General features: G+C 44.8%; 4 protein-coding genes and 2 long non-coding RNA genes across 9 annotated transcripts; 2 read left to right on the top strand and 4 right to left on the bottom strand.

Annotated features, from left to right (window-relative positions):
- Positions 1 to 15645: 15645 nt before the first annotated feature.
- On the bottom strand, positions 15646 to 15951 carry LOC123101813 (pollen allergen Phl p 1-like). Its single transcript, XM_044523094.1, has one exon. It carries the CDS (start codon positions 15949 to 15951, stop codon positions 15646 to 15648), a length of 306 nt encoding a protein of 101 aa, XP_044379029.1.
- Positions 15952 to 53841: 37890 nt separating this feature from the next.
- LOC543456 (major pollen allergen Hol l 1) lies at positions 53842 to 55056 on the bottom strand. Its single transcript, XM_044528241.1, has one exon. The coding sequence runs from the start codon at positions 55042 to 55044 to the stop codon at positions 54073 to 54075; it is 972 nt and encodes a 323-aa protein (XP_044384176.1). The 5' UTR covers positions 55045 to 55056; the 3' UTR covers positions 53842 to 54072.
- Positions 55057 to 55608: 552 nt separating this feature from the next.
- On the bottom strand, positions 55609 to 60446 carry LOC123106045 (SKP1-like protein 21). 3 transcript variants are annotated; one of them, XM_044528239.1, is made up of 10 exons: positions 60308 to 60446; positions 59189 to 59335; positions 58881 to 59105; positions 58372 to 58563; positions 58175 to 58285; positions 57970 to 58045; positions 57062 to 57159; positions 56817 to 56977; positions 56265 to 56386; positions 55609 to 56039 (listed from the first exon to the last, which is right to left on the bottom strand). In XM_044528239.1, the coding sequence occupies exons 2-10, from the start codon at positions 59222 to 59224 to the stop codon at positions 56023 to 56025; spliced, it is 1038 nt and encodes a 345-aa protein (XP_044384174.1). In that variant the 5' UTR covers positions 59225 to 59335; positions 60308 to 60446; the 3' UTR covers positions 55609 to 56022. The 3 variants fall into 3 exon arrangements, with proteins under 3 accessions (XP_044384174.1, XP_044384175.1, XP_044384172.1); XM_044528240.1 differs by having other exon boundaries at positions 56292 to 56386; XM_044528237.1 differs by lacking the exon at positions 60308 to 60446 and having other exon boundaries at positions 59189 to 59400.
- Positions 60447 to 60533: 87 nt separating this feature from the next.
- Positions 60534 to 63038, top strand: LOC123106046 (uncharacterized). Its single transcript, XR_006451176.1, has 3 exons — positions 60534 to 60772; positions 61663 to 62809; positions 62895 to 63038. It is a non-coding gene; the product is annotated as an uncharacterized lncRNA (long non-coding RNA).
- A 122-nt stretch (positions 63039 to 63160) lies between these two features.
- On the top strand, positions 63161 to 66118 carry LOC123108448 (uncharacterized). 2 transcript variants are annotated; one of them, XR_006451907.1, is made up of 11 exons: positions 63161 to 63262; positions 63346 to 63463; positions 63554 to 63990; positions 64097 to 64168; positions 64273 to 64302; positions 64396 to 64477; positions 64850 to 65010; positions 65088 to 65258; positions 65348 to 65427; positions 65635 to 65758; positions 65844 to 66118. It is a non-coding gene; the product is annotated as an uncharacterized lncRNA (long non-coding RNA). The 2 variants fall into 2 exon arrangements; XR_006451908.1 differs by having other exon boundaries at positions 64273 to 64320.
- Positions 66119 to 68301: 2183 nt separating this feature from the next.
- LOC123108447 (silicon efflux transporter LSI2) lies at positions 68302 to 70906 on the bottom strand. The gene is made up of 2 exons (XM_044530232.1): positions 69641 to 70906; positions 68302 to 69018 (listed from the first exon to the last, which is right to left on the bottom strand). Exons 1-2 carry the CDS (start codon positions 70794 to 70796, stop codon positions 68750 to 68752), a joined length of 1425 nt encoding a protein of 474 aa, XP_044386167.1. The 5' UTR covers positions 70797 to 70906; the 3' UTR covers positions 68302 to 68749.
- Positions 70907 to 71410: the final 504 nt, after the last annotated feature.

The following is a 71410-nucleotide window of genomic DNA, read 5'->3' as shown; positions in this document are numbered from 1 at the left end:
AACGGAGGTGATTGGAAGAATTGTTGCTCATGAGATGTCACTTAAGGATAAAGAGGAACTTCACAACAAATCAAGTGGTGCCTATAAAGCCTCATGTGAAGCCCCTACATCATCAAGTGAGAAACAAGACTTCAATGAATAATTGAGCTTAATGGTGAAGAACTTCAACAAGTTCTACAAGAGTAGAAACAAAGATAGAAGCTTCAAGTCAAGGTCCTACAATGACAAAAGATCTTCTAGTCTAGAGCAAAACTGCTACAGTTGTGGAAGACCCGGACACTATTCCAATGAGTGTACGGCTCCCTACAAGAGAAGAGAAGATTCTCCAAAAAGAAGAAGCAAAGAATCGCCACCAAGAGAGAGGAGGAGTAGAGATGATCGTTATGAACGAAGATACTCACGGAGAAGCAAGGATTCGGAAAGGAAGGAAAAATCATCAAGGAGCTACACAAGACGAAGACATCAAGCTCATGTTGGTGAATGGGTATCCGGCTCCGACTCCGACAGCCACTCCGAGAGAAGTTATCACTCTGACTCCGAAGATACTCAAGATGAAGGTGTTGCCGGTCTAGCACTTGTGTCAACCAACTCCTACGACATATTTGACTCACCAAATGAAGGAATTGGAAGATGCTTCATGGCCAAAGGTCCTAAGGTAACACACCCCGAGTATGTTGATTTCAATAGTGATGAAGATGACTTGTTAGGTGATGATTTGCTTGTTGACAACTCTAGTGATGAATACTATGATGAAACGTCAATTAAACATGCTAATCAAGATAAAACGAATGACAATGATAAGGAGAAGATTGAGGCTCTAACTAAAGAACTAAACACTCTTAAGTTAGCTCATGAAACTATCTTTGAAGATCATCGAGAACTTCTAAGAGCTCATGAGAAATTATGCTTTGAAAATCTCAATCTTGAGCAAGAGCATGAGTTCTTAAAAGCAATCAATGATGATCTCCGCAAGAAAAGCTCTTCTTACATTGCCAAGCGTTTACTCTTATCCACTTACATGCCTCAAGTCAAGTCTAGTAACAAGAACAAGAAAGATTCTTCCTCTAGCAGTAACAATGATCATGTTAAATCCAATATTGTTGCTTCTAGTAGTTCTCTTGATTCCACTAATGATTCTCTTAGCCAAGTTACACTTGAGCAAGAAAATAGTTTATTGAAGGGAATTATAGAGAAAGGAGTGTACAAAAGCCTTGCCGGGAGTAAGCAATTCGAGGAAATTGTGCGCAAGCAAGGAATGCACCGGAAGAATCAAGGTGTTGGTTTTGAACGAAAGTTCAATGCCAATGGAGTTGAGTGGGAAGAAGATCAATACCCCAAGACAAAGTTTGTTCCTCAACAAGAGAAGTATGATACTTCTTTCAAGGGGACACAAGCTCAAGATGATCTTCCACCACAAGACTACAAGCAAAAAGGCAAGGACAAGCTTCAAGAGGAAATTAAAGAAGCTCCTAAGACCTTAGTCAAGTGGATTCCCAAGACTACTTCAAGTTCTACTTCATCAAGTACGACTACAACTCCAAGGATTCCCATCAAGATGGTGTGGATCCAAAAGAAGAAGAACTAGAGAGTTCTTGAGGGTGACTTTGCCAACATACTTCACTCTTATCATTTTGGCAAGAACAAGTGCAATCAACTTCCACATCTTGCACTAGTTCAAGGAGTCACAAACCCTCTTGTTGGTAAGACAAGGAACAAGGTAACCTAAAAGTTTTCATGGACATCATCTTGTGTGTGCATCACTCTATGTCTATGGATATCCTTGTTTGTTCCTTGTGGGACTAACCCATGTAGGTATTGAAAGTGCAATTCACTCAAATGGATAGCTCCAAGTGATCTACATCAACATTGAGCATCCACATCTTCAACATCTACATGAAGTCATCATCGACAAAACCCGAGGTTAGTTCATCCCTCTAAGGGGGGATATCACATCTAGGGGGAGCTTTACTCTAAGACTTGAGCTAAAGCAACTCTAAAGATGTGAACACAACAATGCTTTATGTAAAAGTGGTAACCCCACTTGAGCTTAAACGATGAGTATGACCTATGATCAAGTGTTCTCACTTGACTCCTAAGTCAATATACTCATATATAGATGACCTTGTCATCGCAAATTGCTTGATAGATGCTAGAATTGGTTGTGCATGCCTTGTCCCATATTTCATTTGCCATCTTATTGTGTGAGCATGCTGGTTGCATATTTTACTCATTCGAGGACATCCACTTGTTGTTTTGATTGTTTGGTTTTATTTCCTTTTGCCAAGTGGATGGACAAGAATGCCTAAGAACCTCCTCTAGCTATCTATGCTTTTCTTGTCTCAAACTCTATTCATGCTACATCACAAAATTTGATCAAGTCAGATTCGAACCACTCTGTGTGAGGAGCGCTTGGAGTCCCCGATTCGTCATAGACTTAAACTTCCAAAACCTCTTTATGATTCTCGGTCTGACCGATACCCCACTTTCGGTCCTACCGAGATCATTAAGTTGATCTAGGTTTTCGATCTCAGTGCAACCGATTTGAACATTTCGGTCACACCGAGTTTCAGTAACTGCCTGCAGTTATGAATCTCGGTGCCACCGAGTTGTTCCACTTGGTCACACCGACAGGGTCGGGCTATATATAGTCACGGGCAAAAAATTGGAAATTTCTCCGAACCCCTTCGCCCACGCGATAGCCTGCTCTGCCAACGTGGTCTCCGGATCGTCTTCTCGCCACCAGCCGCCTCCAGTCGCTGGTCTCCGTCGCCGTCAACAGGAATTCCGCCCCGCCGTTGCTGCCGTAGCGAGTCTCCGCCGAACTAGGGTATGGACTCGATCACAGTGCTATTCCCCATCCGATTCCTAGCGCATTGTGTTCTTCATGATTCTTGCCACAATTGAAACACTCCTATCCAGTCAATACGCCCATAGATTAGCTTTGATTCGAAAATTTTAGGGTTAGGTTTCCGCCGAAACCATCTCGGACCCACCGAGTTGAAAAACTCGGTCCCACCGATTTGGCTTATGCCATTGCACAATTGAGACTCGGTCTGACCGAGAATTACTTATCGGTGTGACCGATTTTGGAACTCTGTGAAACCCTAGCAGTCTCGGTGCCACCGAACTGTGACTCGGTCCTACCGAGTTCACTAGTTTAGGTTCCAAAACTGCTTCGGTATCACCAAGTTTGAAAATCGGTAGATCCGAGATGATTTCAGTGGGAAACTAAAACTAAGTTTTTGGATCATTCTTTTGCAAAAATCTCTGCATTTTGTGATGCTCATCTTTTCTACCTCATCTATAAACTGTTCACAGGGTCAACAGTCAGAGTTTGCAGCATGTCTGATCAAAGTGACAGTCAGAACATGTCAGAGCAGCAGGTGCACATGAGTGAGGGCACTAGTCCCTCCAGCTCTTCAGATGAGGGCAGCAGAAGCACCCCTAGCAACTTGCCAAAAGCTGCCACCAGACAGAGGAAGAAGAGAACTTCTGATTTCGAAGATGAAGATTATGTGGCAGAGGAAGAGGCCACATCAAAGAGAGTTGAGCCAGCTCAAGGCACAAAGCCAGGGCTGAAAATCAAAAGGCCAGCAGGCAGGCAGCCCATGTCAAAGGCAAGAGCTTCAACTGAGAAGCCTGCACCCAAAGAGCCAGTTGCTGCTGAGGGAAAGAAAAGAAAGGAAAGGGTCAAGAAGACCATAGCTAGAGTGCTAGGAAAGGCTTCCATCATGGAAGAGGAAGAGGAAGAAGAGGTAGCTGCACCAGCACCCAAGGCACCCAAGGCACCCAAGCTGATGGGTGATGCCATAAGATCAGGGGCTACTGCATCTAAGCCCAAAGCTGCCTCCAAGCCAAAACCAAAGAGGAATACAAGGAGCATTCCTGCAGCTGAGAAGAACAAGGCCCCAGTGCCTGAGACTGTTGCTGAAGAAGAGGATGAAGAGCAAGTTCTGAGAAAGCTCAAGCCCAAGATCCCAGACCACAACGATGCGCATCCTGTGGCTGAGGACATGAAGCTCAGGAGAGATTCAGGGCTGAGGAAGTGGAGAGAAGCAGACCCGTATGCTTCAAGGAGGAGGACTGTTGTTGACTACAGATTCCACACTAAGGAACAGCAGGACTTCTATGAGACAGTGTTGCTTGATAAGAAGCCAATAGTCTGTGATATGAGATGGGTTGACTGGCAGTACATCAAGGACAATGAGGAGCACTATCTTGGAGTGCAAGACAGCTTCATAGCTTGTGGAGTAGCTGACTTTGTAGGGCAGAAGCTCACAAAGTGGAATGAGGAGCTTATAATGCAGTTCTACTCCACATCACATTTTTATTCAGATGGGAGGATCACATGGATGTCTGAGGGTACAAGGTACCAATCCACAGTTGCTGAGTGGGCACGGATCATTAATGCCCCAGAGGAGCATGATGATGACTTGGACATATATGCCAAGAAGAAGATGGACCATAACTCTATGTCCAATATGTACAAGGAAATTCCCAATGAAGCTCTTGACACCTTCAAATTTGGGTCTGTGCATTACCTTCTGTCAGGGCTGCCAACTATCAATTGGATCTTGAGGCACACCTTATTGCCCAAATCTGGAGATCACAAGATGATCAGAGGCCATGCTATCAACTTGCTACATGTATTTGATGTACCTCAGAAGTTCAAGGTGATGAGCCTCATAGTGGAAACTATCAAAATGACTGCAGCAGATCAGAATAGGAGTTGCGGATATGCCCCTCAGATCCAGGAGCTCATTAACTCCAAGATGGGCACGGGCATATATTTATTGGACAAGGAACACCTACCCATCCGTCCAGATTTTGAGGACAATCAAGTTGTCATGACTGAGAACGAGCCATCATCTGCCCAAGCATACACAAAGAAGGAGAACGCAAGGAAGGAGAAAGCTGCCAAGATGCCAACTCAAGAGGAGGCATCTGAGTATTTCTTGAAGACCAAACAAGAGCAGCTTGGTTACCTGATTGCATCCACCCTGCGGATTGAGCAAGGACTAGCCACCCTAACTCAAAACCAGGCAAGCCTAGAGAGAATCATGGAACAAAAATTCTATGACTTGGATGTCAAGGTAACGGAGATTCAGACTGCAGTGGAGCAGCTCCAAGATGATATGCAGGAGAGGAGAGGCAGGACTACCACTCATGCCTTTGCCAGAGTGCCACGAGGTCCGAGGTCGCCTGCCGTGCCAGTTGCTGACACAAGAGCCACCACCTCAGCACCAGCTACAGCCTCAGTTCCACCAGCTCCAGCATCTACTTCAGCTCCAACTCCAGCGTCTACTTCAGCGTCTACAGAAGCCTTCGTCCTTGGAGTGATCCGGACTCCACCACCACTAGAAGATCAAGCCTGAGCGTCGATCTAGTACTATGCATTTTCTAGGAACTTTTTGGTAACTTGTTGCCAAAGGGGGAGAAAAATGTATAGATCATAGGCTTCGAGAGAGAGTGTGTTGCTTTTCTCTCTTGCTTTATTTGGTGGTTTTTCAAACTTGTTTGCTTTTGAGTGCTTGAGATACTACGTCATTATTTGTGAGACATTGATGATCATGTGCTTGATCATAAGCTACACTTAATGCTTGCTTAATGCTATTATCTTATCTATCTTATGTGATCTTTCACTATTCTTGGTGATGAGTGCATGTATTTCATTCTTATCATTTTAAGCGCTCCACCAAGATGTATGTGACATGGAAGAGTAACCCATGACTCTGACTCCTTGTGCATTTGCAGTCCAAAGCAAATTTTAAATATGCACAAATTTAGGGGGAGCTCTTACTTATCACATACTTCTCAAAGCGACGATATATTTCATGCTTATTATCATTTGTCGAAGCTTTGATCTATATGTTGTCATCAATTACCAAAAAGGGGGAGATTGAAAGTGCAACTATCCCTAGGTGGTTTTGGTAATTCATAACAACATATAGCTCATTGAGCTAATGCTATTCCAAGATGATTATTTCAGGAAAGCTCAATGATTGGCATGGCATGGATGTGAAAGTGGAACCCTCAAAATGCTAAGGAAAAAGGATTGGCTCAAGCTCAAAAGCTCAAGACTCTTCATTTTATATTTTAGTGATCCAAGATCACACTGAGTCTTTAGGAAAAGCCAATACTATCAAGGAGGGATGAGGTGTTGCTTAATGAGCCTCTTGCTTCATGTGCTTAGTGATATGCTCCAAAAACCCTCAACTACTTTCCCATATCCACATTTGACCTAAACCCTAAGCCAAACTCGGTCCTACCGATTCCTCCTATCCGGCGCCACCGAGTTTCACTTGTCATTAGCCACTGCCAAACCCTAGCAATTCGGTTCTACCGATAGGGATCTCGGTCTCACCGAGATGGGATTGCAAACTCTCTGTTTCCCTTTCGTAACTTTTCGGTCTCACCAAAAGAGCGAATCAGTCCCACCGAGATTGCAATGTAAATTTAGTGTTTCCCTTTGTAACTTTTCGGTCTCACCGAAAGAGCAAATCGGTCCCACCGAGTTTGCCTGACCAACTCTCTGGTTAGCTAATTACCAAATTCGGTCTCACCGAGTTTGTGTAATCGGTCTCACCGAGATTACGTTATGCCCAAACCCTAACCATATCGGTCCTACCGAGTTGCATGACAGTCCCACCGAAAATCTCTAACGGTCACTAGGTTTACATTTTCAGTCCGACCGAGTTTGTTGATTCGGTCCCACCGAGATTGGAAAACTGTGTGTAATGGTTGGATTTTGTGTGGAGGCTATATATATCCCTGCACCTCCTCTTCATTCGAAGAGAGAGCCATCAGAACACATACACCATTCCAACTCGTATGTTCTGAGAGAGAACCACCTACTCATGTGTTGAGACCAAGATATTCCATTCCTACCATATGAATCTTGATCTCTAGCCTTCTCAAGTTGCTTTCCACTCAAATCTTCTTTCCACCAAATCCATCCTATGAGAGAGAGTTGAGTGTTGGGGAGACTATCATTTGAAGCACAAGAGCAAGGAGTTCATTACCTACACACCATTTGTTACTTCTTGGAGAGTGGTGTCTCCTAGATTGGCTAGGTGTCACTTGGGAGCCTCCGACAAGATTGTGGAGTTGAACCAAGGAGTTTGTAAGGGCAAGGAGATCGCCTACTTCGTGAAGATCTACCGCTAGTGAGGCAAGTCCTGTGTGGGCGATGGCCATGGTGGGATAGACAAGGTTGCTTCTTCGTGGACCCTTTGTGCGTGGTTGCTTCTTCGTGGACCCTTCGTGGGTGGAGCCCTGTGTGGACTCGCGCAACCATTACCCTTTGTGGGTGGAGCCCTGTGTGGACTCTCGCAACCATTACCATTTGTGGGTTGAAGTCTCCATCAACGTGGATGTAGGATAGCACCACCTATCCGAACCACGGGAAAAACATCCGTGTCTCATATTGCGTTTGAATTCTCAAAACCCTTCCCTTTACATTCTTGCAAGTTGCATGCTTTACTTTCCGCTGCCAATATACTCTTTGCATGCTTGCTTGAATTATGTGATGATTGCTTGACTTGTCCTAAAATAGCTAAAATCTGCCAAGAACTAAAATTGGGAAAAGGTTAAGCTTTTATTTGGTCAAGTAGTCTAATCACCCCCCTCTAGACATACTTTCGATCCTACAATACCTTTATAGTCACCCAGTTACGTTGTGACATTTGGTACACCCAAAGCACTCCTACGGTATCCGGGAGTTACACGATCTCATGGTCTAAGGAAAAGATACTTGACATTGGAAAACTCTAGCAAACGAACTATACGATCTTGTGCTATGTTTAGGATTGGGTCTTGTCCATCACATCATTCTCCTAATGATGTGATCTCGTTATCAATGACATCCAATGTCCATAGTCAGGAAACCATGACTATCTGTTGATCAACGAGCTAGTCAACTAGAGGCTTACTAGGGACATGTTGGTGTCTAAGTATTCACACATGTATTACGATTTCCGGATAACACAATTATAGCATGAATAAAAGACAATTATCATGAACAAGGAAATATAATAATAATCCTTTTATTATTGCCTCTAGGGCATATTTCCAACACATCCGTCATGGCGGATTCGCCGCATTGGTTCTAGACCCAATTATTGATGGATTTCACCTCACTAGAGTCCTTATGGACGGCGACAGCAGCCTGAACCTGCTTTATCAGGATACAGTGCGGAAAATGGGCATCGATCCCTCGAGGATTAAACCCACCAGAACGACCTTTAAAGGCGTCATACCAGGTGTAGAAGCCAACTGTACAGGCTCAGTTACACTTGAAGTGGTCTTCGGATCTCCGGATAATTTCCGAAGCGAGGAGTTAATCTTCGACATAGTCCCATTCCGCAGTGGCTATCACGCATTGCTCGGGCGAACCGCATTTGCCAATTTCAATGCGGTGCCGCACTAACGCATACCTCAAGCTCAAGATGCCAGGCCCTCGAGGCGTCATCGCGGTCAATGGAAACACCGAACGCTCTCTCCGAACGGAGGAGCATACGGCGGCTATCGCAGTGGAAGTACAAAGCAGCCTCTCAAGGCAATTCTCCAGTCCGTCCATTAAACATCCGGACACCGTCAAGCGCGCCCGGAGTAACCTACAACAAGACCGCCTGGCACATTCCGAGCAAGCGTAGCAATGCGGCCCCAACCCCAGCCCTCGCGAACTTGCGAAACCAGTGTTGCGCATACATAACTATGCTCTAGAAATACCATGGGCACAGGGGGAGGGGAACCATCACGGCACGCCCGAAACGCGGCTTAAACCGCACTAGGGGCTGCCGATTTCTTAATTTTCTCTTATTTCCAGGACTCCATTCTTCGAAAGGCTTGTCCGGCAGTACAATTGCCGCAGAAACGATACAACCAGGGAAGCAGAAAGCTACACCGCACTACAGAACTCTAAGGTGGTCTCTATAACGAGCAGATACCTATTTCTCATAACATTCCGCAGCTCGCCCCTGGAAAGGACATATTTGATAGTCCCATCTTTTGCTTATCGCACTATTTGTATCATTCTGCTTTGATCGCAGTTTTTTTTAATAAACAATGCATAGCTTCCGTCTATTATTGCATTACCTCTTTTTTATGAATATATGTTCATTAATGACATGTTGCACCCGTACACTTTGGTACGGCCAATACGCCAGGGGCTTAAGTACCCCACAACATGGTGTGAGAAGTCCGAACACTTTCACAAGTGCGGCACCCCGAACTTATAGCATTATATGCATCGGCTCCGAATCATGTCTTGGGTCAATAGTTGGGTTTTCCTGGCTCCTATGTTTTGGTACCTTATGTTCCGTCATATCGGCTAAGGTAGCACTAGGAGAACTACTGCGATTGTGCCCCAGTTGAGCTAGGCTAAGCACCTCAGTAAAGAAAGCTAAAACTGACCGTCATGATGAGGCGAGAGCTGGTCGCTGTTCGAGAGGTTTTCAAGTCCCTAAAGACTTATGCCGCTTAGAGCGAGGAGTCGGCTTTGTCCGGCCTAGGCGTGGATAGCGCCCCAAACTTGGTCTTCCGAACACTAGGGGCTTCGCCGAAATTTAAAATTATAGAATTCTATGGCTAAGTGAGAGTGTTCAAGCATTATATTCTGATTGCCTTGTTCGTTGTGTTGAGCACCTCCCTCGAAGGACCCAAGAATGGGAAAAAGAGCGCTCATGTTTATCCCGAACACCCCAGCACTTGTGCCATGGGGGCAGAAGCCGACGACTCGGCATCTCTCAACTTTGATAAACGGCCGCACAGAAGGTAATATTTTAAATTCAAAAAGCATTGCTTAGCGCACATGAATAAGTTTTCAGCGCACAGGACAAAACAAGCGAGTTCACTGAAAAATTACATGCATGGAACATTCATCCGCCACAAGGTGGGCACCCTTCAGAACGCCCTCATAATACATCTCGGGCTTGCGATGCTCCTTGCCCGGCGGTGGCCCGTCCTTCACAAGCTTCTCAGCATCCAGCTTGCCCAAGTGCACCTTCGCACGGGCAAGCGCCCTACGGGCAAGTGCCCTACGGGCACCCTCGATGCATACGGAGCGCTTGATGACTTCGAGCCTTGGACAGGCCTCCACCAGCCGCCTCACCAGCCCGAAGTAGCTCCCAGGCATGGCCTCTCCAGGCCACAGCCGGACTATGAGGTGGCATGGGGGACTGTTGATTTTCCTAATAAAGGTGGTTGTTCTAGGGCTCTCCTCGCATCAAGATGGTGTTCTTCTTGTTGCTCGCCCTCATTGATTTGGCTGCAGACGAGTTCCCGATGGCTCCACCGGTGATCTCTATTGGGCGCCTGATACCTGTAGATTGCTAGATCGGGCAGGATACGGTTGTGCGAACCCATATTTCTGGCTATGCGGCTTTAGGAGGGAGTGACGCGAAGCTTCGCTGTCTGTTGCCATCATGGGACATGTCGGTGTTTCGATTTCCATGATGAAGATAGTGGCCGAGAATGTCATGGCAACTGAGTTGTGAGGTCTCATAATGACAGACTGTGTCTTCGAGGGGTGAGGACTTTTCTTGGTGTTTCTTGACTTGTAGCAGCGGCATCGGTAAGCGGAGGCGGCAACACAGGAGGAGTACATAGTCTAATCTTTCAGGGTGAAAATCCAAGGTATGACCTTAAGTGGTTGTGCCTGGCAACGGCCTTGTTGAAAGCATTGTTTTAAGAGCGCGGACTTTTGCTCAGGGTGTGTGACGCCCTTGATTCAATCATACACAAATCATACACGCAAATGTGTACGATCAAGATCAAGGACTCACGGGGAGATATCACAACACAACTCTAGACACAAATCAAAATAATACAAGCTTTATATTACAAGCCAGGGGCCTCGAGGGCTCGAATACATAAGCTCGAATACACAAGAGTCAGCGGAAGCAACAATATCTGAGTACAGACATAAGTTAGACAAGATTGCCTTAAGAAGGCTAGCACAAAAGCAACAACGATCGAAAAGGCAAGGCCTCCTGCCTGGGAGCCTCCTAACTACTCCTAGTCGTCTGCGGTCTTCATGTAGTAGTAGGCATCCTCCGGGTAGTAGTAGTCATCAGTGGTGTTGTCTGGCTCCTGGGATCTGTCATCTGGTCGCAACAATCGGGTATGGGGGAAACAGAAGTAGCAAAGCAACCGTGAGTACTCATCCAAAGTACTCGCAAGACTTACATCAGATCTAAACTAAGTATGCATCTGTATCAAAGGAAATGGGCTGTATCTGTGGACTAAACTGCAGAATGCCAGAAGAGAAGGGGAAAGCCTAGCCTATCAAAGACTAGCATCTTTTGGAAACCACCATCTTGCAGCAACAGGAGGGAGTAGAGTAGCATAAAGTAAAGTAGTAGAAGTATTATCAACCTCGGCCAGAGATCCTTTCTTGACTCCCTGTGAGAAACAATCCCAGAGCCATACTATCCAAGTGTCATCACAATCCAAATTCTCATCACCATCCAGTTATCATCACAAGTATCAAGTTCTAGTTGTATCGATCGGGATACAACTCCAAGTGTCCGTTATCGTAGGACAGGCTATCGATAGATGTTTTCTTCCCTGCAGGGGTGCACCAACTTACCCACCACGCTCGATTAACTCCGGCTGGACACACTTTCCTGGGTCATGCCCGGCCTCGGCCAAACAATATGCCGCAACCCGACCTAGGCTTAATAGAGAGGCCAGCACGCCGGACTAAACCTATGCCCCCAGGGGTCATGGGCCATCTCCCCGGGAACTCCTGCACGTTGCGTGGGCGGCCGGTGAGCAGACCTAGCTACCTCCTTCAGCAAGGCAGGTGCTTACGCAGTCCAACCCGGCGCGCGCCACTCAGTCGCTGACGTCTATTAAGCTTCGGCTGATGCATACGACGCAGAACGCCCATACTATGCCCACGTGATGGTTAGTGCTATCAGGCCAGAGGCCCCTCGGATCAAATATCCAAATCGTAGTGGATTAGGAACGCGCGGTAATAAGCAGAGACTCACGAAAGATGTGACCCCGTTGCCCCGTCGAGTACTTGCGGCAAGGGCTAAGAATGCCCGGCCACGCCTCGTAAGTATCTCGCGGTCACCTTCCAGGTCAACCCGACTCCACATCACTCGCAATTAAGCTCGCGCGGGTACCACTCAGGGCCGACCCGTCTTTAATAACATGGCTCAGTGCAAAGTCATAGTAACCATAGTAACTGTGTGTCTAACACCAAGGGGAAAACCCGAGGAATCACCCCCGATGAATTCCACTAGATGTAATCATCAAGGTGAACATAAGAGGAATCACCCCCGAGGTTCACACTTGAGGGGTTGCACGACAGAGTCGTATTGGAAGTGGTTAAGGAGGAAATCACCCTCGATGACCACGACCGAATGACTACACTACAGGGTTAACATCAGAAGTGCTGTAGAGGTCTCGCCCTCGGTACTCGATAGTAACCCAGTAGTGTCGAGCAACTAAGGGGAAAGTGATGTGCGGTGCCAGGGCCTGGTCTTCGATCCCGTTGATCGGGTCTTCAATGATGAAGCAGGGGCAACAAGGACAAGGTGGGGGTCACTAATGGATCACTAACCAACCTATACTAAGCAGTTTAGGATAAACATGTAAGGTATAAAAGCAGGTAACAACAACAGGCTATGCATCGGAGTAGGATCATACAGAAAGCAGTAGTAGTTTTAATGCAAGCATGAGAGGGAAAGAAATAGGCAATATCGGAATGCTCAAAGGGGGATTTGCTTGCCTGGTTGCTCTGGCAAGGAGGGGTCATCGTCGACGTAGGCGATCACAGGGGCGGCATCGGTCTCGGGGTCTACCGGAGAGAAGAGGGGGAAGAAACAGTAAATACAGAGCAAACAATGCATCACAAGGCATAACATGACGATAGGCAGAGCTAGGGTTGCCCTAACGTAGTACTACACGTTGCAGACGGAGGGGATAAACATCCGAGGATGAATTCCCAATGTTAGTTGGATTCCGGACAGAGGAAAAGAGGGTGAATGTTCCATGTTTAGAATGCTAGGGGCATGTGACAGTTGAATTGACCACGTATTCGGATTCGTTGGATTTTTCTGAGCAACTTTCATGTAGAAAACATTTTCATCGGAGTTACGGATTATTTTCTATGATTTTTCAAATATTAAAGCAATATTCTGGAATTATTAAATTAATAGAAAAGAGGAAAAGATGTCATCATGACATCACTGTGACGTCAGCAGTCAACAGGACGGCTGACCAGGTCAAACTGACCAATGGGTCCCACATGTCAGCGACTGTGGCACTAGCAGTGGATTAAAATGACTAACAGTACTAGTTAGAGGTGTGGGCCCCATTAGTCAGTGACTATTTAGTTTAAGTAATTATTTTTATTTATAAAAACATTTAATTAGCCTAATTAACAGAGGGGCCAACATGTCAATGACTCTACGTACCTAGTCAGCACAGTTGACCACGGTCAACGTGGTCAACTGGGGCCAGGGGGCCCACGGGCAGTGACCCAGGGGTGGGGCCCACCTAGCCACATCGGCGGCGGGCGGCGGCTCAACGCCGGTGACCTTCAGACACGGCAGAGGCACGGGACGGCGTCGGGTTTCGTCTACAGGCGGTCATTTCACGCGCGAGAGGGCACATTCGAACGAGCGGAGCTAGCCGCGTCAAACCGTGGTGGTTATGTGGCCAGAGGTGGCCGGAAATGAGGCCGGCGATGAGCTACGGTGGCGGCGCGTATGGGACCTCGACGGAAACAGCGCTACGGAGCTCGGCGGAGCGCGTGCGCGTGTTCATTGTGCTCCTGGGGACACCAGGAGCACGGTGTTGTGCTCAGGCGAGCGTGACAGCGGCTATGGCGATGGCCACGAGCTCATCGGCGGCGAGGTGTTCGGGGGCGGAAAAAGCGGCGGCTGCGGCTATGTGGAGAAGCCGGAGAGAGGGGTAGGCGACACGGCTGCTCACCGTGAGCCTGTAGGTGTGCGTTAGCGGGCTCGGGGAGGACCAACGGCGGCGAATCGGCGCCGGAGACAAAGACAGCCGCAGGAGGAAGAAGGGGTCGTCGGGCTCGCAGTGGTGGCTCCCATCTCGCTCCGGTTGGTGCAGAGGGTGTAGCCGAGGACGGCGCGTCTCGTGGACGTGCTGGCGAGGCGCGGGGTGGCCGGTGGCCGCGGCAACGACGGAGGACGGCGGCGACCGCGTCGGTCTCCTCTCCAAAACGAAGTAGAGGGAGAGGTGGATCTAGGGGAGGAGAGGTGCAAGTGGGGGGAAGAGGGGTACGAGGCGACAGGGAGGGAGGGGATCCTTATCCCTTCTTCGGCGAGGCGCGTGGCGACGAGCGGGTTCGATGGCGACCGCTCGCGCGAGTCGGTCGAACAGGAGGAAGGGGAAGATGACAGGGGAGGGTGAGTGGGCCGGCTGGCGTGGGCCGACGGCCAGCTGGGCCGTTTGGCCCAGTGGGGCAGGGGCTTTCTCTCTCTCCCTTGCCTTTTCCCTTTTCTTTTTTTCTTTTTGTTTCTTTTATTTGCTTTGTTTTGCATTTTTCTTTCAGTACTAAATTGAGTTTTGTTTTCAACAAAACTTGGCACATAAAACTAACACAATACCTTGAGATGGAACAAAAAGTTTGGGGGCAAAATGAGTTGCCTAAAAAAATTTAGAAATTGAAAAGGCCAATTTAAATGCTGCTGGAGAACTGAATTAATTCCCATGGGCATTTTGGGAATTCAGAAGAGGTTGGTTCCAACAAGACAATTACTCAGTGATTATTTTGCCACACTTTGGACATTTTAGTTTTCATGTTTGGCAAATTTGAATTTTTTACTTTGAATTAGAGTTTGAACATGAACGGTGATTTGGATCAAGTGAGGATTAGCAACAGTAATGTGATGACATGGCACCATCAACAGGGGATTACTGTAGCATGACACTGGGGGTGTTACAGGGTGAAAACCTGAGATATATGATAGGGCAGCGACAACACTTGGGCACTGTTTCCTTCTTGGAAGCATCGCTTCTGGAGAATTTGGACTCCCGGTGCTGCCTTCCCGATGGTTTGTTTTGCAGCTACATGGTTTTGATCACCATAGCGAGATCTTTTGTTTTCTTCTTCTTCTTTGTAGGGCTTTGTGCATCCGTAATGTCTATAGAATATTTCATTATTGCAGAGTCTGGGTGTAACCGGTATCTTTGCAATATTAATATATTCCCTTTGGCGAAAATGGAGATCATCCTGCGACCTAACTAAGAGGTCTCCAAGTGAGCTATAGTGCTGAGCTATAGTGCTGCCCTATGTGTTTAGGTGGGGCAATTCAGTTTTTGAGAAGAAGAGAAGAAGAAAAATAACGGGCTAGCTCGAGCCCGTCGTGACCATCTTTCATGGGATTTTTGAAAGAAAAGAAAACAAAATTAATGTGTGCCTGCCAATTTCTATTAATAAGACATGTTTACAAACATGAGCAAGTTTAGATACATCAAAACAAGAAATTATCAGTTGTCCACGCTCTTTCCCTATAGTAAATGAACGAATAAGTATACTCATGCTCTCATCGCATCATATGTATGATATGTGCGGCTAGCTGGTTTATTCTTCTTCTTGAGCCAAAAGGAACTATTTAAGGTGGCCGGTAGAAGTTCATATCTTCATCTCCTTCATATTCTTCACTTGGTCTCATAGGAGGTGTCGAGCTTCCAGCCCTTGGGGATGACGTCCTCGGCGACGGTCTTGGTGCCGCCCTCGGTGGTGTAGCGGACGGTGAAGGGTCCGATGATCTTGTCGGGGATGTCGATCCTCCACACAGCTCCCCACGACTCCTTGAACTCGATCCACTTATCCTTGCCCTTCTGCTTGATGTCCACGGCCACCATGTCGTCGTCGCCTTGGAGGAGCTTGATCACCAACGCCAGGTAGTTAGGGTTGGAGCCCTTCTCCACGTGGAAGTTCACCTTGGTGCTCGCCGGGTACATTTATTTTCAAATAGGCGATGAACATTTTCAAAATACATTTCTCTAAAAAATTATTCAAATACAGGTTACCATTTTCTAATACAAGTTGAATATTTTTTTCAATAAACCAAAATATTTTCTAAGAACATTGTATAAACAATTTTCAATTAAATGTTTCAAACATTTTTTAATAAATATTAAAAAAATACATGTTTAACATTTTTTAATGGCACCAAACGAATAACATGATTTTGTTTACATTGCATAATTTCAAATAAATGTTTCAAACATTTTTAGTAAGTGTTATATAAACTAAAATACATGTTGAACATTTTTCCAATGGCACCAAGTACTTTTTGAAATTACATGAATACTGTTTTTACATTGTATTAACATTTTTATGAATGGCATCAAACATATATTTTCATACACCTGAACACTCTGTTTGAATTTCAGAAACACGTATTTTGAATGGCACAAATTTCTTTTAAAAATAATATGAGATCATTTTTATATTGCTTAAACATGAAAATATCACGCATATATTTTGTCAAAGGCGTGAATTGTTATTGAATCTCACGGACATTTCTTTGAAGGGTTCGAACATACTTTAAAAGTTGTTTTTATCATTTTTTTAGATTGCACGAGCATTTCTGAAATTTGGGAAGAACACTTTTCAAAAGTGAAGTAATTATTTGAATGTTTTTGCAAACTTGGGAATTTTTTTGGATTTGATTTCAAACTTGCAGGCATTTTTTGAATTGAAACACATTTTCTAGATTCTTGAAGATTTTATCAATTTCTTTTTTTAATCCTAAATTGTCTTAATTAAGAAAAAAAGAAAAGAGAAAGAAAAAGGAAAAGGAAAAGAAAAAATATGGGCGCCCGCGGGATACATGGGGGATGCACGATAGAGATCATCGAACTCCCAGGAGGGAAACCCTAGAGCCGCCGCCTCCCTCTCCTCCGCCCCTGACCCACCCCCGCTGCCGCCGAAGGATGCCGCTAGTCAAAGGCCACACGGCTGACAATGGTGGCAGGCTCTCATCCCTGAGCACGACTGGTAGCGGCGGGGGCCTCCTCCTTCTCGCGTGGCTGGATCTCCGGCTGGAGTTTCGTGGCGGCCTTGGACGGTGCAGCTCGTATGGCGAAGTTCGACACTGGGGCGGCGGCCTCGGGCTTCTTCAACGACCTGGGTGACCCTTGTGGCCTTATGTCGCTTGAAGCTATGTCGGTATTTCCCCAAAGAGGAAGGGATGATGCAACACAGCGGCGGTAGGTATTTCCCTCGAATATGAAACCAATGTTATTGAACCAGTAGGAGAACCAAGCAACACAACATAAACAGCCCCTACACACAAATAACAACCACTCGCAACACGACGTGCTAAAGGGGTTGTCAATCCCTTTCGGGTAATGGCGCCAGAAATGGCATGTGGACGGGAAAAAGTTGTAAATATTGATAGATCAAATGCCAAATAAAATAAATTGCAGCAAGATATTTTGGATTTTTGGTTTAATAGATCTGAAAATGAAAACAAATAAAAAGTAGAACGCGAAGGCAAATATATGAGAAACAAGACCCGGGGGCCGTAGGTTACACCAGTGGCTTCTCTCGAGAAAAATAGCAAACGGTGGGTAAAAAAATTACTGTTGGGCAATTGATAGAACCTCAAATAATTATGACGATATCCAGGCAATGATCATTGCATAGGCATCACGTCCAAGATTAGTAGACCAACTCCTGCCTGCATCTACTACTATTACTCCACACATTGACTGCTATCCAGCATGCATCTAGTGTATTAAGTTCATGGAAAAACAGAGTAATGTAATAAGAACGATGACATGATGTAGACGAGATACGTTTATCTATGGCGGTAGACATAGATCCCATCTTTTTATCCTTAGTAGCAATGATACATACGTGTCGGTTCCCTTTCTTTCACTGGGATCAAGCACCGTAAGATCGAACCCACTACCGGGAACCTCTTCCCGTTGTAAGATAAATAGATCAAGTTGGCCAGACAAAACCCAAATATCGGAGAAGAAATACGAGGCTATAAGAGATCATGCATAAAAGAGATCAAAGAAACTCAAATACTTTCATGGATATAGAAAGATAGATTTGATCATAAACTCAAAGTTCATCGGTCCCAACAAACACACCGCAAAAGAGTTACATCATATGGATCTCCAAGAGACCATTGTATTGAGAATCAAGAGAGAGAGAGAGAGAGAGAGAGATGAAGTCATCTACCTAGTAACTATGGACCCTAAGGTCTACAAGGAACTACTCACGCAACTCCGAGAGGCACCAATGGAAGTGGTGAACCCCCTCCGTGATGGTGTCTAGATTGGATCTGGTGGTTCTGGACTCTACGGTGGATGGATGAATATTTCGTTGACTCCCCTAGGGTTCTGGGATTTTGGGGGTATTTATAGAGCAAAGAGGCGGTCTGGGGGCACCCGAGGTGGGCACAACCCACCAGGGCGCGCCTGGGCCTCCTGGCGCGCCCTGGTGGGTTTTCCCCTCCTCAAGACTCCCCCAGGTGCAACCAGGGCCCACTATCTTCCATCTGGTCGATAAAAAATCTCTGTAAAGTTTCGTGGCATTTGGACTCCGTTTGATATTGATTTTCTGCGATGTAAAAAACATGGAAAAAACAGCAACTGGCACTTGGCACTATGTCGATAGGTGAGTACCAAAAATTGATATAAAATGATTATAAAACATCCAGGATTGATAATAAAACAGCATGGAACAATAAAAAATTATAGATACATTGGAGACGTATCAGCATCCCCAAGCTTAACTCCTACTCGTCCTCGAGTTGGTAAGTGATAAAAACAGAATTTTTGATGTGGAGTGTTGTTCATCATGTCATATCATATTGTTTTATTTATAGCATGGACAATTGGACTTTTATGTGATTCAAAGCAATAGTCTAGTTTTGACATAATAATTTAGATACTCAAGCATATCAACAAGCAACCATGTCTTTCAAGATATCAATGCTAAAATAAGTTATCCCTAGCCCATCATTCTCAAACATTGATCTATTCATGAAACACACTCGAATATTAACTACACCCAATACTTAAGCATGATCATATTGCCTCCTAGTTGGTGCTTTTATAAGAGAAGATGGAGACTCAGAATAAAAATTGCATAAAGTAAAAGAAAGGCCATTCGCAGAGGGAAGTAGGGATTTGTAGAGGTGCCAGAGCTCAAAGCGAAATTTTTTGAGATAAAAACATTCTTGGAGGTGTATCCATCCCACCAACGAAAACGACTTAGAGTTCTCAATACTTTCCATGCATAGATATATCATAGGCGGTTCCCAGACATAAAATAAAGTTTATTCCTTTTTCCACCATAACTTTCACTTTCCATGGCTAACCATATCCACGGGTGCCCTCCATACCAACACTTTCCAAGGAATTTATTATTTGACAACATAAAGTAAATTCATTTATTTTTGCGTTTTGGGACTGGGCATCCCTATTACCTTTGCCTTACTCTCGTGCAATGACAAGTGAATAAACACTCATCTTGAGAATAACACATCTAGCATGGAAAATATTAGCCACCCCTCAACGCTCCGCGAGCGAAACAAACACACAAAAGAGAAGTTTATTTTGAGAATTAGCGATGGCACATGCAAATTTGCTTAGAATGGCAAAAGAATACCGCATATAGGTAGATATAGTGGACTCATTTGGCAGAACTAGTTTAAAGGATTTTGGATGCACAAGTAAAGGTCATACTTAGTGCAAAATGAAGGCTAGCAAAAGATTGGGAAGCGACCAACCAAGAAACGAATCATCTCATAAGCAAGCATTAAGCATAATTAACACTGAATAATGCACCACAAGTAGGATATAATTTTCATTGCATGATTATTGACTTTCGTGCATGCATAGGGAATCACAAACCTTAACACCAATATTCCTACTAAAGCATAATTACTCATCAATATGACTCACATATCACATCATCATATCTCAAAACTATTACTAAGAATCAAGTTTATTTTGTCCAAAGATCTTCATGACATTTTTTTTCTTTATCCTTCTTGGATTCTATCACTTTGGGACTAATTTTCATGTGTTGCTTTTCGTAAGCTCAAACAAATATAAGTGAAGATCATGAGCATAACAAATTTTCTTTCTCTAAAAATAATTTAAGTGTAGCAAGAGAGAATTTATTCAAAATTTTACTAACTCTAAAATAAATCTAAGTGAAGCAAGAGAGCATTTATTCAAAAAATAACAAAGCACACCGTGCTCAAAAAGATATAAGTGAAGCACTAGAGCAAGTCCTAGCTCATAAAAGATTTAAGTGAAGCATAGAGAGCAATTCTAACAAGTCATGAAATAATTTTGGCTCTCTCAAATAGGTGTGTCCAAAAAGGATTGATGACTTAAAACACAAAATAAAACAAGCAAAGACACATATCATACAAGACGCTCCAAGAAAAACACATATCATGTGACAAATAAAAATATAGTCTCGAGTAAAATACCGATAGTTGTTGGAAGAAAGCGGGGATGCCACTCAGGGCCATCCCCAAGCTTAGTTGGTTGCTCATTCTTGGATAATAGCTTGGGATTCCGGGGCATCCCCAAGCTTAGACTCTTACATCCTTCCTTCATCCATCGTAAGATAACCCAAAACTTGAAAACTTCAATCACACAAAACTCAACAAAGCCTTCGTGAGATCCGTTAGTATAAGAATAATAAATCACTACTATAAGTGTTGTATCAAACCAATTCATATTTTGTTATTGTATAATATCTACTGTATTACAACTTTTATATGGCAAAAACTCATCAAATAAAACCATAGAGCCATCAAAATAAGCACACAACACAAAGAAAACAGAATCTGTCAAAACAGAACAGTCTGTAGCAATCTGACTATTTTGAATACTTTTGTAACTCAAAAAACTTTGAAAAATTAGGATGACCTGAGAAATTTGTATACTGATCTACTGCAAGTGGAATGGGTATTTTATCTCTCTCTGGTAAAAGATAAAATTAATTTAGTGAGCGCAAAAGTTTCTGGTTTTTCAGCAAGATCAAACAACTATTGCCCAAGAAGATCCTAAAGGCTTTACTTGGCACAAACACTAATTAAAACATAAAAACACAATTATAACAGTAGCATAATTGTGCTAACACTCAAAAACAGGAAGCAAAAAAGCAAAAATAAATTTTATTCATTGGGTTGCCTCCCAACAAGCGCTATAGTTTTACGCCCTTAGCTAGGCATAAAGCAAGGATCTAAGTTTTGCATCTTTGGTTCGAGATCCATAAGATGCCCTCATGATTGATTCATAAGGTGGCTTAATTCTAGTTCTAGTAAAGTGTTCCATGCCCTTCCTCAAAGGAAATTGGAACTTAATATTGCCTTCTTTCATATCAATCACGGCACCGATAGTGCGTAAAAATGGTCTACCAAGAATAATTGGACAAGACGGATTGCAATCAATATCAAGAGCAATAAAATCTATGGGCACATAATTCCTATTTGCAAGAATAAGAACGTCATTAATCCTTCCCATGGGCTTTTTAATAGTAGAATCCGCCAAGTGCAAATTCAAGGAACATTCTTCAAGATTGGTAATACCAAGCACATCACATAAAGATTTTGGAATTGTAGAAACACTAGCACCCAAGTCACACAAAGCAAAACACTCATAATTTTTAACCTTGACTTTGATAGTAGGTTCCCACTCGTCATGCGATTTTCTAGGAATTGAAACTTCTAATTGCAATTTTTCTTCAAAAGCTTTTATCATATCATCAACAATATGTTTAGTAAAAGCTTTGTGTTGTTCAGAAGCATGGGGTGAATTTATCATGGATTGCAACAAATAAATACAATCAATCAATGAGCAACTATCATAATTAAAGTCTTTGTAATCCAAAAGAGTGGGCACATCACTAGCTAAAGTTTTGACCTCTCCAAACCAACTTTCATCATTTTTCTCAACAAGATTTTCACCCTCTGAAATATTGGGACGCCTTCTACCTAAAGTTGACTCTTCTTCAGTCCCTTTTTCATCATTCTTAAATTTAATAAACAAAGAATCAATAGAAGAAACACCAAACATTTTAAGATCTTCATCATTTTTGCAAGAATAATCACTAGAAAAAGCTTTTTCTAAAAATTCTCTTCTAGCTCTAAGCATAGCGGTTCTTTTCTTACATTTATCCATATAAACATAAAGAGCTTTAATTGATTCATCTACTTTAGGCACAAAACTTTTCATCTCAAGATTTTCCACATCATGAGCAATTCTATCAACACTTCTAGACAAATCATCAATCTTATTCAGCTTTTCTTCTATGGAATTATTGAAAACTTTTTGTGTGTTGATAAATTCTTTAATATTATTCTCAAGATCAGAGGTGTTCCTATTATTATTATAAGATTGATTTCCATAGGAATTACCATAATTAATAGAGGAATTACTAGGGAAAGGCCTAGGATTAAAATTACCTCTATAAGCATTGTTGTTGAAATTATTGCGAGAAATAAAATTCACATCAATGGCATCACTATTTTTCTCAATCAAAGTAGACAAAGGCATATCATTAAGATCAATAGGAGCACTTCTACTAGCAACCAATTTCACAAGAGCATCAAATTTCTCACTCAAAGAAGAAATTTCTTCAACCGAATTAACTTTCTTACTAGTAGGAGCCCTTTCGGTGTGCTATTGCGAATAATTTGCCATGATATTGTCAAGCAATTTGGTGGCTTCACACAAAGTAATTTCCATAAAAGTACCACCCGTGACGGAATCTAAAAGATTACGAGAAACAAAATTCAACCCGCATAAAAAATTTGTATGATCATCCAAAGATTTATCCCATGAGTTGGGCAATTCCTTAGCATCATTTTCATCCTTTCACAAGATTGTGCAACATGCTCATGTTCAAGTTGCTTGAAATTCATGATCTGGGTTCTAAGGGAAATAATTTTTGCGGGAGGAAAATACTTAGTGATAAAAGCATCTTTGCACTTATTCCAAGAATCGATACTATTGCGAGGCAAAGAAGAGAACCAATTTTTTACAGAATCATGGAAAGAAAACGGAAATAATTTCATCTTGACCACATCATTGTCCACATATTTTTTATTTTACATATCGCATAATACCACGAAGGTATTAAGATGGGACGCGGCATCCTCATTAGGAGTACCGGAAAATTGGTCTTTCATAACAAGATTCAGCAAAGTAGTATTAATATCACAAGTCTCCGCACTAGCGGTGGGAGGAGCAAGTGGAGTGCCAATAAAATCATTGTTGTTGGTATTTAAGAAATCACATAACTTGGTGTTCTCTTGAGTCATGATGACCACACAACAAGATTGCACTCAAAAATAGATCCGGCAAAAAAACGACGAACGGAAAAGAGAGGCGAATAAAACAACAATTTTTTGTGAAGTGGGGGAGAGGAAAATGAGAGGCAAATGGCAAATAATGTAAATTGTGAGGAGATGATATTTGTGATTAGGAACCTGGTTAGGATGAAGATCCTCCCCGGCAACGGCGCCAGAAATTCCTTTTGGTGTCGCTTGAAGTTACGTCAGTATTTCCCCAAAGAGGAAGGGATGATGCAGCACAGCGGCGGTAGGTATTTCCCTCATATATGAAATCAAGGTTATCGAACCAGTAGGAGAACCAAGCAACACAACATAAATAGCCCCTGCAGACAAATAACAACCACTCGCAACCCGGCGTGTTAAAGGTGTTGTCAATTCCTTTCGGGTAACGGCGCCAAAAATGGCACGTGGACGGGAAGAAGTTGTAAATATTGACAGACCAAACGCCAAATAACATAAATTGCAGCAAGGTATTTTTGGGTTTTTGGTTTAATAGATCTGAAAATAAAAGCAAATAAAAAGTAGATCGCAAAGGCAAATATATGAGAAAGAAGACCCGGGGGCCGTAGGTTTCACTAGTGGCTTCTCTCAAGAAAAATAGCAAATGGTGGGTAAACATATTACTATTGGGTAATCGATAGAACCTCAAATAATTATGATGATATCCAGGCAATGATCATTACATAGGCATCACGTCCAAGATTAGTAGACCGACTCCTGCCTGCATCTACTACTATTACTCCACACATTGACCACTATCCGGCATGCATCTAGTGTATTAAGTTCATGGAAAAAACAGAGTAATGCAATAAGAACGATGACATGATGTAGACGAGATCTGTTTATCTATATGGCGGTAGATATAGATCCCATCTTTTTATCCTTAGTAGCAACGATACATACGTGCCAGTTCCCTTTCTGTCACTGGGATCAAGCACCGTAAGACCGAACCCACTACCGGTCACCTCTTCTCATTGCAAGATAAATAGATCAAGTTGGCCAGACAAAACCCAAATATCAGAGAAGAAATACGAGGCTATAAGAGATCACACATAAAAGAGATCAAAGAAACTCAAATACTTTCATGAATATAAATAGATAGATCTGATCATAAACTCAAACTTCATCAATCCCAACAAACACACCGCAAAAGAGTTACATCATATGGATCTCCAAGAGACCATTGTATTGAGAATCAAGAGAGAGAGATGAAACCATCTAGCTTCTAACTATGGACCCGAAGGTCTACAAGGAACTACTCACGCATCATCAGAGAGGCACCAATGGAAGTGGTGAACCCCTCTGTGATGGTGTCTAGATTAGATCTGGTGGGTCTGGACTCTGCGGCGGCTGGATGAATATTTCATCGACTCCCCTAGGGTTCTATGATTTTGGGGGTATTTATAGAGCAAAGAGGTGGTCCGGGGAGCATCCGAGGTGGCGCACCCTGCTGGGTTGTCCCCTCCTCGGGACTCCCACCCAGGTACAACTAGGGCCCAATATCTTCCATCTGGTCCATAAAAAATCTCCGTAAAGTTTCATGGCATTTGGACTCCGTTTGATATTGATTTTCTGCGATGTAAAAAACATGGAAAAAACAACAACTGGCACTTGGCACTATGTCAATAGGTTAGTACCAAAAAATGATATAAAATGATTATAAAACATCCAAGATTCATAATAAAACAGCATGGAACAACCAAAAATTATAGATACGTTGGAGACGTATCATGGCCGCGTGGGCGGCATGGCGCCTAAGGGATCTCGGTGCTACTCAGCACCTCATCTACGCGTGGTGCGGGTGGTGGCAACGATGCCCGTTGAGTTCTCCGGCCTGCTGATCAGGAGCCGGTGGGTGATGGCGTGGGGGGCTGTCGATTTTCCTAATAAATGTGGTGGTTCTAGGGTTCTCCTCGCGTCAAGACGGTGTTCCGCTTGTTGCCCGCCCTCATTCATCCGGCGGGTGACAGTGTGACGCCCCCGATTTGACCGTACACTAATCATACACGCAAACGTGTATGATCAAGATCAAGGACTCACGGGAAGATATCACAACACAACTCTACAAATAAAATAAGTCATACAAGCATCATATTACAAGCCAAGGGCCTCGAGGGCTCGAATACAAGAGCTCGATCATAGACGAGTCAGCGGAAGCAACAATATCTGAGTACATACATAAGTTAAACAAGTTTTCCTTAAGAAGGCTAGCATAAACTGGGATACAGATCGAAAGAGGCGCAGGTCTCCTGCCTGGGATCCTCCTAAACTACTCCTGGTCGTTGTCAGCGGGCTGCACATAGTAGTAGGCACCAACCGAGCAGTAGTAGTCGTCATCGACGGTGGCGTCTGGCTCCTGGGCTCCAAACGTCTGGTCGCAGCAATCGGGTATAGAGAGGGGGGAAAGACAGAGCAAAGCAACCGCGAGTACTCATCCAAAGTACTCGCAACTAAGGAGCTACACTACATATGTATGCATTGGTATCAAATGGAATAAGGGTATCATATGTGGACTGAACTGCAGAATGCCGGAATAAGAGGGGGATAGCTAGTCCTATCAAAGACTACGCTTCTGGTAACCTCCATCTTGCAGCAGGGGAAGAGAGTAGATGGTAAGTTCACCAAGTAGCATCGCATAGCATAATCCTAACCGATGATCCTCCCTTCATCGCCCTATGAGAGAGCGATCACCGGTTGCATCTGGCACTTGGAAGGGTGTGTTTTATTAAGTATCCAGTTCTAGATGTCATAAGGTCAAGATACAACTCCAAGTCATCATGTTACCGAAGATCACGGCTATTCGAATAGATTAACTTCCCTACAGGGGTGCACCACATAACCCAACACGCTCGATCCCATTTGGTCGGAGACACTTTCCTGGGTCATGCCCGGCCTTGGAAGATCAACACGTCGCAGCCCTACCTAGGCACCACAGAGAGGTCAGCACGCCGGTCTAAATCTATAGCGCAGGGGTCTGGGCCCATCGCCCATTGCACACCTGCATGTTGCGAGGGCGGCCGGAGAGCAGACCTAGCAACCTCCATTACAAAGGAAGTTGTGTTACGCAGTCCAACCCGGCGCGCGCCGCTCAGTCGCTGACGTCACGAAGGCTTCGGCTGATACCATGACGTCGAGTGCCCATAACTGTCCCCGCGTAGATGGTTAGTGCGTATAGTCCAGTGGCCAGACTCAGATCAAATACCAAGATCTTGTTAAACATGTTATCTTGAAATAACCACGAATGCCGACCAGGGCCAGGCCCACCTCTCTCCTAGGTGGTCTCAACCTGCCATGTTGCTTCGCCACAAAGATCCACACAGAGGGCCGTTGGGACAAAGGTCCTTTCAGCCCCCAATTCGTGAATCACTCGTGGGTGCTCCATGAGCCGACCCGACTTTAGTCACCATATGTATCATGTATAAAGTATATAGTATATACCCGTGATCACCTCCCGAGTGATCACGGCCCGATAGTATAGCATGGCAGACGGACAAGTAGGTAGGGCCACTGATGATAAACTAGCATCCTATACTAAGCATTAGGATTGTAGGTAAAGGTAACAACAGTAGTGGCAAGGACAGGCTATGCATCAGGATAGGATTAACGGAAAGCAGTAACATGCTACACTACTCTAATGCAAGCAGTATAGAGAAGAGTAGGCGATATCTGGTGATCTAGGGGGGCTTGCCTGGTTGCTCTGGCAAGAGAGAGGGGTCGTCAACACCGTAGTCGAACTGGGGGTCGCCGGCAGTCTTGGGGTCTACTGGAAAGAAGTAACGGAGGGGGAACACAATAAATAACAAAGCAATCAAAGCAACACAAGGCATAACATAGCAATACGCGGTGCGAGGTGTGCCCTAACGCAGTACTAGGTGATACCGGGAAAGGGGGAAACATCCGGGAAAGGATTCCTGGTGTTTCGTGTTTTCGGACAGATGAACCGAAGGGGGAAAGTTGCGAGTTCGATAGGTTAGGGATGTGTGGCGGACGAACGGGCTGCATATCCGGATTCGTCTCATCGTTCTGAGCAACTTTCATGTAGAAAGTATTTTCATCTGAGTTACGGTTTATTTTATATGATTTTCTAAAGTTTTAAATCATTTTTAGAATTTATTTAATTAATTTAATTCAACATTATCCAGATTAGTGCATGTTGATGTCATCATGACATCAGCATGATGTCAGCAGTCAACAGAGGTGTTGACTGGTCAAACTGACGTGTGGGTCCAGTGGGACCCACCTGTCATACATTGTTTTAGGTTAATCAGGGTTTAGGTTAATTAGTTACACTTAATTAGTTAACTAAAATGATTGGGTTAAACTAATACAGAATTAATTAATTAAGTTTTATTCATATTCTGGAATTCATTTAAATCGGAAATAAATGGTTAAATCGCTACGGGTACACAGAATTGTACCCAACTATTTCAACCAGGGGCTAACAGGTGGGGTCCGGTTGACTGCCTAGTCAGCAGTCAACTAGGACCGTTGACTAGTCAAAGGCTCAGGGGGGCCGCATGTCATTGACTAGGTTATCCCAGTCAGCAGTTTGACTGGTCAAAGGGACCAGTGGGACCCATGTGTCATAGGTACAAGTTTTGACATAAAATTTATTAGTTTAATTAACTAGATGGGGTCCACCAGTCAGTGTCTATTAGCAGTGTCATTAGTGGTAATTAGTCATTAGCATTTAACCTAATGGCCTCGGGCCCACTAGTCAGCGGCGCAAAGGCTGGTTAGGAGCACCGTGCGCGCACAGGAGAGCGCCGGCGGCAACGGTGCTCGGCCGGCGGAGCCAAGGCCGACGCGGGCGGCGTGTGGGCGGAGCAGGGGAAAGGCCGGGCACGGCCAAGGTGGGTCCAGCGCGAGTGGGGCGAACTGGGCTGCAGAGGACGATGTGGGACGATAGCGGAGTAGAAACAGCAGCAGCACGGGGCCGGCGCGGTCAGGGAGGTAGAGCAGCAGCAGGCATGCAGCAGCAGTAGTAGAGCACTGTGCCGGCGGGCACGAGTGCGGAGGGTCGAAGCGGGGCATGGGCACGGCGACTAGGGGGTGCACGCGGAGCGTGTGCAAGGGACCTGGGCGCGAAGAGGGGCGCGGTGACCGTGGTAGATGGCTGTGGGGAAGTGGCCGGGCGGGAGCCACGGCGAGGCGGGCCGTAGTGCAGTAGCAGAGGCAGCGCGCGGGAGGCACAGCTGCAGCTCGAGGAGCTAGCGGGGCGCAGGTCTCGGTGCGCTCCGACGGAGCGCGGGCGCGGACAGAGGTGAGGGGTGCGGGCGCACGCGCCGTCATGCGAGCGGTCAGGGCGCGGCCTGGAGCAAGGGAAGAGAAGGAGAGGCCGGGGCCTCACCGCGCGGAGGAGGGGTCGGGGCAACGGGGCGTGAGGAGGGCGGCGGGCACGACGACGCCGGAGGAGAAGCAGGCCGGCGATGAGGAGGAGGCAGGCCGGCGGGGAGGTTCCGGCGACAGGGTCCGGCGTGGTGACGGCGAACGGCGGCGAGCGCGGGCATCGGGGATCGGCTCAGGTGCCGATCCAGATCTAGCGGGGGGGAGCTCCGACTAGGTGGTCCTTCGGGCGGCGGCGGCGTTGATGGGTTCGGGGGCACGGTTGCTCCCGATCGCGATCCAGACGGGGTGGGGAGAGGAGGAGCGAGGCGTGGGGGGAAGTGGGTGAAGTGGGGGACCGCTCTAGGTCAAGGGGAGTGGGGGGTTAAGGGGGACCGGGGTTGTCCGGTCTGGCGGCCCATCGGCCTGCTGGGCCGAGGCCAGGATGGGGGGTTTCCTTTCCTCTCTTTTTTGTTTTGTTTTACTTTTTCTTATTTTTTTAGCTAATTGTTTGGGCAACAAATGAGTTTTGGAAAACATTATAGTTGGCCCACAAATCATGGCACAATATATCCTACCACCAAAAACTAGTTTGGGGTAATTATCATTTCATATTTATTTTGTATAAATAAAAAGTTATTAAATAATGTTTTCAGTCATCGTTTGAGGTTGTTTAAGTCACTTATTAACTTTCAATAATGTTGTTTACAATTTTATCATAGCCTCTAATTTATCTACTATTTATTGAACATTTTAGTTTTAATATTTGAAAACTTTTGTTGTTTGCTTGATTTTAAATTTCGAATTTGAAACGTTTTCGAACTAATGCGAGATTAGCAACAATAACCGAGGTGACGTGGCATCGTTAACGTGGGATTACTGTAGCTTAATTATCCGGGCGTCACAATTCTCCTCCATTACAAGAAATCTCGTCCCGAGATTTCGAAGATGGAGAAGGGGAAATGTCTGGTTACAAAATTCTAACGAATCTTCTCAGTCTTGGTTGCTCTTCTCAAAGAAGTTAATCCCTTTCGTTGATGTCTTTATTTCTCTGCTTCAGGTCATCATGATGGAGTCGGCATCCTTACTTCGGGAACTCCGTCGTACTTACGAAAGAATAAGGGGGTATACCGGAAGAATGGACCTCTGTAAGGTAGACTATCTGGTAGATATCATCAGGGAAGGTGGCAGAAAGTAACTCTCGAATTGAAACTTGAGAAATATTGAGAGCAAAGTAAGGAGGTATCATGGGAAGTTTCGAGCGGGCATGCAATCGCTCGATGCGTGACGCAAGGCAAGAAAGGGGTTCAGAGCAACGAGAATAAATATTGCGTCTAATACCAGAATATATTACTGGGAAAGTGACCCCATGAATTACATACGAAGTCAAGCGCGAGGGATAACTTCGAAGATAGAGGTGTACAGGAGAGTCAGGTTTCGACCCTGGGACATGTGGGTTATGGGCCCACCATGTGAGTTGACGGTAGGAAGGGCGGTGACGTCTTGCATGACCATGTAGGCAAGACATGTCAGCGGATAGCATGTCAGTCATGTCGGCAACAACGTCGGTACTGATACATCTCCGTCATATCTACTTTTCCAAACACTTTTGCCCTTGTTTTGGACCCTAACTTGTATGATTTGAATGGAACTAACCCGGACTGACGCTGTTTTCAGGAGAATTGCCATGATGTTGTCTTATGTGTAGAAAACAAATATTCTCGGAATGACCTGAAACTCCACGGGAGGTCTTAGAAAAAATAATAAAAAATCCTCGCCAAATATGAAGACCAGTGGGCCCACACCCTTCTCACGAGGGTGGGAGGTGCCCCCCCTAGGGCGCGCCCCCTTACCTCGTGGGCCCCCTGGAAACCCTCCGACGCCAACTCCAACTCTATATATTTGCTTTCGGAGAGAAAAAAATCAGAGAGAAAAAATCATCGCGTTTTACGATACGGAGCCGACGCCAAGCCCTAAAACCTCTAGGGAGGGCTGATCTGGAGTCCGTTCGAGGCTCCGGAGAGGGGGATTCGTCGCCGTCGTCATCATCAACCATCCTCCATCACCAATTTCATGATGCTCACCGCCGTGCGTGAGTAATTCCATCGTAGGCTTGCTCGACGGTGATGGGTTGGATGAGATTTATCATGTAATCGAGTTAGTTTTGTTAGGGTTTGATCCCTAGTATCCATTATGTTCTGAGATTGATGTTGCTATGACTTTGCTATGCTTAATGCTTGTCACTAGGGCCCGAGTACCATGATTTCAGATCTGAACCTATTATGTTTTCATGAATATATGTGAGTTCTTGATCCTATCTTGCAAGTCTATAGTCACCTACTATGTGTTATGATCCGGCAACCCCGAAGTGACAATAATCGGGACCACTCCCGGTGATGACCATAGTTTGAGGAGTTCATGTATTCACTATGTGCTAATGCTTTGTTCCGGTTCTCTATTAAAAGGAGGCCTTAATATCCCTTAGTTTCCAATAGGACCCCGCTACCACGGGAGGGTAGGACAAAAGATGTCATGCAAGTTCTTTTCCATAAGCACGTATGACTATATTCGGAATACATGCCTACATTACATTGATGAATTGGAGCTAGTTCTGTGTCACCCTATGTTATGACTGTTACATGATGAATCGCATCCGGCATAATTATCCATCACTGATCCGGTGCCTACGAGTTTTCCATATACTGGTTTATGCTTATTTACTTTCCCGCTGCTATTGTTACAATTACTACAAAATACCAGAAACATTACTTTTGCTGTCTTTACTTTTGTTGCCGCTACCACCACTATCATATTACTTTGCTACTAAACACTTTGTTGCAGATACTAAGTTTCCAGGTGTGGTTGAATTGACAACTCAGCTGCTAATACTTGAGAATATTCTTTGGCTCCCCTTGTGTCGAATCAATAAATTTGGGTTGAATACTCTACACTCGAAAGCTGTTGCGATCCCCTATACTTGTGGGTCATCAAGACTAATTTCTAGCGCCGTTGCCGGGGTGCATAGCTCTATTCTTTGAGTCACTTGGGATTTATATCTGCTTATCATTATGAAGAACTTGAGAGATCCAAAAACCAAGATCTATCCCTCAACTACGAGGGGAGGTAAGGAACTGCCATCTAGCTCTGCACTTGATTCACCTTCTGTTATGAGTAAGTTTGTGACACCTACACCTGCTTCTGCTATTCGTTCTGATATGTCACATGTTATTGATGATGCCACTTCTGCTATGCATGATACTTATGATGAAACTGCTTCCATGCTTGATACTACTGTTCCCCTTGGTAAATTTCTTGATGAACAAATTGCTAGGGCTAGAGAAAATAAATTATTGAATCTGAATACGATGATGATAGTGATGATGAAAATATGCCTGTTATTCCTGATGGCTATCTTTTCGATATGGAACCTTCTGCCGCTATTTTCGCTTGCAAGGATAGATATGAGCTTAAGAGGTTATTAATTAAATGGAACAAAGAATCACTTAGAGATAAAATGAAACCCGACCCTGCTTTTGCTACTTCACCTATATGTGTTCCTGATAAAGATTATGAATTCTCTGTTGATCCTGATATAATTACTTTGGTTGAATCTGATCCGTTTTATGGCTATGAATCTGAAACTGTTGTGGCACATCTTACTAAGTTAAATGATATAGCTGCCCTATTCACTAATAATGAGAGATCACGTTACCTCTATTTACTCAAAATATTTCCGTTCTCATTAAAGGATGATGCTAAGATATGGTTTAATTCTCTTGATCCTGGTTGTGTGCGTAGTCCCCAGGATATGATTTATTACTTCTCTGCTAAATATTTCCCTGCTCATAAGAAACAAGCTGCTTTGAGGGAAATATACAACTTTGTGCAAATTAAATAAGAGAGTCTCCCACAAGCTTGGGGGAGGCTTCTCAAGTTACTTAATGCTTTGCCTGATCATCCTCTTAAGAAACCCGAAATACTTGATATCTTTTATAATGGACTAATCGATACTTCCAGAGATTACCTAGATAGTTGTGCTGGTTCTCTTTTCAGGGAAAGAACACCGGATGAAGCTGAAATTCTATTGAATAATATGTTGACAAATGAAAATAATTGGGCACCTCCTGAGCCAGCTCCTAAGCCAGCTCCTGCTCCAATTACTGAGCCTATTCCTAAACCAACTCCGAAGAAGAGAGGTGTTCTATTTCTCAGTCCCGAAGATATGAAAGAGGCAAAGAAATCTATGAAAGAGAAAGGTATTAAAGCTGAAGACGTTAAGAATTTACCTCCTATTGAAGAAATGCATGGTCTTAATTCACAGCCTGTTGAAGAAACTTATGGTCTCAATTATTTATTTGTTGAAGAACCTCCTGATCCCGATATCCCGACACAGGTAGTAAGGTAAATTCTCTCTATAGATATGATAAAGCTGAAGTTCCTCCTACTAAAATTACTAGTCAGTGCTTGGATGAGTTTGATAACTTTAAGTTTAAGCAAGACGACTTCAATGCTTATTTTGGTAGACAATTAAAAGAAAATACTTATATGATTAGACGCTTGGGTGACTATATGGCTAATATTAGAGGTGAACTTAAACTTGTTAGCAAACATGCTTCTATGGTTACCATGCAAGTAGAACAAGTACTTAAAGCTCAAAAAGAAGTGCTTGATGAAATGAATAGTAAAAAAATGATTATGCTGTTAGAGTGGCTACTAGAACCGGTAGAATGACTCAGGAACCTTTGTATCCTGAAGGCCACCCTAAGAGAATCGAGCAAGATTCTCAGAGAAATAATATTGATGTTCCTAGTTCTTCTAAAAAGAAGAAAAAGAAAAATGATAGAACTGTGCAAACTTCTAGTGAACCTATTGCTGAACCACCTGATAATCCAAATGATATATCTATGTCTGATGCTGAAACACAATCTGGTAATGAACATGAACCTAGTGAAAATATTAATGCTGATGTTCATGATGATGCTCAACCTAGTAATGACAATGATGTAGAAGTTGAACCTGTTGTTGATCTTGATAACCCACAATCAAAGAATCAACGTTATGGTAAGAAAGACTTTGTTGCTAGGAAACATGGTAAAGAAAGGGAACCTTGGGTTGAGATACCCATGCCTTTTCCTCCAAAACCATCCAAGAAAAAGGATGATGAGGATTTTGAGCGCTTTGCTGAAATGATTAGGCCTATCTTTTTGCGTATGCGATTAACTGATGTGCTCAAAACAAATCCTTATGCTAAATATATCAAGGATATCATTACTAATAAAAGAAAGATACCGGAAGCTGAGATTTCCACCATGCTGGCTAATTATACTTTTAAGGGTGGAATACCAAAGAAACTTGGAGATCCCGGAGTACCTACTATACCTTGCTCCATTAAAAGAAATTATATTAAAACTGCTTTATGTGATCTTGGAGCCGGTGTTAGTGTTATGCCCCTCTCTTTATATCGTAGACTTGACTCGAATAAGCTGACACCTACTGAAATATCTTTGCAAATGGCTAATAAATCAACTGCTATACCTGTCGGTATTTGTGAGGATGTGCCTGTTGTGGTTGCAAACGTTACTATTTTAACGGACTTTGTTATTCTTGATATTCCCGAGGATGATAGTATGTCTATTATTCTTGGAAGACCTTTTCTTAATACTGCAAGGGCTGTTATTGATTGCAACAAAGGCAATGTCACTTTTCATGTTAATGGTAATGAGCATACGGTACACTTTCCGAGGAAACAACCTCAAGTTCATAGTATCAACTCCATTGGAAAATTCCATCGATTATATTTGGAGGTTTTGAATTTCCTCTTCCTATTGTCAAGAAGAAATATGATATACTTATTATAGGGGATGTGCATATCCCCGTTGAGGTAACTTAGTGTTATTCGAAATTTCTCCGGTTTCATGATTATCGGAATGAGTTTGTTAACAAGACTTGATCAACCTTGTTAGTGGATTCTTTTTGATGAGCATGAGATGGATGAAACTAGAAACACAAACTTCTGTACCCACTCTATATTTTCTGTTATTTATATTAAATAAAGTAAAAATAGTATTTTTCTGTCTGTTATCTGATTATCCGTGCAATATAAAAATAACCCAAAAATAAAAGTCCTCAGAATGACATGCCAATTTAATATGATTATGTCGGGAATATTTGAGGATTTACTGTGCAAAAATTACCGTGGGAGGAGCTGCCACCTGGCCACGAGGGTGGTGGGCGCCCCCCCCCCCTATAGGGCACGCCCCCCTACCTCGTGGGCCCATGGTGGCCCTCCTCCAATTATCCCAGCACCCATCTTCTTCCTCTGTCTCACACAAACCCGAAAAACCAACTCAAGCATGAGTTCCAGCCACTTTTGTTGTGATTTTCGATCTCCTTGCTCAAAGCACCTCTCGCAAAACTGCTTGAGGAGATTGTTCCTTGGTATGTGACTCCTCCATTGGTCCAATTAGTTTTTTTTCTAGTGCTTTATTCATTGCAAATTTATGCTGCATAGGTGACCATGTTCTTGAGCTTGCATGTCAAATTTATATGGTTCCAAGTAGTTTTGATGCATGATATAGGCTCTAGGCACTTGTAGGAATAGTTGCTATCAGTTTTATTGAAGTTGGTTTACTTTTGTTTGAAGTTACTAAAAATTTCAGAATTTTTCAGAGAAAAACAATATGCTTAGGAAGATGTTCCAAGGTGGTTCTTCTAAGAAGCAAGGTCCCAGGATTGCTATGTGTGATGCTGACGAGGATCCACCAAGAGACGCTCCAGTACGGCCTTGCGAATGGCCGTCGGAAAATTTTATGGACCGTGCGGGAATTAAAGAAGAATTCAAAACATATTTGTGCAATGCCGGTCTTGAGGATTTTGAGGTTAACAAATGCCCCCAGTATCATGATCTCACAAGTTCATTTGTGATGAGGTTTGAGTATTCATCTTCGCGTAATTCTCCTTCAGTCATGTTTGATCTCTATGACAAATCTTATACCATGGACTTAGAGGATTTCACTTCTGCTTGCAAACTTCCATCATGGGGTAGTGTTAGGGATCCCCCTAAATCTGAATTTAGAAACTTTCTTGCTAGTATAACTGTGGGGGAATCTAGAGATATAACGCAGGCTACCATAGGGAGCATTCACTTTCCTGCTATACATTATTTTGCTCTCTTCATCAGTAGACGCATAAATGCTAAGGATGAAGCATGTCACATGTGTGTCCATGATCTTAGCATTCTTAGGAGTGCTGTGTTAGGAGACCAATCTTATCATATGGGAGCCATTGTAGCTCGTAGGTTGCATCATAATAGACATAATGGAGATTTCTTTGGAGGAATTTTTGCAACCCACTTAGCTCATTTTCTTGAGATAGACATTCATGAGAGTGATACGGAGTTGCCTCCTGCATATTTAGATTATAACTCTATGGCTTCGCACCAGTTTGTCGAGAGGCCTGAATCCCCTCTCTTATATCATTTAATTTTTGATAAACGACGTGTTTTCCGTATTACTCTCCCTACTCCTGCCTTCTTTGATTCACAGGCAAAAGGAAGATATGTTATTGCCAGAGAGGAGGCAGAAGAGTACGAGAGGAGAGCAGAGGCAGCTCGACTCCACGCTACAGCTCAGCAGGCGATAACCGCTGCACATCAGTATGATCCCAACTATCCTTCCTCATCGCAGTACAACCCCAACAACTATTATTATGGATATCCGCCAGGCCAGCCGTGGCCATAGACCAACTTAGGCCAAAAGCCTAAGCTTGGGGGAGTACGTATTTCTCACCGACATTACATTTATGTTCACACACACTCATTGCTAGATGTCGTTGCTCATATTTTTTCATTGTAATATCCATGCTAGTTTACTTTCTTTTTCCTGCTTTCTTCTTGTGTGATTGTTAAACCTTAAGAAAAACCAAAAAAATTAGTAGTAGTTTATTTTTCTGCTGTAGTAGTAATAATTAAAAAGAAAACCCAAAAATATTTCATGTTCTTCTTTTGCTTGTTGGGAGCTTTCCTGTGTTAATAGTTTTATTCCTTTTCTTTTCTTTGGGGTCAGTAGGAGAAGACCATAATTAAATTGTTGAAGTGGCTCTTATATGCATTATTGTTGAATTAACCAAAGAGCCCGTATTGCCTTATCTTCTCCTGTTTATTGAATGCTCGCAGATTCCAGCTTAGTCCAATGCACGTGCACTCTTATTATTATTCACACCGTTCGGTCGTGCAAGTGAAAGGCAATTATGATGATATATGATGGGCTGACTGAGATGAGAAAAGCTAGTATGAAGTCGACCTCTTTTGTTTTTGTAAATATGATGAGTCCCTCGTTCTTGATTTAGCTTATTATGAATAAACATGTTTGCAATGACAATTAGAGATCGTAGTTGCTTGTGCCATGCTTGATTAGCTATGAGTTGTAATGATTTACCTTGTGTGCCAACATGTTATTGAGATGATTATGGTGTGGTATGATGGGGTGGTATCCTCCTTTGAATGATTTAAGTGACTTGACTTGCCACATGTTCACGCATGTAGTTAAAACAAATCAACATAGCCTTCACGATATTTATGTTCATGGTGGATTATATCCTACTCATGCTTGCATCCAATGTTTATTAATTTTAATGCATGTACATGGCTATTGTCGCTCTCTAGTTGGTCGCTTCCCAGTCTTTTGCTAGCCTTCACTTGTACTAAGCGGGAATACTGCTTGTGCATCCAATCCCTTAAACCCCAAAGTTATTCCAGATGAGTCCACTATACCTTCCTATATGCGGTATCTACCTGCTGTTCCAAGTAAATTTGTATGTGCCAAACTCTAAACCTTCAAATAAACATTCTGTTTTGTATGCTCGAATAGCTCATGTATCAACCAAGGTTGTCCTTATCTTCTGTGTTAGGCGGGTTATTCTCAAGAGGAGTGGACTCCGCTCCTCACTCACGAGAAAATGGCTGGTCACTGGGATGCCCAGTCCCATGCTTTATGCAAACTAAATCAAAATTAATTGCAAACAAAACTCCCCCTGGGACCTGATGCATGTTGGAGGCACTCGTTGTTTCGAGCAAGCCATGGATTAATGTTTGTTGGTGGAGGGGGAGTATAAACTTTACCATTCTGTTTGGGAACCGCCTATAATGTGTGTAGCATGGAAGATATCGCCATCTCTTAGTTGTTACGTTGACAATGAAAGTATACCGCTCAAAATACAATTTATCTCTATTGCAAAACCGAGCTCTGGGACCTCTACAAATCCCTGCTTCCCTCTGCGAAGGGCCTATCCATTTACTTTTATGTTGAGTCGTCACCCTCTTATTAAAAAGCACTAGCTGGAGAGCACAGCTGTCATTTGCATCCGTTACTATTAATCTATGTTGGGTGTGACTATGATTGGATCTCTTTTACCATGAATTACAATGTCTAGTCAGTCCTTGATCTTTAAAGGTGCTCTGCATTTATGTTTTGCGGTCTCAGAAAGGGCTAGCGAGATACCATTTTGTTATATCATATTATGATTGTTTTGAGAAAGTGTTGTCATCCGAGATTTATTATTATGACTTGCTAGTTGATTATGCTATTGATATGAGTAATTATGAGACCTGAGAATTATTGCAAATGTGGTTAGTTATGATATATGCTGAAAACTTGAATGCTGGATTGACATAGTTGCAACAACAAGAGCAAACAGAGTTTGCAAAAGTTTTTCTTTCTTTCTTTCAGTTTGTCAACTAAATTGCTTGAGGACAAGCAAGGGTTTAAGCTTGGGGGAGTTGATACGTCTCCATCGTATCTACTTTTCCAAACACTTTTGCCCTTGTTTTGGACCCTAACTTGTATGATTTGAATGGAACTAACCCGGACTGACGCTGTTTTCAGCAGAATTGCCATGATGTTGTTTTATGTGCAGAAAACAAATATTCTCGGAATGACCTGAAACTCCATGGGAGGTCTTAGAAAAAATAATAAAAAATCCTCTCCAAATATGAAGACCAGGGGGCCCACACCCTTCTCACGAGGGTGGGAGGCGCCCCCCCTAGGGCGTGCCCCCTACCTCGTGGGGCCCCTGGAAACCCTCCGACGCCAACTCCAACTTTATATATTTGCTTTCGGAGAGAAAAAAATTAGAGAGAAGAAATCATCGCGTTTTATGATATGGAGCCGCCGCCAAGCCCTAAAACCTCTAGGGAGGGCTGATCTGGAGTCCGTTCGGGGCTCCAGAGAGGGGGATTCGTCGTCGTCGTCATCATCAACCATCCTCCATCACCAATTTCATGATGCTCACCGTCATGCGTGAGTAATTCCATCGTAGGCTTGCTGGACGGTGATGGTTGGATGAGATTCGTCATGTAATCGAGTTAGTTTTGTTAGGGTTTGAACCCTAGTATCCATCATGTTCTGAGATTGATGTTGCTATGACTTTGCTATGCTTAATGCTTGTCACTAGGGCCCGAGTGCCACGATTTCAGATCTGAACCTATTATGTTTTCATGAGTATATATGAGTTATTGATCCTATCTTGCAAGTCTATAGTCACCTACTATGTGTTATGATCTGGCAACCCCGAAATGACAATAATCGGGACCACTCCCGGTGATGACCATAGTTTGAGGAGTTCATGTATTCACTATGTGCTAATGCTTTGTTCCGGTTCTCTATTAAAAGGAGGCCTTAATATCCCTTAGTTTCCAATAGGACCCCGCTGCCACGGGAGGGTAGGACAAAAGATGTCATGCAAGTTCTTTTCCATAAGCACATATGACTATATTCGGAATACATGCCTACATTACATTGATGAATTGGAGCTAGTTCTGTGTCACCCTATGTTATGACTATTACATGATGAACCGCATCCAGCATAATTATCCATCACTGATCCGGTGCCTACGAGTTTTCCATATACTGGTTTACGCTTATTTACTTTCCCGCTGCTACTGTTACAATTACTACAAAATACCAAAAACATTACTTTTGCTGTCTTTACTTTTGTTGCCGCTACCACCACTATCATATTACTTTGCTACTAAACACTTTGCTGCAGATACTAAGTTTCCAGGTGTGGTTGAATTGACAACTCAGCTGCTAATACTTGAGAATATTCTTTGGCTCCCCTTGTGTCGAATCAATAAATTTGGGTTGAATACTCTACCCTCGAAAGCTGTTACGATCCCCTATACTTGTGGGTCATCAGGTACCAAGGGCGAGGGACGAAGAGAACCATCTTCCTGCTCGTTGAATGAGGCAAACCAATAGGCAAAGTTCTTGTCCATCGGTGGTTACCGGAATGTCATCAACAATAGTAACAGGGTCTTACTGACAAAGTTGTACACCGAGGTTCTTACAAAAGCAGTGACTTATTACTGCTTAGATCATATGAACCTCAAGAAGGTTAAACAAAACAAGGGAAATAAAAATTTGATTATCAGATTAATAGAACAATGGAAAGGAAAATGTGTTTAAACACACATTTCAGGGGTATACCCTTCCAAAGACAAGCAGAGAAGAAATATCCATGACGAGATATAAAAAAGAAAACCCTTTAGGTAAGGGGAGAGAAATTTCATGAAATTATCCATACAATGGTGTTTGGATAATTGATAAGGAAAATTTAGCCTTTGTGCTTTCAATGTCTTTATTGAAAATCGGAGTACCACTGACATGCTTCGAGATAGCATTGACATGGCCACTGGGTAAAGATCAGACTTTGGATACTCTAAGGATTCATCAGGAACAACTTATAAAATAAGTCTTACAATTTCGTCGTGAAAGAATGGCTAAACTTGCTAAAAAGGATACTATAACAATAGGTCCTCCGGTCAGGTGTGCTAGGCACGACATCACATTACCGGGTCACATAAAGTCCAAGGTGATAACTCTTGGGAATATGTTCCAACCATCATATCTGACCGAGATTCAGATCTGATTGGTATCAGGATAACTCAGACTCAGGATGCCTGAGAAGAAAAGGTGCAACACAAAATGTCGAGATGACATTGTAAGACTCTCTGGAATTGAACTATGGAAGCGAGTTCCGAAACAAGAGTTCCTCATTAAATCAAGGAGAGGCAAGGAGGTGGCCGATTAACTCAGTGACAATTCATTGAGATTTTCAAAAGATGGATTTCCACACTTATGAGAACAAGGAGATAACATTTGTCATATCAAATGATATAATGATGTATGCTAGAGGAAAAACATACACAATTAAACATTGGCTGAAAGGTGCACCCGATATATGGGCTTATGTAATACGATCAATGTTAGAATGGTGTTTCGATAACCAATGGCCTAAGAATGTAATGTCGACCATTAACTTCAAAGCATAGGGTTGCTAGAACTTTTGAATTTGCACCTCATAGTTCAATTGTCGGTTTTCCGGTTAAAAATAACACGGGGACCAAGGAATGAACGAAAATGGCAAGAAGTATCACTTGTACCAAGAATTCATAAGAGGTTAGGTAGTACTTGATATTATCGAGGTACCATGGTGTAATACTCGACGGAAGATCAAAGTAAAGGTTGGACTGGTGTAATGATCCACAGAATACAAGTGCTTAAACTTGCCCATGAAATGGGGTCAAAGAAGAACATATGGTCGAAACCACGATTGCAAAAGGCCGGATCCCAGATATAAGAACTTATACCAAGGGAAAAATTTAATTTAAGAGAAGCTTTAATGATAAGATCTACATCGTGTCCATGGGCATGAACACAAAGTTCAAGGTCGACTCCCACTTCTTCAATGCATAAACTTTCATTCACTTCTCTATATAAGAATGATTTTAGTGTCAAAACCTACCTGGTGAATTACCAGAGGAGTATGACCCATGAAAACTTCCGGGTTCACATAGATTAAGAAAGGCATAGGTTCAACCCGTCAGGGTATCGTGGAAACATATACCACAAGCTTCGATCGTAAATACCACCAGCTCGAAAATAGAGCATGGTTGAGAAAACAGAGGATGCAATTTACCAAAAGCATTATGTATCCGAGGAAAGGCTCACAAGGTTATTGAATAAGGAGGACATTGTAACGCCCCGAGACCGTTGTGACACGTGTCTTCCAGTTATTCGCTGTTGTTGCCTTGTCATGTGCTTGCGTGTCATGCATCTCATATCATGTCATCATGTGCATTGCATTTGCATACGTGTTCGTCTCATGCATCCTAGCATTTTCCCCGTTGTCCGTTTTGCTATCCGGCGCTCTTATGTCCTCCGGTGTCCCTTTCTACCTCTTTTCGTGTGCGGATGTTAAACGTTTTCGGATTGGACCGAGACTTGCCATGCGGACTTGGTTTACTACTGGTAGACCGCCTGTCAAGTTTCGTGCCATTTGAACTTCGTTTGATACTCCAACGGTTAACCGAGGGACCGAAAAGGCCTCGTGTGTGTTGCAGCCCAACACCCTTCCAAACTGGCCAAAAACCCACCTAAACCCCTTCTATCATCTAGAGCGTTCGATCACGATCACGTGGCCGAAAACCGCACCTCATTTGGACTCTCCTAGCTCCCTCTACCTATAAATATGTGGCCTCCCTGAAATTTTCGCGGATGAAACCCTAACCTTCTTCTCCATCGCGCCACCGGACATGTCCGTCTCGCCGGCGGACGCGTCCACTCCATAGCCACCTCATTCCGGCCAATGGAGAGCTGCCACATCAGCCGCACCGCCGCCTCCAACCACTCAGACGCCGCCACGCATCCCCGCGCCCGCGCCCACTTCGCCGCGGCACCCGGGGCCCAGATCCGACCCGCCCCAGGCTGAACCGGGTCACGCCAGGCCCGCCTCCGCCGCCGCTCACCCACGCCGCCCGGCTCCCGTGTGCAGCGCGCCTCGCCGCTGCCGCCTTCACTGACCCCGATGCCGGTGACCCTGCTCGCCGCCATGCCGTCGCCTCCACCCCACCGCCTGTTCGCCGGCGCCGCCACCGCTGTTCTCCCGCCGTCGCGCTGCGCCGCCTCTCACGCCATGATCGCCGCCCTGCGCCACCTTCCTCCTGTGAGCGCGCCGTGCTGCCCGAGCGCCCGGCCCTGCGTCGCCCTTCGCCGGTGCCGCGCCCCGGCGTCCGTGCTCCTCCTCCTCGACCTCCTCGGCATCTGCGCCCTCGCTGGAGGAGCTCGCCGGCGGTGTTGACCTGCCCCTGGACGAGATCCACCAAGTCCTCTAGCCAAACAGCGCCCCGATCCCGGATCCCTCCGTCCCGCTCCTCTCCGTCCCGCGTTGACTTCTCTAAGTCCCCCAGATTTCAGTATTTTTTGAGCATATTCATCGCATCATAACTCTGTCATCGTAGCTCCGATTCATGTGTGTAGCATATCAAAATGTTCGCCTCGACGAGTACATCATTTCAACTCATTGCATCATTTTCATTTGAGCTCATCTTGATGCCCGAAATTCTTTTGGAAGAGGGCTATGTGAGGAAAGTTGCAGATCTGTTTCAGCAAATGGCCTTTTGTCATTTTTGCCATGTTTAATTTGTGCATGCTATGATCCTGAGCTCTACATGTGTTTTGTTATATGCCATGCCATCTTTACAGGGGTGTATGCCATGTATTTTTGTGATCTATGTGGTGACTAGCACAAGCATGCAAAGTAGCTTACTCAATGATGCTGATTTCAGGGACTTGGAATTTCTCTAAGTCCTTGTCCTGATATTGTTATTATGCCATATGTTCATGTTGTTTCCTAGTGATCCGTGCCTCTTTTGAGGATGATCACTAAGGATGTTTTGTTAATATTGTGGTGCTCTATCCATCCATATCTTTGTTTACAATTATGGAGCACCCTAGCTTGAGCCAATCGAGCTCTACTTTTACTATAAAATGTTCCTGGCAGATTGTTGACATGTTTAGCGATTTTGCCGAGGATGTTGCTATTGATCCGTGCATGATATGTTATTGTTCTTTCCATGTCTAGCTCCTATGCCATGTCTTCTTGATGGATGTATGCTTATCTTATCATGCAATGCTCTGTAGTGAGGGCATCGAGCTCGTAAACATGCCTACTTGTTAATCTGTTTTGCATGCTCCAGTTTTTCACCAAGTCTGAATTTGTTTGCGTTTTTCTTATGTTCACATGCTTGCAATTGTATTTACTGATCCCTTTTGGCTCATGGTCACTAAGGGACTTTTTTTATATGCTTTGAGTAGCTTCATTCCATGCCTTGCTTTGCCATGATATGTTCCTGTAGCATGTAGTTTTCATGCTCTAAAGTATGCTTCCTATTGATAAATTCCAGACTTGTGTTAATTTCACTAAGTCTGAAACCTGTTATCATTTGCCCTTTTGCCATGCTTGTTTGAACCTGTTAATGGATGAATTAGCCGTAGATAAGTGTTCATCTTTTGTCAAGAATCATGAGTGGATCCCTGCCATGTATTTTGTTGCTATGTTTGAGTGTTGTAGCATATTTAACTTGATGCATTTAGATGGCCACTTGCTGATTATCGCAGACCGGTGCCATATTTGTTTTGCTTGCCATTTCCAAACCATGCATCCGATTCCGGCGATCTTTTTATCGATTTCAACCGAAATCAACTCACCTTTCCAGTGGAACTCTTGGATTTCCAAGTTGAGGCCAGGTTCAATCATTCCTTTCCAAATCATGCATATACATCACATACCGCATCCCACATATCATGTCTTGTTCATGTGTTGGTTGGTTACTATGTTGTGTCCTTCTTTCCGGTGTTGCTTCTTCGGGTTGGTTCCGGTAATGTCGCGTTTGTGAGGATCCGTTCGGCTACGTCCGTTTGTCTTCTTCATGGACTCGTTCTTCTTCCTTGCGGGATTTCAGGCAAGATGGCCATACCCTCGAAATCACTTCTATCTTTGCTTGCTAGATGCTCGCTCTTTTGCTATGCCTATGCTACGATACCTACCACTTGCTCATCATGCCTCCCATATTGCCATGTTCAGCCTCTAACCCACCTTGTCCTAGCAAACCGTTGTTTGGCTATGTTACCGCTTTGCTCAGCCCCTCTTATAGCATTGTTAGTTGCAGGTGAAGAGGAAGTTTATTCCTTGTTGGAACATGGAGATGTCATTCCTTGTTGGAACATGATTTTTGTTGGGATATCACAATATCTCTTATTTAATTAATGCATCTATATACTTTGTAAAGGGTGGAAGGCTCGGCCTTATGCCTGGTGTTTTGTTCCACTCTTGCCACCCTAGTTTCCGTCATACCGGTGTTATGTTCCTTGATTTTGCGTTCCTTACGCGGTTGGGTGATAATGGGAACCCCTTGACAGTTCGTCTTGAATAAAACTCCTCCAGCAAGGCCCAACATTGGTTTTACCATTTGCCACCTAGCCTTTTTCTTTCCCTTGGGTTCTGCAGACTCAAGGGTCATCTTTATTAAACCCCGGGCCAGTGCTCCTCTGAGTGTTGGTCCAAAATAGAGCCACTTGTAGCGCCACCTCGGGGAAACTTGAGGGTTGGTTTTAGTTGTACGTAGTGTTCATCTGGTGTGCCCTGAGAACGAGATATGTGCAGCTCCTATCAGGATTTGTCGGCACATCGGGCGGCTTTGCTGGTCTTGTTTTACCTTGTTGAAATGTCTTGTAACCGGGATTCCGAGTCTGATCGGGTATTCCCGCTAGAAGGAATATCCTTCGTTGACCGTGAGAGCTTGTGATGGGCTAAGTTGGGACACCCCTGCAGGGATTTGAACTTTTGAAAGTCGTGCCCGCGGTTATGGGCAGATGAGAATTTGTTAATGTCTGGTTGTAGAAAACCTGAAGTTGATCTTAATTAAAATACATCAACCGCGTGTGTAACCGTGATGGTATCTTTTCAGCGGTGTCCGGTAAGTGAACACGGTGTTGGAGTTATGCTTGACGTAGGTAGATTTGGATCACTTCTTGATCATATTTTCTCGAACGTGCTTTGCCTTCTCTTCTCGCTCTCATTTACGAATGTTAGCCACCAATTATGCTAGTCGCTTGCTGCAGCTCCACCTCATACCTTTTCCCTACCTATAAGCTTAAATAGTCTTGATCGCGAGGGTGTGAGATTGTTGAGTTCCCTGGCTCATAGATACTTCCAAAACCAGTTTCAGGTCCCGACGATTACCGTGCAGGTGACGCAACCCAGCTCAAGGAGGAGCTCGATGAAGATCGTGTTCGTAGTCTTGTTGCGTTTCCAGTTGATCAGTAGTGGAGCCCAGTTGGGGTCGTTGTGTCCTTCTTTCCGGTGTTGCTTCTTCGGGTTGGTTCCGGTAATGTCGCGTTTGTGAGGATCCGTTCGGCTACGTCCATTTGTCTTCTTCATGGACTCGTTCTTCTTCCTTGCGGGATTTCAGGCAAGATGACCATACCCTCGAAATCACTTCTATCTTTGCTTGCTAGATGCTCGCTCTTTTGCTATGCCTATGCTACGATACCTACCACTTGCTCATCATGCCTCCCATATTGCCATGTTCAGCCTCTAACCCACCTTGTCCTAGCAAACCGTTGTTTGGCTATGTTACCGCTTTGCTCAGCCCCTCTTATAGCGTTGTCAGTTGTAGGTGAAGAGGAAGTTTGTTCCTTGTTGGAACATGGAGATGTCGTTCCTTGTTGGAACATGATTTTTGTTGGGATATCACAATATCTCTTATTTAATTAATGCATCTATATACTTTGTAAAGGGTGGAAGGCTCGGCCTTATGCCTGGTGTTTTGTTCCACTCTTGCCGCCCTAGTTTCCGTCATACCGGTGTTATGTTCCTTGATTTTGCGTTCCTTACGCGGTTGGGTGATAATGGGAACCCCTTGACAGTTCGTCTTGAATAAAACTCCTCCACTAAGGCCCAACATTGGTTTTACCATTTGCCACCTAGCCTTTTTCTTTCCCTTGGGTTCTGCAGACTCAAGGGTCATCTTTATTAAACCCCGGGCCAGTGCTCCTCTGAGTGTTGGTCCAAAATAGAGCCACTTGTAGTGCCACCTCGGGGAAACTTGAGGGTTGGTTTTAGTTGTACGTAGTGTTCATCTGGTGTGCCCTGAGAACGAGATATGTGCAGCTCCTATCAGGATTTGTCGGCACATCGGGCGGCTTTGCTGGTCTTGTTTTACCTTATCGAAATGTCTTGTAACCGGGATTCCGAGTCTGATCGGGTATTCCCGCTAGAAGGAATATCCTTCGTTGACCGTGAGAGCTTGTGATGGGCTAAGTTGGGACACCCCTGCAGGGATTTGAACTTTTGAAAGCCGTGCCCGCGGTTATGGGCATATGAGAATTTGTTAATGTCCGGTTGTAGAAAACCTGAAGTTGATCTTAATTAAAATACATCAACCGCGTGTGTAACCGTGATGGTCTCTTTTCAGCGGTGTCCGGGAAGTGAACACGGTGTTGGAGTTATGCTTGACGTAGGTAGATTTGGATCACTTTTTGATCATATTTTCTCGAACGTGCTTTGCCTTCTCTTCTCGCTCTCATTTACGAATGTTAGCCACCAATTATGCTAGTCGCTTGCTGCAGCTCCACCTCATACCTTTTCCCTACCTATAAGCTTAAATAGTCTTGATCGCGAGGGTGTGAGATTGTTGAGTTCCCTGGCTCACAGATACTTCCAAAACCAGTTTCAGGTCCCGACGATTACCGTGCAGGTGACGCAACCCAGCTCAAGGAGGAGCTCGATGAAGATCGTGTTCGTAGTCTTGTTTCGTTTCCAGTTGATCAGTAGTGGAGCCCAGTTGGGTCGATCGGGGACCTTGTCGCTTTTGGGGTAGTCTTCTTTTATTTTGGTTCCATAGTCGGGCCTTGATTGTATTTGGATGTTGTAATGCTTATTTATGTATTTGTGTGACGTGGCGAGTGTAAGCCAACTATGTACCTTTCCCCTTTATTTATTTACATGGGTTGTTGTGAAGATTACCTCACTTGCGACATTGCTTTCAATGCGGTTATGCCTCTAAGTCGTGCTTCGACACGTAGGAGATATAGCCACACCGAGGGCGTTACAGACATTGTCGAATAATAATCCAATAAAGGATCTGACGGTCCATAGCGGAGCTGATGTGAGCATCGGCACACAATCAGTTGAAGAAAGGATGCAAGGGCATCAGATTATAGAACACCTGAATGATTCGATGCTTAGATATCAAAGGAATTATGATTTCCAAATAGAAGGATCAGAAGCAGACGCTCTGATCAAGGGTGGATAAGTTCAATAGACCTAAGAGTACAATTGACGGCAAACAGATTGGTCGAGAACAAGCTCATGTTCAAAAATGACGTCTGAGCCAGAAAGATAATTTAAAAGGATCAACTGATAATTGCGTGCATTCGCACTCATGTTGAATCAATAGGATCAAAATTACGGTGTCTAAGGATACTAACGAATATTGCCAGACATATGGAAAGCATCCATAATGCAAGCAGACAAGTATTGCAGAGCAATAATCTACTAAGGATTCTTGGAGGATCGAATAGTATTTTGAAGACCATTGTGAAACACATGAACAACTGGGGGGTGAGCGGATACTCGATAAGTGCGAGAATTATCCATAGGGGTATTCAGGTGACAAAGAACAGCAAGGCAGTAAGCTCAAAGGACTATTGAAACAACGACGAGTATTTCCGGGTATCTTGTAATAGCAAGACCAACTGGGGATGAATGCAAGAATAACAACTGCAAGTAGTTATCCATAAGGATTGACGGTGGAAGGAGAATTGCAAACGCGATGAACACAAGTTCTCGGGTTAACAGCGGAGAGTATCTTTAGGGTCTTCACGTGCAGTAGATGATCATCAGTAATAAGGGGCTCTCCGAGTGAAAGTGATAATGAGATCCTAATGTTAGATTTAGCAAAATTCATTTAACCCGAATAGAAGAGAGATCAGAGTCCCAGAGTATAAACAAGGAGTAAAATATCCTAATACCACCCAATGGCGACGTGGGCCCGTAAGCCACATAGCCATGTTAGTAAAAGTTTTTCAATGACTAGACTCGACTTCGGCCAAGGAGTTGGAAAGGGGGATTCCTACAGGTAGTCGGCTCTGATACCAACTTGTGACGCCCCCGATTTGACCGTACACTAATCATACACGCAAACGTGTACGATCAAGATCAGGGACACACGAGAAGATATCACAACACAACTCTACAAATAAAATAAGTCATACAAGCATCATATTACAAGTCAGGGGCCTCGAGGGCTCGAATACAAGAGCTCGATCATAGACGAGTCAGCAGAAGCAACAATATCTGAGTACAGACATAAGTTAAACAAGTTTGCCTTAAGAAGGCTAGCATAAACTGGGATACAGATCGAAAGAGGCACAGGCCTCCTGCCTGGGATCCTCCTAAACTACTCCTGGTCGTCGTCAGCAGGCTGCACATAGTAGTAGGCACCTCCCGAGTAGTAGTAGTCGTCATCGACGGTGGCGTCTGGCTCCTGGGCTCCAAACGCCTGGTCGCAGCAATCGGGTATAGAGAGGGGGAAAAGAGGGAGCAAAGCAACCGTGAGTACTCATCCAAAGTACTCGCAAGCAAGGAGCTACACTACATATGAATGCATTGGTATCAAATAGAATAAGGGTATCATATGTGGACTGAACTGCAGAATGCCGGAATAAGAGGGGGATAGCTAGTCCTATCGAAGACTACGCTTCTGGTAACCTCCATCTTGCAGCAGGAGAACGGAGTAGATGGTAAGTTCACCAAGTAGCATCGCATAGCATAATCCTAACCGATGATCCTCCCTTCGTCGCCCTGTGAGAGAGCGATCACCGGTTGTATCTGGCACTTGGAAGGGTGTGTTTTATTAAGTATCCGGTTCTAGTTGTCATAAGGTCAAGGTACAACTCCAAGTCGTCTTGTTACCAAAGATCACGGCTATTCGAATAGATTAACTTCCCTGCAGGGGTGCACCACATAACCCAACATGCTCGATCCCATTTGGCCGGACACACTTTCCTGGGTCATGCCCGGCCTCGGAAGATCAACACGTCGCAGCCCTACCTAGGCACAACAGAGATGTCAGCACGCCGGTCTAAATCCTATGGCGCAGGGGTCTGGGCCCATCGCCCATTGCACACCTGCATGTTGCGAGGGCAGCCAGAGAGCAGACCTAGCAACCTCCATTACAATGGAAGTTGCGTTACGCGGTCCAACCCGGCACGCGCCGCTCAGTCGCTGACATCACGAAGGCTTCGGCTGATACCACGACGTCGAGTGCCCATAACTGTCCCCGCGTAGATGGTTAGTGCGTATAGGCTAGTGACTAGACTCGTATCAAATACCAAGATCTCGTTAAACATGTTATCTTGAAATAACCGTGAACGCCGACCAGGGCCAGGCCCACCTCTCTCCTAGGTGGTCTCAACCTGCCCTGTTGCTTCACCACAAAGATCCACACAGAGGGCCGTTGGGACAAAGGTCCTTTCAGCCCCTAATCCGTGAATCACTCGCGGGTGCTCCATGAGCCGACCCGACTTTAGTCACCACATGTATCATGTATAAAGTATATAGTATATACCCGTGATCACCTCCCGAGTGATCACGGCCTGATAGTATAGCATGGCAGATGGACAAGTAGGTAGGGCCACTAATGATAAACTAGCATCCTATACTAAGCATTAGGATTGCAGGTAAAGGTAACAACAGTAGTAGCAAGGACAGGTTATGCATCGGGATAGGATTAACGGAAAGCAGTAACATGCTACACTACTCTAATGCAAGCAGTATAGAGAAGAGTAGGCGATATCTGGTGAACAAGGGAGGGGGGCTTGCCTGGTTGCTCTGGCAAGAGAGAGGGGTCGTCAACACCGTAGTCGAACGGGGGGTCACCGGCAGTCTCGGGGTCTACCGGAAAGAAGTAACGGAGGGGAACACAATAAATAACAAAGCAATCAAAGCAACACAAGGCATAACATAGCAATACGCGGTGCTAGGTGTGCCCTAACGCAGTACTAGGTGATACCAGGAAAGGGGGGAAACATCTGAGAAAGGATTCCCGATGTTTCGTGTTTTCGGACAAATGAACCGGAGGGGGAAACTTGCGAGTTTGATAGGTTAGGGATGTGTGGCGGACGAACGGGTTGCGTTTCCGAATTCATCTCGTCGTTCTGAGCAACTTTCATGTAGAAAGTATTTTCATCTGAGTTACGGTTTATTTTATATGATTTTCTAAAGTTTTAAATCATTTTTAGAATTTATTTAATTAATTTAATTCAACATTATCCAGATTAGTGCATGCTGACGTCATCATGATGTCAGCAGTCAACAGAGGTGTTGACTGGTCAAACTGACGTGTGGGTCCAGTGGGTCCCACCTATCATACACTATTTTAGGTTAATCAGGGTTTAGGTTAATTAGTTACGCTTAATTAGTTAACTAAAATGATTGGGTTAAACTAATACAGAATTAATTAATTAAGTTAATTAATTTAATTATTATTTTATTTAGTATTATTATTATTTTCCCAAAGTTTTATTCATATTCTGGAATTCATTTAAATCAGAAATAAATGGTTAAATCGCTACGGGTACACAGAATTATACCCAGCTATTTCAACCAGGGGCTAACAGGTGGGGTCCAGTTGACTGCCTAGTCAGCAGTCAACTAGGACCGTTGACTAGTCAAAGGCTCAGGGGGGCCGCATGTCATTGACTGGGTTATCCCAGTCAGCAGTTTGACTGGTCAAAGGGACCAGTGGGACTCATGTGTCATAGGTACAAGTTTTGACATAAAATTTATTAGTTTAATTAACTAGATGGGGTCCACTAGTCAGTGTCTATTAGCAGTGTCATTAGTGGTAATTAGTCATTAGCATTTAACCTAATGGCCTCGGGCCCACTAGTCGGCGGCACAAAGGCTGGTTAGGAGCGTCGTGCGCGCACAGGAGAGCGCCGGCGGCAACGGCGCTCGGCCGGCGGAGCCAAGGCCGACGCGGGCGGCGTGTGGGCGGAGCAGGGGAAAGGCCGGGCGCGGCCAAGGCGGGTCCAGCGCGAGTGGGGCGAACTAGGCTGCAGAGGACGATGCGGGACGACAGCGGAGAAGAAACAGCAGCAGCACGGGGCCGGCACGGTCAGGGAGGTAGAGCAGCAGCAGCAGTAGTAGAGCACTGCACCGGTGGGCGCGAGTGCGGAGGGTCGAAGCGGGGCATGGGCACGACGACTAGGGGGTGCGGGCGGAGCGTGTGCAAGGGACCTGGGGCGCGACGAGGGGCGCGGTGACCGCGGCAGATGGCTGCGGGGAAGTGGCCGGGCGGGAGCCACGGCGAGGCGGGCCGTAGTGCAGTAGCAGAGGCAGCACGCGGGCGGCACAGCTGCAGCTCGAGGAGCTAGCGGGCGCGGGTCTCGGTGCGCTCCAACGGAGCGCGGGTGCGGACAGAGGTGAGGGGTGCGGGTGCACGCGCCGTCATGCGAGCGGCCAGGGCGCGGCCTGGAGCAGGGGAAGAGAAGGAAAGGCCGGGGCCTCACCGCGCGGAGGAGGGGTCGGGGCAGCGGGGCGCGAGGAGGGCGGCGGGGACGACGGCGCCAGAGGGGAAGCAGGTCGGCGATGAGGAGGAGACAGGCCGGCGGGGAGGTTCCGGCGACGGGGTCCGGCATGGTGACGGCGAACGGCGGCGAAAGCGGGCACCGGGGATCGGCTCGGGTGCCGATCCAGATCCAACGGGGGGAGCTCCGGCGAGGTGGTCCTCCGGGCGGCGGCGGCGTCGACGGGTTCGGGGGCACGGTTGCTCCCGATCTCGATCCAGATGGGGTGGGGAGAGGAGCGAGGCGTGGGGGGGAAGTGGGTGAAGTGGGGGACCGCTCTAGGTCAAGGGGAGTGGGGGGTTAAGGGGGACCGGGGTGGGCCGGTCTGGCGGCCCATCGGCCTGCTGGGCCGAGGCCAGGATGGGGGGTTTCCTTTCCTCTCTTTTTTTTTGTTTTGTTCTACTTTTTCTTTTTTTAGCTAATTGTTTGGGCAACAAATAAGTTTTGTAAAACATGATAGTTGGCCCACAAATAATAGCACAATATATCCTACCACCAAAAACTAGTTTGGAGTAATTATCATTTCATATTTATTTTGTATAAATAAAAAAAGTTATTAAATAATGTTTTCAGTCATCGTTTGAGGTTGTTTAAGTCACTTATTAACTTTCAATAATGTTGTTTACAATTTTATCATAGCCTCTGATTTATCTATTATTTATTGAACATTTTAGTTTTAATATTTGAAAACTTTTATTGTTTGCTTGATTTTAAATTTTGAATTTGAAACGTTTTTGAACTAATGCGAGATTAGCAACAATAACCGAGGTGACGTGGCATCTTTAACGTGGGATTACTATAGCTTAATTATCTGGGCGTCACAGACAGGTTCCTGAAGGCTCCACCGGCGATCTCTATTGGGCGCTTGATGCCTGTAGATTGCTGGATCGGGCGGGATTAGGTCATGTTAACCCAATTTTTGGCTATGCGGCTTCAGGAGGGAGTGACGCGAAGCTTCGCTGTATGTTGCCATCATGGGACATGTCGGTGTTTCGATTTCCATGATGAAGATAGTGTCCGAGAATGTCATGGCAATTGAGTTATGAGGTCTCGCAACGACAGACTCTGTCCTCGAGGGGATGAGGACTTTTCTTGGTGTTTCTTGACTTGTAGCAGCGGCATCAGCAAGTGGACGCGGCAACACAGGAGGAGTACATAGTCTTATCTTTCAAGGTGAAAATCCAAGGTATGACCTTAAGTGGTTGTGCTTGGCAACGGCCTTGTTGAAAGCATTGTTTTAAGAGCGCGGACTTTTGTTCAGAGTGAAAACCTGAGATCTATGATCGGGAGGCGACAACACTTGTGCACTGTTTCCTTCTTGGAAGCGTCGCTTTTGGAGAATTTGGACTCCGGGTGCTGCGTTCCCGGTGGTTTGCTTTGCAGCTACATGGTTTTGATCACCGTAGCGGGATCTTTTGTTTTCTTCTTCTTCTTCTTTTTTGTTGTAGGTTAGTGTGCATCCATAATGTCTGTAAAACATTTCAGTGTTGCAGAGTCTGGGTGTAATCGATATCTTTGCAATATTAATACATTCCCCTTGGCGAAAATGGAGACCATCCAGCGACCTAACTAAGTGGTCTCCAAGTGAGCTATAGTGCTGCCCTGTTGTTTAGGTGTGGCAATTCAGTTTTTGAGAAGAAGAAAAATAACGGGCTAGCTTGAGCCCGTTGTGACCATCTTTCATGGTATTTTTGAAAGAAAAGAAAACATAATTAATGCGTGTATACCAATTTCTATTAATAAAACATGTTTACAATCATGAGCAAGTTTAGATACATCAAAACAAGAAATTATTAGTTGTCCACGCTCTTTCCCTATAGTAAATGAATGAATAAGTATATATAGTCATGCTCTCATCGCATCATATGTATAATATATGTGCAGCTGGTTTATTCTTCTTTCGAGCGAAAAGAAGTTAATTAATATCATCATCATCATCATCTTCAGTACCCGCCCTTGGCCTCGTAGGAGGTGTCGGGCTTCCAGCCCTTGGGGATGACGTCGTCGACGACGGTCTTGGTGCCGCCCTCGGTGGTGTAGCGGACGGAGAAGGGGCCGATGAGCTTGTGGGGGGTGTCGATCCTCCACACGGCTCCCCACGACTCGTTGAGCTCGGTCCACTTGTCCTCGCCCTTCTGCTTGATGTCCACGCCCACCACGTCGCCGTCGCCTTGGAGGAACTTGATCACCAGTGCCAGGTAGTTTTCGTTGGAGGACTTCTCCACGTGGAAGTTCACCTTGGTGCCCGCCGGGTACTTGCACTTGACGCGCCGGAACTTGATCTCCACCTCGCCGGCGTCGCGCAGCTTCTGCTCCTCGCCCTTCTTTGCCATGGAGCCGAAGGCGTGGCCGGAGAGGTCGAAGTGGTAGGGGGCGATGGGCTCCTCGTTCTTGTCAGTGATGGTCACCATGGTGGGCTCGCCGGAGCAGGCCTCGGGCTTGGTGCACTTGAGCTCGAAGCAGGAGCCGCAGCCGCGGCCGTCCTTGAAGATGGGGATGTTGCCGCAGGAGGTCATGCCGTGGAAGGGGGCCTTGTCCACCTCCTTGTACCCGCAGGCGCCGCCGTTGTCCTTGGGCCCGGCGCCCGTCGGCTTGCCGTACCACGTGGTCTTGGCGTCCAGCCACTTGTTGCCGTAGCTCGCAGGCGATGCCGTGATGTTGGGGCCCGGGGGAACCTTGGCGATGCCGTGTGCGCCGCACACAACCGCGGCCAACACCGCCGCAACCAGCAGCACCGACGAGGAAGAAGAAGCCATCTTCTCTTGAACTGTTCCTTGTTGCCGCTGTCGCTGCTGTACCTCTTCTTGCTGCCCTGCTTTTATAGGGCACACCAGAAGAGGGGGGAGGATGCTGTGGCTGGCTGCCGTGAGCGGGAGGCGAGCTTGTCCGTGCATGCATATGCGGCTCGCCATCATCGTCGGAGGTGCATCCTCTTGCTGACCAAAGCCGCCTATGTTTAGAATGTCTGAACCATTTGTGCATGGTGAAGGTGCAAGTTGTCAGAAGGACATGAAAATGCTAGCAAAATCACAAGCGACATTTTTTTTGAACATCAGTACAGACACAAGCGCTCATGTACACGCGTATACAGTCACCCTATGAACTCACACACACACCCTGCCCCTATGAGCACCTCCGAAAAACTGAACCGGCATATTATCTTGAGATTTACTAAGTCACCGATGGGTACGTCTCCTCCCACTGAATGTGCATCGCCGGAATCATCGGGATTTGAACCCTGATGGGCTGGGGATACCATAGTTCCTTATTTATGAGAGCTTAGATATGACATCCTTAAAAACATCAGATGTGAATTAGACATATTGATAATAATAATACTATGGCGGCCGTCACGTTGCCCATTCCGTTGTTGCAACAGAAGTTAGTTGAAGTTAGACAGGTGTTGCAGCGACGCATGATTTTCCTGTATTTCAACGTCAGCAACACACACGCACACACATTTTTGGTACCATCAGGAGGAAGCAACCAAGCAGACTTTGCATAAGTACCAACCAACGGAATTTCTTTCACAGCAGTGACGACTTCATCATTTCTTACAGTTGCACACTCTGCTCTGTCCAGGAAAATTGCGACGAGGGAAAAAACAGAGTCGACCCAGAATGAACAAACGCTATCCAAGAAATAACACGACCGGACCGGAAAATTTTCCCCCTTGATCTATCTAAAACCTTGCTATGCTTCATCCCAACTTTGACGAGCCGGACCCTGCGCCAAAAATGGCAAAGGGAAACAGATGCACATTGTCTGCAAGCTCGGTTCCGAGTTTCAAGGCCTTTTCGGCAGCAGCTGCTCACTTCGGTCTCTACCTCTCTTCGAAGCTGTATGTGCACAAATTTCCTAGGCTTCAGCTTGCTCATCCTGTCGCACGGCATTCACCTGTGATTGAACCCTGCGGGCACATACAAATACAGTAGGATCAATAAAACTCAAATCACTTGACCCGGTTATGGAATGAGCTGGTGCAAGAATGAGGTAATTCCTACTTTACGTTGGACTAACCAAACACTGTCCTTTAGTATGTAAAAACCTTCTGTTCTTCCAAAACTACATTCAGTAGAGTGGGCTAAATTCTTTACTCACTACCGTTTCAACTATTCTATATGGAAAAAATTACCAGAAAATCTCTGCAGAGAACCATTACCACCAATCAGCTGTGACTCAATTCTTCTTTCTTGACCCAAATGCATTCTTTCAGGCCAAACAGAGTTCAGCCTCCTAGCGAAATCTTCAACTTCCCTGTTTGTTCAGAAATGAAGCATGTCATTAATTCGCATGAGGGCTTTGGTACAGGAATATGAGCAGTAAATTCGTTATAGCATTTTCAGTACACATAATAATAGAATAATCAAATATAAACAGCAGTGAGCCCAAGTACTAGCAAACATTTAGCTTGCTCCATATTACAGCTGAACCATTTGATATATCCTCAGTTATGAATTCCAAACACAGCAACTTCTATTGAAGAGCTAGTGGGCACAAACAGTGGTTCATATTTCAGGAAAATGGCATCTATTTGTAACTGAGCAACACAATAGTAGATGCACAAAATAAGCGCCCCATAACACTTCTCACCCATCGGGAAAAAAATGTGTCAACATAGTAAAAAAATCAGAAACTAAGCTAAGGGCCTGAATAGATGTACAAATGAGAGAGATAGTTTCCTTACCTATCAAGCTCTTCCTGCATTGCAGGATCAAGTCCATCATCAAGATCACCATCTTCAAAGGGGTACTCATTATCATCTTGCACATCTGAACTTGGGCAAGGAGCTCTAGAAATATTATTAACAGCACCCGCATTGCATGGAACCGCACAGGCGCCTTCCTCCTGAACTCAACAGATAGAAAGATGTAAGAAATAAAATATTATTCACATAGCATACACTGAAAAATTAGGGTTACAAAATATAACCTTGTTTACATGTTCAGGGTCAGCCTTTGGGAGGTTCTTAGGATCCTTCCTTCTCTTGTTCCTTTTCTTATTCTTACCAGCTTTCCCACCTCCAGAACCTGTCAGTCAAGTGGATAGCTGGTTACATGCAGTTATGAGGAACGACTGATGGAGAATGTTTCCATGCTGCATGCTTGCATTGTAGGTATTGGTTTAACTTGAAATGGTAACCAAGCTCAGCCAATAGGTCGATCTTATAACAGAAGAAAATCACAAGGGAGCAACAAAATACTCCCCTGTCCGGAAATACTTGTCGGAGAAATGGATAAAAGTTTACGTATTTTGAACTAAAATACGTCTAGATACATGCATTTCTCCGACAAGTATTTTCAGACGGAGGGAGTACTTAACATTAGTTGACAAATCAGAAGTGCCTAATAGATGTGCCATCGTAAATTAGATTGGTCCTGCAGCTGACTATTCTTAGAATCATCACAATACTCCCGCATTGTCCCATTAACAAGAATATATTCATTACTGTTCCTACTGGGCAGCTAATCACACAGATAATCTAAAGCTTTACAGTACCAAGGTATCCACACCACATTTTGGAACAATTCACTCTACACTAACCATTTTCAAAAGCCAATTCCAATCATTATTCCAGTCAGACATAAAATCCGTAAGGTGCACCCAGTGGAGAAACGAGTTACTGAAATATGGGAGCTCATGAAAAGCTGACCGATCAAATGATCAATTACTACTAACTTGCAGGGAATTATGGGCATATGCATTCACTACAGTAATAACTTGATCCTTGAAATATTGCCAAGGCATATGCATTGGTTCAGGACAACAACTTTTGTTTGCAATTTACGATTACTATATAGAACAACATATAGCCAATATAACTCGGTCCAGTTACATACCTCCATCCCCATTTATAAAACAAAGTAACTCGTCCAAAGATCGCTCATCCTTTTGCTCTTGCTGTACCTGAATATCCTGAAACAAACCCAACATAACATGTAAAATTCAAACATGAGCAAGACAACTAGATGAAAGAGATAAACATCATTGCACAGGACATAACATATCAAAGCATGCAAAACAGGTGAAATCTATCAAAATTACCTTTAGTTTCTGGCGCTCCTGTAGTTCTTTCCGTTTCTTTGCATACAATCGATTCAATAAGCGAATCCTGGGATCATCGTTTATATTTTTCAGTGGCTCCAATTTTTCTTCCTGCATGCATGTAAGCTCACAGTAAGTGCTGTCTCAAATTAATAAAGAAAACTCCTGCTGATCCTCAAAAAGAAAAGTTTACATGCCTCCGTTAAGTCATCTGGTAAATGAAAAATATCACGGATTTCCTCAGGTGTCTTCCCTTCAATGATTCGAGCAAGTGCTCGACTAGTAAGATCAACCAATGGCTTTAATTGAAGACTGTCAGCTGCAGATGTCAGCTCACAAAGTTTTTCGGTGTCTATCCTAACAAACTTCTCATCAAATGACTTCCGCTCCTGCGCAATAAACGAAAAGCCTAATAAGATAACTGGAACAGAGGTAAGCTTGTCAACTATGATAAAATGTACAAGCTTAACAGAATACAACATCCAAGTTGGTGAACCTTTTTCCCAAGAAAAATAGTTGAAACATTCAGAAAATCATCCTTATGGTCAGAGAGTAATTCCATAAGATCATATGAATAATAAGGAAACAAAAACAGTATATAGCAATCTAAACTTACACGATGTCCATGGGTCAAAGATGCAAAAAAAAAAAAGGGAAAGCGGTAAAATAAATAAAATGGAGACCAGGAAGTTGCAACATATGGTACCTTGTTGGAGCGCCCTGGGACTTGATGAAACCGACAATAGTCAAGAATCAAACTCAAACTTGATGGATTAACTCTTTCTGGGAGAGCAATAGCATGATTTTTGGATGATCCTGTGCCATTTTTGACAATTTCTCGACATATCATAGGGCAGAACATGGCAACCTCTTCCTCCACTTGCTGTATGGATCCATCAAAGCACTGAAGCCAAATATAAGTCTTCAATGACTGCAAGTTGATAATAAAATTAGTAGTGAGTATTTTTCCTGCAAGGCAAACGAATTCCAAACTTATAAATGCATGGGTCATACCTCTGGTTTTATTACTGATAACTCACTTTCTGACATTCTTGCCGATGCCAGAAAAAATATATGGGAGGAATTGGATGCAGCAGAAAATTTACAAGTAACTCCTTTTTAGGTATTCCTCCACCGAGTAGTCCAATGGCCAGCAAATAACTGTGCAAATACAAAATTCAGGTATCCCTTATTTACTCTTCTGAACAGGCAATGAAGTTAATATATTTTCTTTGGATTATGCAAAAGCAAGTGATAACCATATCTGAAGAGAGATTTCACAAGGTGGTGCATAATAAAAATTGCCACAAGGAAAGAAACAAGCTGCTGTCCCTGAAATTGTACTGCTGGGCTCACGGCATCGGTTCTGCGCAACATAACTATAGAAGCATACAATTCCAACGAAATGGATTACACACACACATTCAACAGCTGAGTGGCATGTCAAACATGACAAACTCATCTGTAGCCACAGCCTCAGTTTAACTACTGTTGTAAGAGGAGTATTACATGGACCCAAAGGGCACTGGCGGACATATTTGGGAAATCTAGTATGCGCGCCTTACTCTGATATGATGACTTCAAAGACTCAATGGCAATAAGCAACAGATATATGATTTGGTGAAGTACACAGCAGAGATAGCAATCAGTTTAATGGTTTCAGTGAAGTATTGTCTGGACTCTGTGGTGATGGACAGATTGGGAAAACCAATCTATGCACCTTATTCGATTTTACAGACGTCAATGGGAAGGAATTGACTCCAATTGAATCCGGCATCCAGCAATGGGAAACAGTCGTATGGGGAAAAAACACTCCTAATCAAACCAACAGAAATTCGTCCCTGAGGCGGCCGTTAGGCCTTGCGAGCCCAGGCGCGCGGACCCTGGAACCCTAAACGGATGGGAAACGCAACCGCGCCCGGAAATGGGGGTTAAACCCTAGCTGCAGAGAAAGCGCCGCGGAGGGCGCGGCGGGCCCTAGGGGGATTGCGAGGGCCGCCAGTCCCAGAAACCCCGCGGGGCCGCCGCCCAAAACCCTAGCCAGTAGGCCCCGGCGGCGCAGGCGCGGGGGCGGGGACGCGAACGCGGGGAGGATTAGACTGGTTGCCGGCGGCGGGCGCGGGGCGGGCGTACCTTTGGGGGGCGGAGCGAGCGGGGAGGCGGGGGGGCGGCGAGGAGGGAGGGAGCGAGGGCCGCTGCGGCGGCGGTGGCGAGTGGCGGCGGCGAGGGGGGCGGGGTGGGGTGGGAAGGAGGCGTGTGGTGTTATTTGGTTGGTGGGCGTGCGCCTGCCTGCCTGCGGTTTGGTTTGGTTTGGTTTGGTTCGGCTCGGTCCGGGGGAAGGGAATGGGACGCAAAATGGCGAGCCGAGGAAGCCGAAGCGACACGGGAGTGCTCTCACTCCCTTATCCATCTGCCACCGGGCCTCGGCCCGCCACGCTCCCTCGCTCGCCTGGGCCTGCCTCTTGCTCCGCTGACCCACTGGGCCGGCGGGGATGGCGACGGCGGAGGTGCTGCGGCGGCCGGTCACGGGGGAGAGGGCCGGCGCGCCGGCTCCGCCTCCACGGGCCCAACGTCGTCGTCTGCTCCCACCACGTCAAGGTGAGGCCCCGCGCTCTCTCCTCGCCTCTAACCAGTAACTACGTACTCTGCCTTTCTTCCTCCCTTCATCGCCAATTAACTAATAACTGATAAAGGATGATTCAGTTCAGTACGCCACCAATTCAGCAGTGATTTGCCAATCCTTTGGTCCATGGACTAGACGAACGCTTTCCCGCAAAAAAAAAAAAAAAAAAAAGGACTAGACGAACGCTAATAAGTATGTTGGCCTGACCTCTACTTTCAGTCTTCGGAGTTGCATTATCACCCTTTGTTCCTCTCAACTGTGATGATTGCTTCTAGTTGTAGCCCCCTTATCTTCAGTTCAGGTGCCGTGTCGCTCCCAGCATAGCTAGGGTGATCAACACGTCATCTATGATTGTTAGATTGCACGCCTTGATGTTCCGAGTTTGAGGGCCAATCTCACCACTTGTGCTATCTGTGTTTATGTACAATTGCCTTTCTGCTGTGCTGCTTTACAAGTCAGTGTCACGTTGTTAAATATTGATCGAAGAACGCACTGAATGTTCGTTCGTCAACCTATCGCTCTATTGTACTACGTCCTCTGATGGCTCGCAAGAATATTGGTCCAACTCAATATGCTGACTTGTAGGTATCGTCTTTCTCTTCCGAAGATCCCAGGGAGTTGCTCTTCGTCAGCAGTACCAAGCTCACCTCTCGCCACCCATTCTGATCAAAGCAATGGTTCCCTAGTAGTTGTTCTGGATGAGAGATACAAAAAAGCATTACAATCGGTAGCTAGTTTAGCATACCCAATTTGTATCTAATTTGGAAATAATTGAATTTGTTAGCTAGCTCATGTAGAGTGTCATACCCTCTACAGGTTTATGAACAAATGCAGCTTCATAAGGTCAAATTTATTGCTCCTGCAGGACGGAAGCATGTTTCGAGAATTCCTGATGACAATCTTCTCACTCTGGGGATGGCATCATGTCCTCCCTGAGTACAAGGCCATGCTCTGCGTCATACTTAATTCCATGCCATGGGTTACTGTACTAACTACAGTCGTGTCTCTCACCATCACATCAGCTGCTCAGAGATCTTACGTGCTGACCGCCGTCATCTTCTTACTAGCTACAACCTTGGTAGCATGCTTTGCTGCAAAGCTTGTTGTAGAGTATGCTAAGGCGCCTCTGGAGGCCAAAGCATACGCACCAAGGGCCAAGGTGCTGAGAGACGGGAGTCGGATAGATGTGCACGCAGATAATTTCGTCCCTGGGGATATCATATTTCTCAAGGTTGGGGATATTGTCCCTGCCAATGCTCGTGTCCTCTGGTTTCACAAAATTGACATGCTGACTTGCTGAGCTAAAAGATCTGTTGACTGTGTGCATGGCTTCCTCATATATTATGCTTGGACGGTGTCATGTGGCCAAGGGACTGCTGTTGTTATTGCGACTGGCAGTGGTATCCCTAGATGCACACTGCGACTCTACCCACAGCGTTATGCTCGGCCAGGGCAACTTAAAGAGGGAATCATGGTTACTGGGTGCTTCTGTTTTTTCTCTTATACTTGCTGGCACCGTTGCTGAGCTAGTCTTAATATTGCTCTTCCGTAAACACAACCTTGAGTACATGCTGCACAATTGCCACTTTATGCCATTGATTGGTGGGATTCCAATGGCAATGCCCATTGTCCTCTACCTGGCATTAGCATTGGGATCTCTAAGGCTTTGTTTTCTGGGAATTGCTAGCCGAGGAACAGTTGCACTTGAAGATCTGGCCGGTACGGATGTGATGCTCTTCAACCTGATTGGTACTCCCTCTGTAAACTAATATAAGAGCGTTTAGATCACTATTTTAGTAATCTAAACACTCTTATATTAGTTTACGGAGGAAGTACTTTAATGTTTAATAAGCCATATTTGTTCCGGGACAAGATTGAGTTGTTTGCTGACGGTTTTAACAAAGATCAAGCTATTATATTAGCTGCACGAGCATCAAGATCTCAACATGAATTCTATATATATAGAGCCAATTGATGCAGCTATTCTGAGCCGCTTGGATGATCCAGAACAGGTTCCTTTTCTCTCACTATGTTGTCTTTTAACGCCTATATGTATTAATGTTTGGTAAACTTAACAAACATGATCACATAATGTAGGCAAGAACTGGTATTGAGGTCTTAGAACACCATTCCCGCTTCTTTGTTGCACTGAAGTTGATGTTCCTAACTACATACATTGATAGCAATGGACCCAAGTGCTGCGTATTCAAAGGTGATCCATCGAAGGCAAGTCATAATGTCAAAACCACATAGAGAGGAGCAAACAAGCCCCAGTGCCATCACCATGCACGCATTTGCAAATTTGCACATGTTGTGTTAGTACAGGCTCATTCCTTGGTCATCTTTTGTTTTCATGCTATAGGTGGATCATCAATGTGGCTGGCAAAGCAGTCAAACAGACAAGAAGCATGGTGATGGATAATTTTGCTCTTGATGGGTATCAAGCCATAGCTGTAGGACACCAGGTGTGCAACTTAATTTTACATTAGCATTCTACAATGCCCAAATTTATTGCATGTGTCATTTAATTTCTATTATTTTCATCCAGGTAGGCTCATGCTGGGAGTACATTGGTCTTCTATCTTTCAGAGATGACCTTAGAAGTGATAGTGCAGATTCCATTGATAGCCTTATCGATTTGGGTTTGGATATAAGAATCCCCACAGGTTATTCAGCCATTCAGCTGTCTTGTTTCAGCTATTGTCATTTCCTGTAATACATAGCAATTCAGCAAACAGTTCATTTTCTCTCCTCAGAAAGGCCATTGTTTTGACTACAAAGCAAGTATGTGCAAAGCTTGGAAAAGTAGGCATCAATGTGTTACCTGCCCACTCGGTGTTTGATTTAGCTCGTAATAACAGATAAGTTCACTTAAACATCAATGGGATTTCTGATCTCTTTCCAGGTCTGTTCTTATTTGGAGCGGTGTCCAGTTTTCACACTCCCCCCCCCCCAACCCCCTCCAAAGGAAATCTTTGGAAGAATTTTCTGTTTATGTTGACAGTTTGAGTAGTACTTCTATGCTCTCAAGACAGTTACAGCATACATTTTTAATAACATTAAGGCTTTGATTTGCAGAAGGCACAAAGGCTCCAGTCTTACCATTTTGCTATCTTGATTTATTTAGTGCAGACGATAACAGTGATATAGTGAGAAGGCTAAGAGATTTCGGATGGCATTGCGCAATGATTGGGTATGAATTTCTTGATCATGATGCCATAGGTGAAAGCAATATTGGAATTTCAGTAGCTGAGGCCAGTGATTACACCAAAAGTGAATCTGATCTTGTTTTGACTCAGCCTGTCCTGTTACCTATTTCATCAGCTGTGCAAATCAGTAGGGAGATGTGTCAAATTATGAGGGGTTACACGGTAAATCACTCAAATGCATTTAAGGGTTTGGTTGCTGACATGGTATTTAGTGTCTAAATCATGATAGATGGCTGATCACTTGCAATATGTTGCTTTTGTTGCAGATCTACACTGTGTCATCAACTGTGTGTCTTGTGAGTCCAATTATGACAGTATGTTTGTGTTAATAGTTTTTTATAATTGACTGTATTGTGCAATGCTAACTATGTTCATTAATTTTATTGAAGGTTGGTATCCATGTCATTTTACTCTTGTGGAACTTTAACTTGCCAAGTTTCCTGGCTTTGGTGATTGCCACTTTTAGCTATTGTAAGTTTCAACTGCAATACGTCCACAACCTTTACTCTACGTCATACTCCTGATCCAGAATATAGGTCCTTTTAGACTTGGGCAAAATAACTAAGGGTGTATGTACAATGCCAATACTACCCTTCAGTTATTTCTACAACTTTCTTTCTTTCCTCCCAAATATCATAATTTCCTGAATTACAGGCTCAATTCTTAATGAAATGAATGAGTAAAATAGGAACAACATGAGAAAAAGTTCATTGTGATCTTAGTTGGATCTACATTTCGGTTAAAGTTGAAAATGCTAAAAATTCTTGCATTATGGATTGGTGGGAGTGTATTATTTGTATCTTCATTTCAGTGTTCAATTGTCGTTGTCCTTTTTACTTGCAGGTACATCCTTTGCAATATTATTTGAAAGGGTGGAACTGAGTAATTCACCAGATAGATAGAGAGTTAAGAAAATCATTGCAAGCGGTGTTGCTTCTGGTAGCTACATAATTCTGAGTACAGCCATTTTTTTCAGGGCTGCAACACTTCCAGACTTCTTTTCAGTGAGCTCTCTTTCTTCCAGTTTATGTACGTTATTTTGGTGTTGAATTTGTTAACTGATGTTTTAGTACATGGGCAGTATAAATTCTGAGGTAGATCGCTGATGGGCTCCGATGAAGAAATTAGAGCTGCTTTGTTCCTTCAGATGAGCATAGTGAACCAGGCTGTACTGTTTGTTCATTCTGACAACTGCTACCTTATCAGATGTCCTGGACCTGTTGTAGCATGTACTTTTATTTTTACTCAGATGGTGAGCTCATTTCCTCTTATGTATGTGTTTTTGTTGAGACCCTTCAATGACTGCCTGATAATTTCATCGAACTTCTGCCTTCTTGTCAGCATGATAATTTGGCGCAGGATCAATGTGTCTGGCTAGGGATGATTGGCTAACAGTTGACAATGTTAAGAGTTAAGCCATTGTATGAAATAAAGCTTGTGCTATTAACACATTGTTCAAGTAGGATGCTCATGCCATTCTTTCCTCCAATCAGTCCCCCGCCCCCTGAAAGAAAAGAAAACAGATTTGTATTCATCCTATGAAGATCATGTTGTGTAGAGATAGTAAAGTTTCTTAGTGCTAGGTATGTTTCTTCTCGATACTCATCATATCAACTGTTTTCTGTCAGGTGGCAACCCATAAAACTGTATATGGTGACTTGGATTTGGCACTACCAAAGGGTGTTGGTTGCCTCAGAGCAGGATTGATATGGTTGTACAACTTTGTGGTGCTCATGACCCCTGTTTTAATTTGTAAGTTTGCTAGACATGGGATTACTTGATGTTCTTTCCTTCAACCCTCTGTTGCAACAGTAACTAATCTTCTGCTCTTCGGCAGGTCACACATGGAGGCGTGCAAACATGACTAGTGAAAAGTTGCTGACAATATGCATACATTCAGCCATCTTGCGTATAGCTTTGCTCTGGTCACTGTATGCAATACTTGATGTCAGGCTGCAGCAGCCGGGCTCTACTTAGATGCCTCAAGTGTAGGAAATATTCTTGTAGCCAGTCATTTTTAAGTGTATAACCTGTAAATCCTTCAAGTAAATATATCTGGATCGCAAAGTTATACATCGATCCCTCTTTTGTCTTTATTCAGAAAACACAATTCCAGTGTCACAATGTTGTACAAAAGTGCATTTCACTTTTATCTTATGATTTACCTTAGATCTTTTCTGATATTTTTTAAATTCTTTTGTTTTTCACCTTAAAATCAATTTATGGATTCTAACCCTTCTGATGTCTTATTATTTGCCCTGTACCATGATGTCAGCTAGCTGAAAAGAGTTCAACACCAAGATGGCGCCTTACTGAAAGTACTAGGTTGAAAAGGTCAACCTCAAGTGTGAAGATTAGTAGATATATCAAAATCGAACTAATAATCATACTCTCTCTTTTAATTGTTTGTCATCTAGACAGTATAGAAACAATAAATACAGGATGTGTCCTGTAAAATCCCTTGAATACAGTGAAAATATATATTTCCATCCTGTAAAATGATATTCGTCTGAACTGTCATTCAGGTAACTGCGTAATGTATCGACTATTACGACTGCGACGCAACAACTTCAGGAGTCCTTCGTTGATACTTTCTACATTTCCAAGTGATGCGTAAAGATATCGTATCTTACCACATTATGAGTTAATTTGGTTATCGCGGTGACACTTGTGCAGGTCATGCGTGGCCATGGTCGCTGGGGACTGGGGAGACTCTCCAAGCCTGCATTTGCATATGCCCAATTGGCGCCTGCCTCAGCAATAGTTATATGGTGGTGCAGTTGGCATGTGCGGTGGTGGTTGTTGGCAGGTGAGTTCCCAGCGTCATTCTTAGAAAATATTGTTATATTGCAGATATTTATACAGTAGCAAAAAATGTGTTGTCGGATGCGCAACGCTGGTATCGTAGTGGCATGCCTGCGTGCATCACTCTTGAAATGTCATTTCAATTTTAAACTATGATGTAGATATTTATATTTATGAAGTGGAGAATGTGTTGTCAGATGCACAGGAAGTCCATTGCACTATAGGAAGGTTGCATCATCCTTAAAAGTATTCCACCAATTTTAAAAATGTGTTGTCAGATGGGCATTGGAGCAGGCGAGGCTCGCATCACCCTGTGAATTATAGAAGAGGGGTGGTTAGCAAGATATGAAGTTATATAGCAGAAACTATCTTGGGATTGGTTGGCCATTTCCTGCGGAGAGAGGCCGTTAATTACGTGTAGCTTTTGTTGACCCTTTTTCCTTGCCAGTGAGGAGAATATACCTATCAGGTATTTTCCTCGTGTATTCCGCACCTTCTCTTTTGAAATGCATAATGGGGGCAAAGATAAGACTTGCTAAATATTCTACATTACTAGACATCAAGTTCCAGCTCATAAATTTGAGGGTCTGAACAAACTATACTTCTATTTGAAGATTCTTCTGTGTTGTTCTTAACCTGAAGGTGTGGGGGTTCAAGGTTTAAAATCTCGCGACCGTTCTTTCTCTTACAAAGGGGAAATGCTCTCTTAAAAGGTATCTATCTATTGGAGGGTAGATAATCGTTAACTCCAACTGGCCATCGTCAACACTTTTGCGTAAACATGTCATTCCGCTCATATATAATTGCTCTGGTTAGCTTGAATATAATCGACTTCTAATGCCGTGCACATAATCGATAGGATATTTGAACCATAAATGAGACTTGTCTAGACTCACCGCCCCTCTGTTCTGAACTTAGTTTTCTAGGTGGCTTCAACAGTTAATCACTTGAAGCAAAATCCTTGATGCTATTTGCTTTTGTTTACAAGTAGGACATGAGTGTCTATTCTGTTGGGTGGGCTGCTGTCTTGGTAGTAGTAAGACAAAGGGTGTGAGGTTAATTTATTGTTAGTATACTATTCCAGTAGAACAGGTGTTAGATACTATGATTGCCTTTTATGCTACAAAACTAAAGCCAGTGAGATTTGCCATTTGGAAAGAGACGCTTGCTTGCTTGTCACCATTCTTATAACAAGAGACAGAGGACCTGATTCCCTGTCTCTGGGAGTTCCCAACAGCTGCCTAACAACACTTTACTACATTTTAGTACTAGTAACAAACAAGCTTATGATATATTTATGGTTGTATTTCCTCCATCCCAAAATAAGTGCCTCACCTTTATACTAAAGTTGAGACACTTATTTTATAAAGTTGTACTAAAGTTGAGACACTTATTTTGGGACGAAGGGAGTATTATATAGTGATTAATTAGGAGAGAAACCGACAGGAGATTTCGTTTCTTTTTTCCTCAAGCACCACCTGCCACATACATACACAAGATGACAAGATAACATTACTTAAATTCCCTTACATCTTGGCATATATATGCATAATGCATGCAACCACATGTGTTGCACTTGCATATATACATATGTGTTCTCTGATCTGATGAAGCAAATTCATTAATCCATGCAGATCACCGATACAGTCCACAGTGCACTGCTTAATTAATTAGCGCACCGCGCGTGATAATCATCTCCCTCCCTCTCTTCTCACCATACATACATATACTAATTAATCAACAACGCACACAGCAATTAACACACATACGAAAGCGGAGGCTATGACCTATACGTACGTACGTACAAAGTGCCCGTATATACGCTTGTGTATGCACATACGTATGTACAGGCTGCTGGTATGTATAAGGAAAGTGTATATTGCATATAGTTGGATCGTCGGCGGTGGCGAGGGCGATGTTGGTAGATGGGTAGGGTGGCTACATCTTTCCGATGAGGGGGATGCCGACGGCGGTGACGATGAGGGTGGAGGGCACGCCAAAGATGAGGTGGTTCCAGAAGGTGAGCTCATAGGCGTTACGCGGCGCCCGACGCGCCTGCTCACACACGATCAGGTTCGCCGCCGACCCCAGCAGCGAGAGATTCCCTGCCACCGTGCTCACCCACGCCAGCAGCAGCCACGACCGCGTCACCGCTGCCGGCGAGATCAGGGCCGCTGCGGTCGCCACCTCGTTCCCCATCAGCAGCACTGCACATACCAAAAACACATGACCGTCACTTACACCGCCGGAGCTTTTTGGGAGGGGGGCAGTGCCCCCCTACATTAATTTGCAACTCTATAAGATTAGTACTAGTGATAGTTAGAGTATTTAAGTAAATGAAGATAAAAATATTCTTCCTAGAATTACTAAATTTGTGGGTCTTTTGATGCTGGCCACTGGTCACTTATCACAAGTAACACCAAATTAACTATTTAAGCTAGCTAGAGTCTACTGACTGAGTGTGTGATGACTAGATAGCAATTTGGTCCGTTTTATACTTTAAAATTTGCTTGTTGTATTCAAAAGAAAATCCATGCATCATGCATGCCTGCGTGTGCTAACTGCAGCCGCACCAACATAATTTAATTACTACTTTCATTAGTTTGGGTTATTATTATATGCAGAAATTGATATTTTCCATAACTCTTTTTAGATCAATATATTTTCTATTACTTTGAGTGCTTTGTCCTGTCACAGTGTCACCCTTCTAAGTGTGACAAATTAGCTAGCCAGGTGTGTGGGTCCATGTATGTGTGTTTTAAACTCCTAGAATATATTATTTTTTCTGTACATATTTGTTGTACAAAATCCATGCATGCATATGTATACCTGTTGGTACGTTGGAGGCGAGGTTGGAGAGGAGGAGGATGATGACGGAGAGCACGGAGATGCCGCCGGCGCTGTCCACCTTGGAGTAGGGCGCCATGAAGTTCCAGATGGCGCCCGGCAGCCCCGTCTTGTTGAACCCGCTCACCGTGATGAACATGCCGGAGAAGAAGACGAGCAGCGAGTAGGAGACCTTGACGAGGCACGGCTCGGCGTCCCGGAAGTCGACGACGACCAGCGCGATGGCGGTGGTGATGGCCGTCCACGACATGTTGAGCCCAGCCATGTAGGCCACCACCATGCCCAGCGTCACGATGTAGGCGAAGCTCTTGAGGAACAGCTTGCGTCGGTGCTCCGTGCACTGCATGAACCACGGGTGCTTGGTCGAGATGTTCTCCTCCATCATCGACTCGTTGCCGTCGTCGGCCGTGGTGCCGTTGAACGGGTGCGGGCTCTTGAGCGACGCCACGGACGGCGAGCGGCCGCCCTCCTCGACGACCGACATCTGCTTGCCGGCCGCGTCGGGGGCCACACCCTCGAGGTCCTTCCAGTACATGCAGAGCAGCATGACCATGTTGACGGCCATGCCGGCGAGCATGGCCGGCAGGATGCCGATGAGGAACCTGGGGAAGGAGATCTTGCTGTTGAAGGCGATGACCAGGTTCTGCGGGTTGCCGATGGGGGTGGCGCTGGAGCCGATGTTGGCGCTGGAGGCGAGGGCCAGGAGGAAGGGCTTGGCCGGGAGGTTCCGCTCGGCGGCGAGCTCGAGCACGAACTCGGTGAGCACGACGCAGCAGGTGTCGTTGGTGAAGAGCGCCGAGGCCAGCGCGGTGACGACGCAGACGCGGCAGAGCAGGTCGCGGCCGCCCTGGCTCTTCCAGGCGAGGAGCGTGCCGAGGTGCTTGAACATGCCGGCGTTCTTGAGGTAGCCACCGACGACCATGGTGGAGAAGAGCAGGCCGAGGATGGGGAGGTCGATGGAGGCGTAGGCGTCGTCGGGGCTGATCACGTGGAAGACGATCATGAGCACGGCGGAGAGCAGCGAGCCCGCCGTGCGGCCGATGGGCAGGAAGGGCACCGACGGGAACACCGCCATCATCCAGAAGACGGCGAAGGCGATGGAGCCGAGCACCACCTTGGGGAGAGACGCGAGCGCCATGGCTGGCCGCCGGTGTTGGGAGATGGAGCTATCTAGTTAAGGTGGCTGGTTAGTGCTCTGCTTGGTTAGTGGCGCTGCACCTCGAAGGCAGTGTGCATGCACCGGTGTGGTGGCTGGGCTGGGTTGTACTGAGGAGGACGCTCGTGGATCGGGGGTATATGTAGGGCTTGGCGGGGTGGTGATGGCATGGAAGGTTGGAGCGGCACTCCACTGTCGCTAGCAGGGTAGGGTGCAAGGGCCCAAGGGGCTAAGAGTCAAATGGCGTGAGATCAAAAGGGTAATGTAAACTAAAGGCGCCGCTCACGCCGTCACCGCCCAATGTACGTATGCACTGAGATATTATTGGCCCAAAACTATCTACTACTCCTGGCTAGGTGTAAGAAAATACATACATATGAACTTGGACAACGTACGTATCACCAACCAATGTGTATGTATGCACTTGGACAGCACTATGTACGTACGGCGCATCATAGGCTTAATTAGGGTACCCCCCACACACAAAAAAAAAACATTCTCCAAACCTATTTGTTGTCGATGTGGTCTCATCCGCGCCCCTCCCTCTCTTTTCTCCTCGCGGGCACCCCCTTCACCCGGTCCTCTTGATCATGCCA

This window comes from Triticum aestivum, chromosome 5A, assembly GCF_018294505.1.
Source record: "Triticum aestivum cultivar Chinese Spring chromosome 5A, IWGSC CS RefSeq v2.1, whole genome shotgun sequence".
Taxonomy (NCBI): domain Eukaryota; kingdom Viridiplantae; phylum Streptophyta; class Magnoliopsida; order Poales; family Poaceae; genus Triticum; species Triticum aestivum.
The sequence above is the reverse complement of the archived record's forward strand: the minus strand, read 5'-3'. Positions and strand labels throughout refer to the sequence as shown.

Bases quoted from the DNA above. Each gene is read 5' to 3' on its own strand.
- LOC123101813 (XM_044523094.1), bottom strand. From the start codon at position 15,951: ATGTACCCGGCGAGCACCAAGGTGAACTTCCACGTGGAGAAGGGCTCC.
- LOC543456 (XM_044528241.1), bottom strand. From the start codon at position 55,044: ATGATGGCGAGCCGCATATGCATGCACGGACAAGCTCGCCTCCCGCTC.
- LOC123106045 (XM_044528239.1), bottom strand. From the start codon at position 59,224: ATGTCAGAAAGTGAGTTATCAGTAATAAAACCAGAG. The intron at 58,564-58,880 runs GTACCATATGTT...TTTATTGCGCAG, and splicing joins TCCCAGGGCGCTCCAACAAG to GAGCGGAAGTCATTTGATGA. The intron at 58,286-58,371 runs GCATGTAAACTT...ACATGCATGCAG, and splicing joins TACCAGATGACTTAACGGAG to GAAGAAAAATTGGAGCCACT.
- LOC123108447 (XM_044530232.1), bottom strand. From the start codon at position 70,796: ATGGCGCTCGCGTCTCTCCCCAAGGTGGTGCTCGGCTCCATCGCCTTC. The intron at 69,019-69,640 runs GTATACATATGC...TGGTATGTGCAG, and splicing joins CGCCTCCAACGTACCAACAG to TGCTGCTGATGGGGAACGAG.